Source organism: Mobula birostris, chromosome 11 (assembly GCF_030028105.1).
Source record: "Mobula birostris isolate sMobBir1 chromosome 11, sMobBir1.hap1, whole genome shotgun sequence".
NCBI lineage: Eukaryota > Metazoa > Chordata > Chondrichthyes > Myliobatiformes > Myliobatidae > Mobula > Mobula birostris.
In genome coordinates, this window is record NC_092380.1 from 75589519 (window position 1) to 75661607 (window position 72089).

Genomic DNA, 72089 nt, shown 5'->3' on the forward strand with positions numbered 1-72089 from the left:
ACAACTTCAAATTAACTCCAGCACTCAGCATCCATCTGAGGGGGAGTAAAACCTGACCCCCTTTGAAGTATATAAATATATGGCATGTATTATATATATATATATATATAAATTACCTGCATTGTTTGTGAATTTGCAACAATTTAAGCAAGTATCAAAGAGAACGGTCAGAAGTTATTGATGACATTACAATGAGATTTCAGAATAAAAGTTATCCCCTTAATCTAGCCACAAGGGTGGTATAAAAAACAATGTAGATCTCTGACAGCTTAACCACAAAACACAATAAATTATTATATGTTAGGTCCTGGCAGCTAATTTCAACACATCCCAGCTAATGAGCTGAGTTGAATCAACCTCCTGTACATATAGGTGGGGGAAGGGTAGCAAGGAAACACACAGCACACACATTTTATTCAACTTGTACAAAACAATTCATAATTTGATCCTTTCTCTTTTTTTTACCTTTTATTTGAAATTTGCAGTTGTATCTTTATTGAATGAGAATTTTTTTTTAGAGAATTCAGTAATATGAGGCGCAACAGAAAACAACATGAAGATCAAGCCAAACAAACCCACTTGACCTCCTACATTGTCTTTAAAGGTTGCTCAGTTTTCTAATTCTAGCAACAAATTGTTCCCACTACAGCTTTGCAAACTTTTTAAATCCACGAAGGTCACAAGCCCTTGCAAGGCCATTTAGCAAGGTCAGCTGGTAATGAGCTGCAACTACTTTGCTTGCGATTTGCAGCTCAGAGGGATTAATTGTCCCTGCACTGTCTCATGCACGATCTAAGGCTGAATTGTCAAAATGATCCATGGCTTTCATCCCTAGGCCCATACTCTCGTTATTAAGATGCTGTCTAATCGATACAAGCATTTTTACATTTTGCCCCTATAGTTTTATCAACCCTTATTATCTAATGACCAATATTTGACTATTAAAGCCTTTTCTGGGCACTGACACTTTAAACATATAATGTCATTCATTTTTAATAAGACTTGGGTACTGCTTAAAATATTGAATATGCAAAGAGCTTTTTTATATCAGAAAACAGTGCTTCTACAGGAATTTACAGCATGTGACATAATTTAAACCATAATGGGAGGAAAAAATATCTTAATTATAAGAAATGTTACTACAACAACATTCATATGAAATTTTGTACATTAAATGATGTAGGAAAAACTTGAATAACAAAATCATCCTTTTAAAGAAACTGTTTGTGTGCTATCAGGCCAATAGTTCTGGCTGTAAAATCTGGAAAATGTCTACTTTTTTAAATGCTGAGAAAGCTTTCTTTGAAAGCCTGATCTGCAATGTAATAATTATCTCAAAAACAATGACAGAAATATAAAAGGAAATATTCACATTGAATAAAATATGTCTGCTTACAAAACTATTTCAGAGAAGAAATTTTGCCCATTTCAACTCAAGTCACCTATTCTTCCTTATGTTCATTTTTTAAATGCCGAGACAAATCAATTTCTGACAAGTTTAGCATAAAGAATAAAATTGAATATCATTTGAACTATTTTTTCCAAAACTTATTTCTGAATGTGTATGGAACCCAGGTAGTTAAGCCCTTGGTATGTTTATCACTGCACTTTACACAAGGATGCAATGTTTGCTGGACAACAAAGATTCCTGAATACTTTTGGGCGTATCTTATGGATTTGGAGCTGCTAATCATGAAAATCACCATGAAATTTCCCTATCACAAACTTCTGTTTTTGAAATTGCCTGTATCTATTACTTCAATTCATAATTCCAGACAATTAAAATGTTGCCCACAATTTAAGCTGAGAAGTTTTCTATCTTGTCCAGGCACTCCTGGGCATGTCTAGGTAGAGTGGAGGCTGCATGGCAGGAGGCTTTAGAAATGCTATAAATTTCCAGAAAGGATTTTTACACTTCGGACAGATGTTTTCCAGAATAACTGATGCCAAAATTAAGGAAAGCATTTTTCTTGGTCCACAAATCAAACAGATCATCAATGATAGGCATTTCGAAGAAATTCTAGTTGGACTGGAGAAAATCATATGGAAGGCATTCAACGATGTTGAAAATCTTCTTGGCAACCACAGAGAACCAAACTAAGTGCAGCTAGTTGACAACATGCTTCAAGAATACGAAACCATTAACCAGGAATCACTAAAGTTTCATTTTCTGCATTCCCACATAGACTTCTCCCCTACAATCTTGGTGCTGTCATTGTTGAGCATAATGAAACGTTTCACCAGGACATTGCAGTCATGGGCAACCAGAATCTATCAATCCTGGCTGATTATTGTTGGACACTTAAGCAAGAAGCCTCAGACACTGAGTACAAATGAAAATCATCAATAAAACATTTTTAGCTTAGCTGAACTATTGCAAAGCGTCTGCACTGTTATGCAATTAAACACATTATATTCAATAAAAGTTAATTTCTTGTTTCTCTAAATTCCTATGTGATATAAGTAGTCTCAAATTGTGTTCGGCTTCAAGCAGTCTATCATAAACAAAAAGAAACTTCTGGGGAAGCAACACTTTTAAAAACGTTTGGTTAGAATGCAGGCCATTTTTAAAATGGACACAGAGCATCACATATACCATCACCAGAATATTAAGATTGTAATAAATTAATCAGAAAGTAGTTTATATCAGTTTTCTCCAAGCAGGAAGAAGCAATTGACATAGGCTAATTTATTGTAATGCAATATTGATGCAGGTAAGAACAAAATTGTGCAATATTGAAATAAGATTTATATTTTAAGGTGTTCTTTGTTGCAGAAGAAAAATTAATTATTTCACAAATGCAAATGTTGCAGCAAATCAGCAATTACTGGAAAATGAATATATTGGTACCTCAAAGTAAGCAAAAATTCTTAAAGTGAGGTTCTTTCAATTGAATTGATGTTCATAAATAGATGGAAATGAGAAAAATGCATTATTTACTTCCTTTCACTATATTCCAAAGAATTGCACTGCTAATAAAGTGCCCTTGTTGTAAAGCAAGAAGAATCAACTAATGTATTCACAGAGCTCCCAGAAATAGCTAAGTGACAATATGCAAAACATCATTTTTATTAAAAGAAATATTGATTGAGTGATAAATATTGCCCAAGGCACTGAGGATAATTCCACTTCTATTCTTCAAAATAGCTTTATGAAATGTCCCTCACCCAACTGAGGCATTGCTTATGTTCACTATCCCAGCAGAAAGATGACACCTACACCATTGTAGCACTCCTTCAGAGCTATCTTGGACAGATAAAGCTGAAAAGCCAGAGATAACCTAAAACCATTAACAGAAGACAACAGATAGTATGAACTCTCTTTGTTAAATGAACTGATATCTAAGATATTCAGCCAAGCATCATCTTACTTGTCAATCAAGAGACCATTTATTCCATGTAGATTCTAAGCATTTCTGTTATGTTTATTCAGAATAATGCACTGATATATGATGCCACAGCAATTTACATGCCATCAATAATCAATATATATTGTATAAAGCATTTTATATAATAGTATATTGTATAATTAGACTGTCAGATGATTTGCTGCAATCATATTACAACATATTTATATATGATACTGCAGTGGTTGAATATGCTGTTTTCGGACACAGAGTACAGAATTATAAACAGATAGTGCTGGAAACATTTCTCTGTTTGTCTTTCCACAGCTGATGCCTCTCCAGCTGCGTGTTTCCAGCGTTTTCCCCAGCATCTGCAGTTTTTCTTAGCTATTCATTTATCTCAGAATTGTTATATTCTTTATCGTGCTGAAAGAGGTGAATCACTAATCGTTTTCATGGATTGACATTAATTGCCATCTCAAGTCGTGATGAATCTACATTAACTTCCTGGATTGCTATTAGTAAGTTAACAGAAAATTTACATTTACTCTGAAAATAGTTCCACCTATTGCCGTACTATAAATCATTGCATTGTGACTTCCATATTGATTGGAACCAAATTACCAGGTTCAAGCTGGGGAGCAGTAGCTACATACATTCATACATTTGTTTGTATGGAGAGGATCAGTCTAGCAGACATTAAAGATGTGATTACAAAGATTCTTACATCTTTTAATTAATGAGATAAAAAAGAAAGATTAGCTTTATTTGTCACGTGTACATCAAAACATACAGTGAAATGTGTCATTTATGTCAATGACTAGGTTCTGGAGTATTTCTGGGATTTATCAATATAATCCAGGTCCCTGACAGAAACGACATGTATTAAAGACAAGGGGCATAGCAGACAGAGGTGCCAAATATTTTTCTGAATTATTTTGTGTGTAGGACTAGTTCTGACCTGCAATAAAAGATGACGGGTGTACTACATAAGATCCTGCTGCCAGGTAAGTCCTCTCCAATTTCATTCAGGTTGGCTTTGGTTAACATCAGATGATCAGTGCAGCACTATACATGCTATGTAGTTCAGTGGTGAGCACTGAGCATGCTGTCAACAAGATATGGCCCACAATATTAAAAATCAATTCACTTATAGTGACTGCATTGATGCTGACAGATCTGATCCCATTCAAAAGGAAATTGACCACAGCACTGCGATGTAGGAGAACTGAAAAAAAACTCATCATGGACACAGGAGACACTGTGTTTCAGGGGATGGAAACTGTTCTCTGAAGCTGTGAGTGTGGGGGTCCAAAGTTTGTGCTTGACACCACGGTTAAGGAAATCTTATTGGGACTGCATAAGAAATTGTATTTGGAGGAGAAGGACTGAGTTGTTTTGATCCATGTGGCAACCAATAACATAGATAGGACAAAGGAGAAGATTCTACTGGAGGAGTGTGAGCACCGAGGTCCAAACTTAAAGGAATAAAAAAAAAGGTAATAATCCCTGGATTACTATCTGACCCACATACAAACTGGCATCTTTCCAACAAGATCAGAAAGCCGAATCTGTTTTGCAAAATTTGCTGTTAAGGAAATAGATTTCACCTCCTGGGATTCTGATACCAGAACTGGAATGAATGTTGCTGCACTCTTGGTATGGACATCAGTTTAATTATCCTAGTGAATCAGGTAACTGGGGCTGTATATAAAGCATAAACTAACAAAGGGTGAGGTGAGGGAAAATCTAGAAAGTCAAAGAGAAAGGACAAATTTATAGCACAAGGGAACAGAAAGGAAAATTATATCCAAAATCTGTTATTAGAGTTAAAACAGAGAAATTATAAAGGGATGACACTGAAGATTTTATTTTTGAATGCATGCAGTACTTTTAACAAGAGAGGGGATTTAATAGCACAACAGAAATAAATAGGAGCAAGTTAATAGCTATTATAGCTATTACTATAGTTGCAGAGTGAATAAACTTGGGAATTAAATAATTGAGGATACCTAGAGTATCTTAGAGAAGAAATAGGCAAAACAGGGTTAGGCTGATGATAAAGAATTATAATTAGAATTTAGAATTATAATTAGAATTTATAATTAGAATAGAAGAGCAGATTATTATTTATGTGGTGAAAGAGGGACTTGGGAGTGCTTGTGCATGAATCGCAAAAAGTTGGCTTGCAGGTGCAACAGGTTATTAAGAAGGCAAACGGAATGTTAGCCTTCATTGCTAGAGGGATTGAAATCAAGAGCAGGAAGGTCACGCTGCAACTATACAGGGTGAGGCCGCACCTGGAGTACTGTGTGCAGTTCTGGTCTCCATACTTGAGGAAGGATATACTGGCTTTGGAGGCAGTGCGGAGGAGGTTCACCGGGTTGATTCCAGAGTTGAAGGGGTTAACCTATGAGGAAAGATTGAGTCGCCTGGGACTATACCCTCTGGAATTCAGAAGAATGAGAGGGCATCTTATAGAAACATACAAAATTTTGAAAGGGATACATAAGATAGAAATAGAAAAGTTGTTTCCATTGGTAGGTGAGACTAGAACTAGGGAACATAGCCTCAAGATTCAGGGGAGAAGATTAAGGACGGAAATGAGGAGAAGCTGTTTTTCCCAGAGAGTGGTGAATCTGTGGAATTCTCTGCCCAGGGAAGCAGTTGAGGCTCTTCACTAAATATATTTAAGATACAGTTAATAGATTTTTACATAGTAGGGGAATTAAGGGTTATGGGGAAAAGGCAGGTAGATGGAGCTGAGTTTACGGACAGATCAGCCATGATCTTATTGAATGGCGGGGCAAGCTCGATGGGCCAGATGGCCTACTCCTGTTCCCATTTCTTATGTTCTTATTATTTAAAACTTACATCCATCCCACAACATGAGCAAGTAAAAATCTTTGTGTTATGACTCCATTGCAAAGTACAGACATGTGAATTTAAAAGTCTAATGGCTTGTAGAAAGAAGCTGTCCCGTAGCCTGTTGGTCCTGGCTTTAATGCTTGCGGTACCATTTGCCAGATGGAAGCAGCTGGAACAGTTTATGGTTGGGGTGACTGGTGTCCCTGATGATCTTCCAGGCCTTCCTTCTGCACCTGCTGCTGTAAGTGTCCTCAGGGGAGAGAGCTGGGCTGTCCATACACTCTCTGCAGTGCCCAGCGACCAAGGTTGGTGCAGTTCCTGTACCAGGCTGTGATACAGCCAGTCTGTATGCCCTCGATGGTGGCCCTGTAGAAGGTCTTGAGGTAAAGACAGTAGATAGATAGACAGTTCAGAATATCAGGAAATAGCATCAGTTTGAATGGAGCCAAGAAAAAATAAAAGGCAAAAAATATTGGTTGGGGTGGTGGGTGAAGTTGATTTCTATAGACTCCAAATTGTGATGAAATTAAAGGGCATAGTGTAAAGTAGGAACTTAGAAATGCAAATAACAATGATAATACAATAGGCATGAGGAACTTCATTCTATTTATAGAGCAGAGAAAGCAAATTAACAATAAAAATGAAGGTCAAGTACATTAAGTTTATTAAAGCTAGTTTTCTCCATTAATATGTCAAGAACCAACACATAAATAAACTGTTTTAGACCAACAGTGCACTAGAGAGTAGTAAATTAATAAGTTGGTATTTAGGCTGACCTTAAGGAAGAGTGTTCTTAATATTATAGGTCTTTATATAAGGGTTAGAAATGATATCATTCAATCTGAAACTAAGACCTTGAAATTGAACTATGCAACTATTGTATATATATAGGCATCCGTTAGTCTCGTGAGATCATGGATTTTGCACCTTGGAAGGTTTCCAGGGTGCACACCTGGGCAAGGTTGTATGGAAAACCAGCAGTTGCCCATGCTGCAAGTTTCCCCCCTCCACACCACCGGTGTTGTCCAAGGGAAGGGCATTAGGACCCGTACAGCTTGGTACAGGTGTCGTCGCAGAGAACGTGTGGTTAAGTGCCTTGCTCAAGGACACAACGCACTGCCACCGCCAAGGCTCGAACTAGTGACCTTCAGATCACTAGACGAATGCCTTAACCACTTGGCCACACTCCAAATTCTGATAATTGCTATTTTAACTGTAGGAAATCCCAAACATTCAGCATTTGGCTTGCCAAGTTATGTTTGTCACTTTCTCCATTCACACACAAGTTCCCTGGTACCCTGTGCTCCCCTGTCATTCGCCAGAATCCTAGCTTCCATTCTCCTCGTAAACACTCGTGGACCTTGTTTCCTGGGCTCCCGTTAAGCCTACCAGGTTGACTGAGATACTTACCTTTCTACTATGGAGCACCTTTTTTTTTAGTAAAGTAAGTTCAAAGTTTAGAAATTTTGCTAGACTGGCACCAAAGTGCCAATACTGTCAGATTAATGGAACTTTATTGTACAAATATATGAGGCAGGAGTTGGCTACAGTAGAGTGGGAAACTACATTAAAATATCTGCCAGTGAACAGTTAGTGACTAATAGTTAAAGAATTAATACATAGCTTACCTCTATGTAAACCTCTTCAATACCAAAAATTCCAACAGTAAAATTGGTCCACATGCAGATAATGAGAAACTAAAGAAAGTATCAGATCAGAAGAAAAAACATATGAGGATACCTAAAAGAGCATCAAGTTTGATAATTGGGAAAAGTTCAGAATTCAGCAAAGGAGGAACAATACGTTCATAAGTAAAGGGAAAGTGGATTGTAAGTAATCTATCAAGAAATGCAAAAATAAATGGAGGCACTTCAACCGATAAGAATGATGAGTAAAATTTAATGTGGGTCTGCTATATATTTATAAAAGAAAATTATAATGAGGAAAAAGAAAAAATGGAAAATTAAACAGATATTTTGTGTCTGTCCTCATGGAAAAAACACAGAAAATCTCCCTGAAATAGTGGAGAGCTATAGGTTTAAAGTGGGCGAGTGAGGGGCTGAAAAAGTTATCAGAATACTAAATGGATCAATAAAATTAAAAGAACTGAAATTTTAAAAGACTAAAGACCTGATGACTTACATCCCAAGGTATGGAATGAGATGACTTTGGAAGTAATGCAACCACTGGTTATAATCTTACAAAATCTCATTGATTCCAGATCAGGTACCACAGATTAGAAATAGTCCAACTATTTATGAGAGGACAAAGAGAGTCAAGGGTAATTACAGACATGAGTAGCAGGAGAAGTGCTGGAATCTAGTCAGACTTGTTGCTGATATGAGGAAATCTGCAGATGCTGGAAATTCAAGCAACACACACAAAATGCTGGTGAACGCAGCAGACCAGGCAGCATCTATAGGAAGAGGTACAGTCAACGTTTCGGACTGAGACTCTTCGTCAGGGCCTGCTGCAATCACCAGTATTTTTTGTGTGTGTTACTTGTTGCTGATATATTCTTATTTGTGGTTTGAATTTATACCATGTTAATTTTTAATACCTCTTTATCTAGTTTCATTCCTACTTTCACATCCAAATGATTAGTTAACTTCCATCCGCAGAGATATGAAATAACTACTTTCCTTTGTGACAACTGACAGCAACAATTTTCATTAGTAGATGATTCACTTGAAGGTCTGGCAGTTTAATGGTCTGCAATCGGTGTACATAATGTTTTCTGTTCTATGTTGGAGAAACCTTTCTATGTTGGAGAAATATTCAGTAGGTTAGGCAGCATTTCACAGAGCTGCAATTTTCTGTTCTCCTCCTAATTTGACCCTCTTTTCTTTTACATTGTTCCAAAATATCTCAGAGCAAGCTTGAAGAACAGCATGTCATTTCTATCAGACTACTTTTACCCCTGGACTCAGAACTGAACTCGACAATTTCCACTTCTGATGATAGGTCACCAAGCTGTAAAGCTAATTTCTAAGTTTCTTCCTCTAGGTTTCCAGCATATGCAAAGTATTACAACATTTTATTATTTTTCTTTACTTCTGTCTACTTCTATTTGCATTCATCTCCACCTATTAACTTCTCCAGAAATATCAGTTTAATTAACAAGCCTTCATCATCATCTCTCATCCAGTGCAAGAACCCCTTTTGCCACTCAGTCTCTTTTGCTCTCAAGTGTATCACAGACATTCTGTTTGTTCTCTCAATCTCCATCCTCTCCCTGCTTGTTTGATTTTAATTCATCCTTGATCTGACGAAAGGGTGTGAAGTGCTAACTCTATTTCTCTCTCTATAAATGTTGTCTAAACTGCTGAATATGTCCACAAGTTTCTGCTTTCATTACATTTATCATTACTCAGGTTGCAAACAAGAGGAATGAGGTTATGAAATTAATTCAACAGGCATCTGACCTAATACCCAACGAGAAAAAAGGTCTTGTCATTGACTTCAGAAAGAGGGCAGTGCTCATACCTCTGTTCACATCAACAGCATTGAGAATGTTGCACCCTTATGGTTTACCAGCTCTGCACTTTCACTGGAGCTGCAACAAATATTTTGCATTCTATTATTGTCTTACCCAGTTCCATCTCAATGCATTGTGTAATAATGTGATCTGTATGGACTGCATGGAAGGCAAGCTTGGTACATCGGTACATGAAACAATATAATAAACCAATTCAATTTCCAGTTCTAAGTTGTGAAAAATCTCACTAAACATCTTGCTAATGAATTAATCAGACACGGCATTAAGATACACACTCCTAATAGAAAGCACTCAGATTCAGTATTAAAGCAGCTTCATTGTTTTTCTCCTCTTTTAGTTTTCCTTTCAATTTTCTTCCCTTAGCTTTTCTCAATTTTAGTACACCTCCATCAGTATAAGTGATCTCACAAGAAGCTGACCATTGCGTATAATTCTCACCAGTAAATGCTTATGTCTTCTTGAAATGTTCAAGATCACATAGACAGCAATCCTGGAAGATGTTGTACTCATGATCCTGGATACCAAGCACAATGAGAACACCCTGACTGATACTAAAACTAATTCTGAGTGTTCACAACAGAGAATAAGCACTGAACCTTTCAATTCATATGGCTTGATATCATACCATATAGTGGATTAACATTGAGACATTGGGTAGAATAGCTCTTTAAAATATTGTTTCTTCACTTATTTTAGGATGACATCATTTAAAGGGAATTTTTATCGCACTTTGCTACTTCATATTAATTAATTCATAAACCATTCAGAAGCAACCATTCACCCTAGCAACAAAGTGTCAATTCTCACACAAACAGGACTTACAATTAAATGAGTGCCCAAAATTCTACATTTAACTTAATACCATATTCTGCCTACTTGGCTGGAACAGTATTATTTCTTTTCAGGTAGAAAAGAAATTTTCATTGTTCTATATGTATATCCTTAACTTATTGGAGCTCTACCTTTTGAAGTAGGCCAACTTGTGGGAATCCCTTACCCATGATACTCAAAATGGAGGGGTAACATTTGGGATGGTATTTTAACCCGAAGTCCATTCGGAAGGACAGTGCAATTTGCACAAGAACACACATCTCCCAAATGTTCTCACCAGTCTGACTCATTCGATCTCCTCCCTCATCCATGGAACAGACTGTGGGTCCAATGTTGGAATAACATTTTCCATCTGAGAATGCACTGGCATGCTTGACCCTAAGGTTCAGCTGAAGAGGAGAAACATTTAACTCAGTGCTAAAGTTATGCAAACCATAAACTGCGGTGCACATTCAAGGAATTATCCAGATACTAAAATGAGCGTGCTAACTTTCCCGACTTAATGATTCATTAAGTTAAAGGCATTCAGGGTGATACTTAGTTTGAAATGGTAATGAATAGGCTGCAGAAAAAATATAGCTGAAGCTCACTTTGTTTACTTAACTCCAAGATTGGTAAAATATCCAAAAGTGCCTGAGATTTCCAACACTGGACTCTCAAATTGTGAACAACTCAAATCCAATGTTTACTAGGCACGTTTCATGAATCCTGGAACTCCAACTGGAAGAAAATTAAACCAAGCCATAACATAAAAAAACATTGGTTTTAGACAATATCAAACGTTACCAAGAACTTTGAGCTCAGCATCTCTTGCATGTATGACAGATAATACAAGATAAAAATGCTGCGTATTTCTTTGCAACTAATAACATACAAAAAGGCTGGTTAAAGACAAATGTCTGCCTTTCAGCCTTTAAGTTAAAGAATGATTTAACTAGCACTTTGTCACTTTCTCTTCTGATGACAGTCCCAACCTACAACACTATTATCATCTTTTAACCAACATGCTTTTAAGCCTTATTAACGTCTACTTTGAGATTTATGGAAATTAGGAACAGTTTTTCATGAATTAGAAAGGACTCTTGATGGATACAGATCAGTCAAATGATTGCAGTCAGGAATCCCTGGACACATAATTCTGTTTTGGGAAAGCACACAGGAGATATTTGACTTTTCTAAATTCAAAATAGCATTAATGAATACAATCAAGTTATTTAAAGACAATAATGTTTCCTTCTCCATTCCTTTAGCCTCTTTTTGATACAAACAGGTTGTAAAGCTTCATTAATTTTTAAATTGTCAAACAGTAAAAAATAATCCAGTATATTACATGGGTAAAAGTACTTTCCATCTAAGTTTTTTTAAGATGTTAAGACAAACATGCAAAGATATGATAGTATGAAGTCAGTTTTCTTTGTTCTATGCCCATTAGCACATGATTATCAAACAAGTATTCCTACATGAAGTACTGAAGAGAAACTGTGAACATACAGGCTTACTGAGTGACTGGTTCTCATTGTATTTGTCTGTACATTTCACAACAAACTTCATTAATGGTAACAAACTCCCTGAAAGCACATACATATGATGGAAGCAAGGTTGCTTATGGAGATGGTTAGGCCTAGGAACCCCTGAGGTGATGTGCTGGGACTGCAGTAGACTCCGAAAACCTACAATAATTTTTGTAATCCAAAAGCAAAAAAAAAAATCCTGGAAACCTGAAATAAAATCGGAGAGTAATAAACTTCTTCCATCTATCCTGCCCCTCATCTGGTTTTACCTATCACCTAGTTGAAAAAATCTGCAGATGCTGGAAATCCAAGCAACACACACAACATGCAGAGGAACTCAGCAAGCCAGCTGGCATCTCTAGAAAAGACTAAAAAGTCAACATTTCAAGCCAAGAACAGCCATCAGAACTAATCACCTATCACCAGGCCACCTGCCTATCACCCATCACCTGCCAGTTTGTACTGCTCCCCCTTTCCCCATCTTCTTATTCTGGCTTCTGATCCCTTCCTTTCCAGTCCTGATGAGGGGCCTCGGCCCGAAAAGTCAACTGTCTATTCCCCTCCATAGGTGCTTCCTGACTTGCTGAGTTCAACATTTTGTGTGTGGTGTTGGAGATGGTCGACAGGACAGACCACTTTTAGAACACTACAGCACAGGAACAGGAACAGCACCTTCAGACCACAGTATTGTGCTGAACGAATTGAATTTGTAATCAAATGGCTAACCTAACTAACCCCTTCTGCCTACATGATGTCCACATTCTTCTATTTCCTCACATTCGTCTAACGTCTTTTAAAACTCCCTTGAGTATCTGCCTCCACTACCACCCCTGGCACCCACCGCTCTCTGTGTAAAAAAAACATGCCCCTCACATCTCCCTTGAAATGATCCCTTCTCACCTTAAGTGCATGTCCTCGAATATTAGACATTTCAAAACTTGGAAAAAGATACTGTCTACTCTATCCATGCCTTACATAATGTTATAAACCTCTATTATATCTCCCCTCAGCCTCCACTGCTTAAGAGTAAACAACCCAAGTTTGTCCATGCCCTCTAATCCAGGCAGCATCCTGGTAAAACTCTTCTGCATCCTCTCCAAAGCCTCGACATCTTTTCTATGATGGGACAACCAGAACTGCATGTAATACTCCCGATGCAGCCTAACTAGAGTGTTATAAAGCTGCAAAGGAACCTCCTGACTTTTGAACTCATGCCTTGACTAATAAAGGCAAGTATGCCATAGGCCTCCCTATCAACCTGCACAGCACTTTTAGCAGGCTATTCACTTGGACCCAAAGATCACTCTGCTCATCAGCACTGTTAATAGTCTCTTTACATGTGACTACCAAAGGGCAGCACTTCACAGTTAGCTGGGTTAAACTCCATTTGCCATCTGTCCATCCATATCTGTAATTGTATATCCCGCTGTAATCTTGCCAGTCCTCTACACTATTCACACCAACAATCCTTGTACCATCTGCAAACTTACTAACCTACCCATCAACATTTTCATCCAGGTCATTTATACACCTGACAAACAGCAGAGATCCCAGTACATATTCCTGTGAAACACCACTTAACATAGACTTCCAGCTAGAAGAAGACCCTTCACCCACTAGCCTTTGTCTTCTATGGGCAAGCCAGTTCTGAATCCAAACGGCCAGTTCACTATGGATCCCATGCATCTTAATATATTCTGGATTAAACCTCCCATGAGGGCCTTGTCAAACACCTTACTAAAATCCATGTAGACAACATCCACAGCTCTAGTTCCATCAATCACCCTTGTTACCTTGTCAAAAAATTCAATCAAGTTACTAAGACACGACTTGCCCTACACACAGCCGTGAGCATTTATGAGCATTTGGAAGGCCACGGTCTTCCAAATGCTCATAAATTCTATCCCTAAGAGGCCTCTCCAGTGACCTCTCTACCACTGATGTCAGACTCACCAGTCTGTAGTTTCCAGGATTACCCCTGGTTTCATTTCTTGAACAATGGAACAACATTAGTTACTCAACAGTACTCCAGGATATCACCTGTAGCTAGAGAAGACATGAATATATTAGTCAAGGTCCCATCAATCTCTTCTTACACCTCTCTCAATAACCTGGGGTATATCCTATCTGGAGACCCAATGCTACCTCCTCCTTTACCTCGAAATGCCCTAGCGTATCAGTATGCTTGGCACTGAACTCCCTATATTCCACATCCTTCTTCTTGGTAAATGCTCATGCAACGTAACCACATCCTCAGCATCCAAGCAAGTGTTCCCCTCTTTATCCTAGAGTCGTCCTACACTCTCCCTAGTTACCCTCTTGCTGTTGATATGGGGATTCACCTTAATCCTACTTGCCAAGGACTTTTCATGCCCCCCCACCCCCGTCTTTCCTAATCCCTTTCTTGAGTTCTTTTCTGGCTTCTTTATAATTCTCAAGAGCTTTATTTGATTATAGCTTACTAAGAGTTATATGCTTTTTCCTCTTGATGAAATTCATCACAAGGTTCTCTTACCTTGCCATTCTTATCCTTCCTGCTGCCCGGAACATACCTGTCCTGCAGTTTGTGCAGTGGTCTTCAAAGATGTGGATTTGCCCAAAAACAGCTGTTCACAATTAACTCTCCCTAGTTCTTGCCTTCTGCTCTCATAATTTGCCCTGCTCCAATTTAATACTGTCCCACAAGGTCTATACTTACCCTGATCTATAACTATTTTTAAACTTATAGAGTTGAGTTCACTGTTTCTCAACTGTTCACCCCCTGAAGGATTGGTCATCTGGCTAGGCTCACATTACCCAACACCAGGTGCAGCACAGCCCTTCCTCTTGTTGGACTATCTAGAAGGTCCTTAACTCAGCGTGGAGTCATCGGGACGCTGTCATGATGGCGATTTTTTTTTTTAGCAGGTTTTCTTATTTTTATGAGGCTGAGTTGCTAGCTCGATGCTCAACCCAGCACGGTTGGAAAGCATGCCAGGGAGCTGGCTGGATTCGAACTCGAGAGCCTTCGCTCCGGAGTCTGGTGCTGATGCCACTACGCCACCAGCCGGCTGTTGGGCTATCTACATTTTGATTTAAATACGCCCGCTGGATGCACCATGGTTTAGATGAAAAGAGAAGTTGCATCGACTCACGTATATAAATTGTCATCACTGGAGTAGATACGATTGGTTGCTGGAAACTGGGAAATGGAATGGAATCCTTACAGAAAATAAGGCAGAAGAAGTTAGGTTTAAGATAGTTGGGAACTTGTCTCTTTCTCATATCTATCTATTGCTAATATATAGGTACAGAAATACAGATAGAGGAGTCCAGAAAGGAAACATATGGGCCATCTGAAAGGGCAAACAGGATGGAAATAATCAGCAAAAGTGAAGAATTGTTTGAGTTCTGTACTAGCACAGGATGCAACACACACTAGCGAACTGCAGTCAGTACTCCTAACCTATTCCACTACACAGGTGGGAAACCAAATAGAAACTGGATGACCATTTTGCAGAACATTCTGAATTGGGTGAATTGAACTTCTCTTCTTGATTTTCCTAGTTCTGATGACTGAGCATTGACCTGAAACATTATATTTGTTTTTCTCTCCACAGATGCTGACTAACATACTATATCCAGCTTTTTCCATTTATATTTCAATATTTTGTGCGTGGTTGGACACCAAACATTGGAGTGATTTTTTCCTTGGTGCTTATTGATTTCAGATTTACCAGGTCTCCAAGACCTAGTTCACATGTTGCTCTGTTGTCAAGAATGTCAATATCACCTCACCTCTGGAATACATTGATTTCGATCATGTGTGGATCAAGGCTGCAATGAAATCGGCAGCTTTTTTATTGCCAATATATAACCCAATTTTTCCTTTAATGATTTGTTCAGTAGTTTTACAGCTGAGCAGTTTGCTTGGCCTTCTCAGATTGTAATGAAATTTACCAAAAATTATGTGACCACCTTATTTAGGCTAGGCAAGCAGGGGTAGTCTACATGTGACTAGATTTTTTTTTACAACCAGACAACCATACGCATTGTCTTTGATTTCGCAAATTTGACAAAGAGATTTGAACTCCTTACCAATCCAGTACAGCTAGGCTGTCACATCTGGGGAGAATAAAAACATTAGATTGTCTTTCACAACAGCCTGCAGTTCTTAGGCACAAGAAGTTATTCAGAAACTGTAAATGGAGCTGCATTCTTCAACTACCCAAGTTGCACTTGAGCTGAGAGTACCTGATGTTGGCAAAGGTTCTGAAGGTGAGCAAGATCTTTCATTGTGAACAGTGTCAGTTGAACAGCAAGGGAAAGGTGAAAAGTCATCCAAGAGAACCAATATCCAGACACAATTAAGTAGCTTCTTTAAGCTGTTCATGCAAGAGGACTGTAGGGGAAGAGGTCAAATTCAGGTCCAACCGACTACCAGCAGAACAAGGTCCGATCAAAAGGAAAAAAAGCACATAATATGCTACTTACTGTTATCCAAAACTCAGACACAAGTGGCTAAGAGATTTGTTTTTGTTTTAAGTTCCATTGTAAATGTTTAAATCATCACTTTGCTGTATGTTCCTTTGCATAATCTATCTCTGCAAAATTAATACAAAAACATTTTCAGTCAACTGAATGGTGTGGGAGATAATGGGGGGAGGGAGGGGGATATCTGCAATTCTCATGCATAAACTACAATGATCTTATCTTAATTTCTAAAGGTCAGTTCCATTTTCTTTGCTTTTCCAAATTAACTGAATGTATTCAGCTGCTGCTCATAAGGGATAAGCTAATATATTCTGCACTGAATTATGCAGCTAATGTACAAATACAGTACTCACAAACTTTCCAATATTGTACATACAGTAACTGTGGATACATCATGCTCTCCTATTTACATTCCATTTGCAACCATTAAAAGATTCCATTTGCAACCATTAAAAATACATGATTGTATCTGCAATTCAGTAATTATTGTAGAGATATCTTTCATGGCATGTAATTGCAAGATCTATTCAGTTTGGCAGCACCACACTTAGACACTGTAACTAGATATATTAAATGTAATTTTTAAGTGATTTAAGTGGATATTAATTTTTAAAGCATCATAAAACCTCTCCAGAAAGTTTGTGGTAGGAATTGCATATAAATAATAACAGCAACATATACAGATACACAACACATTTACTCCCACCTAAAGTATAACTGAATGACAACAGCAGTATTCTTTTATAAGTTAGATGAGCTAATTAGCTTAATGCTGATTACCAGCTGTATTATGCATGTAGTCAGATGGATAAAGATGACACCTACATATGTAGAATACAGGGCGGTTAAGTTATAGTGAGGAACATTTCAGTTCTAATACCTTTAATCAAATTATGATGGTAAAATCAAAACCTATTACCCCGGATGTTGCTGTGTGGAGCCTGCTGTCTGCACTTGTTACCGAATGACATTTTGTGTGCACCCAGAAAGGCAGGTTTACAGGCTGGGACTATACAGAAGCCATAGGAGGAAATGTACTAACAAACCATTGAGCACATCTACCAGAAGTGCTGTCACAAGAAGGTAGTTTTCATCGTCAAGGACCCCCACCGTCCAGGCAATGCCTTTTTCTCACTGCTGCTGTTGTGAAGGAAGTGCAGGAGCATTAGGTCCCACAACACAAGGTTCAAGAACAATTATTACCCTTCAACCATCAAGCTCTTGGACCAGCATGGATAACTTCAATCACCTTAACACTGAACTGATTCCACAACCCATGGACTCCCACTCAAAGACTCTACAACTCATGCTCTCCAAAATTATTTATTTATTTATTATTTGTTTTGTTTTGTATTTGCACAATATGTCTTCTTTCACACATTAGTTATTTGACAGTCTTTCTTTTTGGATGGTTTTATTTGATTCTTTGGTCTTCTGTGAATACCTGCAAGGAAGTGAATCTCAGGGTAGATATGGAGATATATGCAAATTTTGATGATAAATTTACTTTGAATTTTTGAAGTGATCTCCTGTGTGGCTCCCAGGGCCTTCTGCAGTGTAACTGGGCCTGACTTTAGGCAGTACCTCAACCAGATGACGACAGTTTTGCCATCTCTCAATGCCAAAGGGTCTTGGCCTGAAACGTTGACTGTACTTCTTTCCATAGCTGCTGCCCGGCCTGCTGAATTCATCTGGCATTTTGTGTGCGATGCCATCTGTCAATGTTATTTTAACACTGTTTCCCAATCGCCCTAACATTCAGAAAGAATCAAGAGTTAGGTAATAAAAAAGACTAACATTTATTAAAAATAAAACAAAATCTAAATAAAAAATAACTAAAATACAACAGTTAAAATCATTTGGCAAAAGCAAATGCAGTGGATTCCTCTTAATTGCGACACATTGGGAACAGTACATTTTGGTCCAATTAAGTGACTGCTCCAATTAGCTGAAGTTTCATGGAAACGGTTAAAAGGGTATAAAAAAGACAAACTACTATTTAAATAACACATTTAAATGAAATACAGAACAAATCAGAACACTACCAATTCTACTATAGTGCTACAAAATTATGTATTAGTTCCTAATAGTCATCAACAAAGGAATTAATCCAGTGTACACTGCTGAGTTCTTTTGATTGCCATAAATTAACAAAATCAACACAGGTACCAAGTGCGAATAATGGACAGCCTTCAAACAATGCTTACAATGATTGCATCCTCCAAATCTGCATTTTCATTGTAACATTCAAGATGATTGTCAATACTTTCAAATTTTTCGAAGTTCCTAACTTAAGACCATAAGATCATGAGGTATAGGAGCAGAATTAGGCCATTTGGCCCATTGAGCTTACTCCGCCATTTCATCATGGCTGATCCAGTTTTCCTCAGCCCCATTCTCCTGCCTTATCCCCGTATCCATTCAGGCCCTGAACTATCAAGAATCTATCAACTTCTGCCTTAAATATGGATAAAGACTTAGCCTCCATAGCTGCCTGTAGCAGAGAATTCCACAGATTCACCACCATCTGGCTAAAGAAATTCCTCCTCATCTCCATTCTAAAAGGATGCCCCTCTATTCTGAGGATGTGTCCTCTGGTCTTAGATTCTCTCAGCATAGGAAACATCCTTTCCACATCCACTCTATCAAGTCCTTTCAGCATTTGATAGATTACAATGAGGTTACCCCTCATTCTTCTGAATCCCAGTGAATACAGACCCAGGGCTATCAAACACTCTTCATATGACATGCCATTCAAAACTGGAATCACTTTTGTGAACCTTCTTTGAACCCTCTCCAGTTTCAGCACATCCTTTCTAAGATATGGGGCCCAAAACTGCCCACAATACTGCAAGTGAGGCCTCACCAGTGCTTTATTAAGTCTCAACATTACATCCTTGCTTTTATATTCGAGTCCTCATCACATAAATGCTAATGTCGCACTTGCCTTCCTCACCACTGACTCAACGTGCAAATTAACCTTCAGTATTTCCTGCATAAGCGCTCCCAAGTCCCTTTATACCTCTGTTTTTTTGTATTTTCTCTCCATTTAGAAAACAGTCAACCCTTTCATTTCTTCTACCGAAGTGCATAGCCATCTACTTCTTGACACTGTAGACCATCTTCCACTACTTTGCCCATTCTCCTAATCTGTCTGATTCTTTCTGTAGCCTCTCTACTTCCTAAAAACTACCTGCTTCTCCACCTATCTTCATATTGTCAGCAAACTTTGCAACAAAGCCATCAATTTCAGTGTTCAAATCATTGGCACATAACGTAAAAAGAATCATCCCAACACAGACCCCTGTGGAATGCCATTAGTCACTGGCGGCCAACCGGAAGAGGCTCCCTTTGTTCCCACACTTTGTTTTCTGTGCATCAGCCATTGCTTTATCCATGCCAGAATCCCCTGCAATACCATGGACTCATAGTTTGTTAAGACCTTGTCAAAGGCCTTCTGAAAATCCAAATGCTGCACTGCAACCAGTTCTCCTTTGTCTATCCTGCTTGTTATTTCTTCAAAGAATTCCAAAAGACTTGTCAGGTAAGATTTTCTGTTTGAGGAATCTGTGCTGACTATAGCCTATTTTATCATACATCTCCAAGGCTCCCAAAGTGACCTCCTTGACAATGGACTCCAATATCCTCCCAGCCACCAAGATCAGTCTAACTAGCCTATAATTTCCTTTCTTCTGCTTCTCTCCTTTCTTGAAGGGTGGAGTGATATTTGCAATTTTTCAGTACCGGAACCATTCCAGAATCTAGTAACTCTTGAAAGATCATTACTAATGCCTCCACAATCTCTTCAGCCAGCTCTTTCAAAACTCTGGGCTGTACATCATCTGGTCTAGGTGACTTATCTATCTTCAGACCTTTCAGTTTCCCTAGAACCTTCTGTCTAGTTATGGTAACTTCACACACTTCATTACCCCTGACACCTGGAACTTCCACCATACTGCTAGTATCTTCCACTTATTCAGTTCATCCGCCAATTGCTTTCCCCCACTACTACCTCTCCAGCATCGTTTTCCAGTGGTCTATATGTGCTCTTGACTCTCCTTTACATTTTATGTATCTGAAGCAACTTTTGTTATCCTCTTTAATACTATTGCCTAGCTTACATTCATATTCCACTTGTTGAAATAGGGAAATTGTTTCATTTTCACTCCAGCCATTTCTGCAATCTTCAACTCTGAATGCCTGAAACCACAGTAAGTAAAGCAATCTAAATTGTCTTATTCCTTACTACTTTCCAACTATCGGTGGTTTTTTGAACACAAACACATGCAAGTGATTCTATTAAAAATTGTTCACTCTAAGTGTGTGATAGCACGTGATTGACACTAGTTAGAAACTGTTTGGCAACAGTCTCCTGTCCCAATTAAGCAGCATTATATAAACAAAGGGGATCTCGGCTATTTTCTTGATTCTTTTGTCTTCCTGAAGAGTTGTCCCAAATAAGGGGCTGCACCCATTAACTGCTAGCCCAATGAACCAGAATCCACTGTAATTCAAAAAAAATACACTTCTTATTGAAGCCTTTCTTCCAGGTAGCCACATAATCCTCAAGCAAATCAATACGCTTGTTTATCTTGCACCATGCTTAAACTGTTACATAAGCCAAGAGCAGATTCCCTTGCGAAAATACAAGGGAATTCCACCAGCTTCCTTCTCCATAGTTAATAGGTGCAGAGCTCAGTGGCGGTGTGTAGCCAAGAAATCAAGGGAAGTTAACTGTAAGCCAATATAAGTGTTAACAATTTTAAAGGAAGACAGAAGCAAAGACATATGGGGCCTGTGCACATATCCTGCACAGATTTTGGAAGTGGTAGAAGAAATGGAAGATGAAAGAGTAATATTGCTTTGAATTGGAAAGGTCAGGTATGAGACCAATGGACGCACTGGGTGTCAGGCTCGAGAGCACATTGAGTTGGCAGGGCCCAGGGCTGAAGGTGAGGAATGACCCGCTGTTGGGCTGATTTATGCACTGGGCCAGAGTGAAAAGGTCTGGGTGTCAGGGCTGGTGTTCAGCTCACAGCTCTGTGAACCTTACTCGTCTCTGTGCTGAACTGCGGCCGTAGCCTGCAGCTAACAGGCTCCTGGATCAGCTGTGACTGTTTTTGGTGCTCTGGACACAGTTTGTGATCTTCGTTTCTGAATGTCATCTGCTTAATTTTATTGCTTGAATAATTTGTTTTTTTTCTTTCTGCACATTGGGTGTTCGACAGCCTTCTTTTCTTTATTAGTTCTGTTAGGTTTCTTTGTTCTGTGGTTACCTGTAAGGAGAAGAAATTCAAGGTTCTATATAGAACCATAGAACCATAGAAACTACAGCACAGAAACAGGCCTTTTGGCCCTTCTTGGCTGTGTCGAACCATTTTCTGCCTAGTCCCTCTGGCCTGCACACAGACCATATCCCTCCATACACCTCCCATCCATGTATCTGTCCAATTTATTCTTAAATGTTAAAAAAGAACCCGCATTTACCACCTCGTCTGGCAGCTCATTCCATACTCCCACCACCCTCTGTGTGAAGAAGCCCCCCATAATGTTCCCTTTAAACTTTTCCCCCCTCACCCTTAACCCATGTCCTCTGGTTTTTTTCTCGTCTTGCCTCAGTGGAAAAAGCCTGCTTGCATTCACTCTATCTATACCCATCGTAATTTTATAGACCTCTATCAAATCTCCCCTCATATATTTTATGTACTTTGATAACTTTGAAACTAGAAGCCCAGAGCACAGAAGAAGTCAAGCATGGATTAACTCTCATCTGGAAGTACTGGGTTCAATTCAGAATACCTCAAAAAGGCCAAGGCACTGTGAAGGTTCAGAGCAAATATTACCAAAGATAAGAAGCTTCAGTTATTGGGAAATTCTGGAAAAATTGAGGCTCCTCTTTTGAGAGCAGTGAAAAAGAGATTTGATTGAGAGGAGAATAGTTCTGAAGGAGTAAATTCAGAAGACCAGAAAGGAGGAGAATAGGAACAAGATGACACCATCTCCCTAACAGTATCCTTGATGACTACGTCTGTAGGAAGTTCATCTAACTTCAGCTCCTGACTGACAAGGTCAAGGAACTGGAGCTGTAGCTGATGTTCTCAGGATCACCCAGGAGGCTGAACACTTCATAGATGAGACTTTTACTGAGGTGGTCACACTCGGACTGCAAGTAGATAGGTGACCACCGAGAGAAATAAGTTGAGTAAGCAGTCAGTGCAGGATTCCCATTGGCAACAAGTATACCCATTTGTGTACTGCTGGGGAGATGACCTATCATGGTACATCAGTAGTGTCCAGGCCAGTGGCACTGTGGCTGGCTCTGAGGATCAGCCAGGAAGGGTGAAGTCAGGCAGAGCAATGAAGACTCAGTAGTTAGGAGGACAGACAGTAGATTCTGTGGCCGTGAAAGAGAAGCCAGGATGGTGTGTTGCCTCTCAGGTTCCAGGGTCCAGGATGTCTCAGAGCAGCTGCAGAAGATTCTCAAGAGGGAGGCTGAGCAGCCAGAGGTCATGGTGCACATTGACACCAATGAGATAGGTAGAAAGGGAGAAGAGGTCCTGCATGTGTATAGGGAGTAAGGGAAGAGGCTGAAGCGAAGGACCCCCAAGGTAGTAATCACCGGATTACCTCCAGTATCACATGCTAGTCAGGGCAGGAATGGGATGATAGTACAGATGAATGAGTGGCTGAGGGAGTGGTGCAGGGGGCAGGGTTTCAGATTTCCGGATCATTAGAATCTCTTCTGAGGAAGATATGATCTGTACAAGAAGGACAGATTACATCTGAACCCGAGGGGCATCAATATCCTTTGCAGGCAGTTTTGCTAAAGCTGTTGGAGAAGGTTTAAGCTATTCTGGTAGGGGGAATTGGAACCAGAGTGACAGGCTGAGGTGGGAGCAGTTAGTCTACAAGTAGATGTAGTGTGTAGTGAGACTGTGAGGAAGGACTGGCAGATAAAGTACAAAATTGCAGTGAGTAGGATGAGAAGAAGTGAAACAGGGGTAAAATTGAAAAGAGTGATGAATACAGGACTGAGGTATTATATTTAAATACATGCAGTGTAAAGAATAAAGTAGATGATCTTGTAGCGTAGTTAGAGATTGGCAGGTATGTGGCATTACTGAGACATGGCTGAAAAAGGATCATAGTTGGGAGCTTAATAACCAAGGTAACACCTCATATCAAAGGACAGATAGATAGGCAGATGGGGCGGTGGGGGAGGGGGTTCTGTTGATAAAAAAAATGTTATCAAAGCTTTAGAAAGAGGTGACATAGGATTGTGACATACCCACATACCCACAAGGATTCTACAAGTTAAGAAATTGCAAGGGTAAAAAGACCATGATTGGAGTTATATACAGGCCTCCAAACAGTAGCAAGGATAAATTACAAGGTGAGATAGAAAAAGCATGTAAATAAGTGCGATGTTACGATAGTCATCAGGGATTTCAATATGCAGGCAGATTGAGAAAATTAGGTTGGTGCTGGGATCCCAGGAGAGAGAATTTGTAGAATGTTATAAAATGGCTTTTTTTTAAAGCAGCTTGTGGTTGAGCGCGCTAGGTGAAAGGCAATTCTGGATCACACAATCTGGTTGTGTAATGAACCAGATTTGTTGGGAGCTTAAGGTAAAGGAATCCTTAGGACACAGTGATCATAATGTGATAGAAGTTTCAAACTGAAGTTTGAGAAGGAGAAGATAAAATGAGATGTGTACAGTGGAGTAGAGGGAAATACAGGGGCCTGAGAGATGAGTTGGTATAGTTGAATAGAAGGGGACATTAGTAGGGATGAGGCAAAACAGCAATGGCTAGAGTTTCCGGGGACAATTTGGAAGGTGCAGGATAGATACATCACAAAGATGAAGAAGTATTCTAAAGGAAGGAGGAATCAATCATGGCTGACAAGAGAAGTCAAAGACAGCATAAAAGCAAAAGGGAGGGCACGGAACTTAGTAAAAATGAATGTGAACTTAGAAGATTGGGAGGTTTTTAAAAACCAACAGAAGATGACTGAAGAAGTTATAAGGACAGAAAGAAGAAATATGAAGGTAAGATAGCCAGTAACATAAAAGAGGATACAAAAAGATTTTTCAGATATATAAAGAGTAAAAGAGAGGCAATAGTGGATATTGGATTGCTGGAAAATGTTGCTGGAGAGGTAGTAACGGGGACAAAGGAACAGCAAACGAATTTAGTAAGTATTTTGCATCATTCTTCCCTGTGGAAGACACCAGCAACATGCAAGAAATTCAAAAGTGTCAGTGGGCAGAAGTGAGTTTTGCTGCCATTACTAAGGAGAAGGTACTTGGCTAGCTGAGAGGTCATAAGGTAGATAAATCACCTGGACCAGATGGAATACACACCAAAGCTCTGAAACAGGCAGGTGAAAAAAATGTGGAGGCATTACTAATGATCTTTCAAGAATCACTAGATTCTGGCATCATTCTGGGGGACTGAAAAATTGCAAATATCACTCCACTCTTTAAGAAAGGAGGGAGACAGAAGAAGGGAAACTATACATCAGGGATTGGAAAGGTGTTGGAGATTTCAGGGTACTTGGAGGCACATGATAATATAGGCCAAAGTCTGTATGGATTCCTTAAAGACAAACCTTGCCTGACAAATCTGCTTGAATTTTCTGAGGAAGTAACAGGATCGACAAAGGAGAATCAGTGGATGTTGTTTCCTTGGATTTTCAGAAGACTGTTCACAACATGCCACATACGACACTGCTTAACTACTAGATAAGAGCCCATGACATTACAGGAAAAATACGAACATGGATAGAAGATTGGCTGTCTGGCAAGAGGAAAAGTGTGAGAATAAAGGGGTCCTTTTCTGGTTTCTCAGGGGTCAGTATTGGGACTGCTTCTTTTTACATTATATGTCTACAATCTGGATAATGGAATTGATGGTTTTCTGGACATGTTTGCAGATGATACTGAGATCGGTAGCGAGCCAGCTAGTATTGGGGAAGCAGGGAGACAGCAAAATGACAGATAGGAAGAATGGGTAAAGAAGTGCCAGATGGAATCGAGTGCAGGAAAATGCATGGTCGTGTACTTTGGTAGGAAGTATAAAGGCCTAAACTATTTTCTAAATGGGGAGGAAAATAAAATAACTGAGGCGCAACGGGACTTAGAGTCCTTGGGCAGAATTCCCTAAAGGTTAACTTGCAGGTTGAGTTGGTGTTAAGGAAGGCAAATGCAATGTTAGCATTCATTTCAAGAGGACTAGAATATAAGAGCGAGGATGAAATGCTGAGGCTTTTATAAGGTATTGGTCAGACTGCACTTGGAACATTGTGAGCAGTTTTGGGCCCCTCATACACAAATGCTGGCATGTGAGAGATTCCAGATGAAGCTCACAGGAATTATTCCAGGAATGAAAGGGTTAATGTATGAGGAGAATTTGATGACTGTGGGTCTGTGCTCACAGGAGTTTAGAAGAATGAGGAAGATGTTCATTGAAACCTATTGAATATTGAAAGGCCTAGGCTGAGTGGAGAGGATGTTTCCCAGCGTGGATGACTCGAGGACCATGGCATCAGAATAGAGGGACATCCATTTAGAACAGAGATGAGGGGGAATTTCTTTGGTCAGAGGGTGGTAAATCTATGGGGTGTATCAAGATGATAAGACAAAGGAGAAGAGTTAGGCCACTTGGCCCATCAAATCTGCTAAACAATTCAATCATGGCTGATCCGTTTTTCCAACCCTCTCCTCAGCCTTCGCCCCATAACCTTTGATGCTGTGTCCTATCAAGAACCTATCAATTTCTGCCTTAAATACACCCAACGACCTGCCCTCCACAGCTGCATGCGGTAACAAATTCCACAAATTCACCACCCTCTGGCTGAAGAAATTTCACCGCATCTCTGTTTTAAATGGACACCTCTCTATCCTGAGGCTGTGCTCTCTTGCCCTCGACTCCCCTACCATGGGAAACATCCTTTCCACATCTACTCTGTCTATGCCTTTCAACATTCCAAAGGTTTCAATGAGATACCCCCCCCCCCATCCCATCCTTCTAAATTCCAGTGAGTACAGACCCAGAGTCATCAGATGTTTTTCCTTTCATTCCTGGAATCATCCTCGTGAACCTCCTCTGAACCCTCTCCAATGCCTGCACATCTTTTCTTTGATGAGGAGCCCAAAGCTGTTCACAATACTCAAGGTGAAGTCTGACCAATGCCTTATAAAGCCTCAGTATCACAACCTTGCTCTTGTATTTTAGACCTCTTAAAATGAATGTTGGGATTGCATTTTCCTTCTTCACCACTGACTCAACCTGCAAGTTATCTCTTAGGGTGTTCTGCACAAGGACCCCCAAGTCCCTTTGCACCTCAGAGTTTTGTATTTTCTCTCTATTTAGAAAATAGTCTGCGCATTTATTTCTACTACCAAGTGCATGATCATGCATTTTCCAACATTGTGTTTCATTTGCCACTTTCTTGCTGATTCTTTTAATCTGTCTAAGTCAGGGGTGGCCAAACCTTTACATTCCATGCATCAATTTTTTCACACACGAGTTCAGATGTGATTTTTTCATGCATGAGTTCTATATTAACATATTTTTACAAGAATTGAATGGGGGTACAAGAGTTGTATGGCGCATCTGAACCCGTGAGTGAAAAAATTTAATGCATGGAATGTAAAAGGTTGGCCACCCCTGGTCTAAGTCTTTCTGCAGCCTTCCTGTTTCCTCAACACTACCTGCCCCTCCACCAATTTTCATACCATCTGCAAAACTGGCAACAAAGCCATGTATTCCATCAGCTAAATCATTGATATGCAGCATAAAAAGAAGCGGTCCCAACACCAACCCCTGCAGAACACTCTACTGACTGGTAGCCAACAAGAAAAGCATCCTTTTATTCCCACTCACTGCCTCCCATCAATTTATTCATGCCAATAACTTTCCTGTAATACCATGGGCTCTTAACTTGGTAAGCAGCCTCATGTGTGACAATTTGTCAAAGGTCTTTTGAAAAACCAAATATACAACATCCACTGCATCCCCTTTAGCTATCCAACTTGTAATCTCCTGAAAGGATTCCAACAGGTTTGTCAGGCAAGATTTTCCCTTAAGGAAACCATGCTGACTTTGTCCTATCTTGTCCTGTGTCACAATGTACTCCATACCCTCATCCTTAACAATTGACTCTAACATCTTTCCAACACTGTCAGGCTAATTGATCTATAATTTTCTTTCTGCTGCCTCCCTCCTTTCTTAAAGAGTGGACTGACATTTGCAATTTTCCAGTCCTCTGTCACAATGCCAGAGTCCAATGATGGCTGAAAGATCATTACTAAAGCCTCCACAATCTCTACAACTACCTCTTTCAGAACCCTAGGGTGCAATTCATCTGGTCCGGGTAACTTGTGTACCTTTAGGTTTTCAGCTGTTTGAGCACCTTCTCCCTTGTAATAGTAACTGCATGCACTTCTCTTCCCTCACACCCTTTAACAACAGACATACTGCTAGTGTCTTCAACTGAAGGCTGATGCAAAATACTCAATTAGTTCATCTGCCATCTGCTTGTTCCCCATTTTTATTTCTCTGGCCTCATTTTTTAGCGGTCCTATATCCACTCTCATCTCGCTTTTATTTTTTTATATACTGTACTTGAAAAAGCTTTTACTAACTACTTTGATATTGTTTGCTAGTTTGTGATCTTCCGATCCTATATCATATCCTTCTACTGATTTGATGCCATTCTTTAGCAGCAGAGCCACGCCACCCCCTCTGCCTACCTTCCTCATCCTCTGATACAAAGTGTGACCTTGGACATTCAGCTCCCAACTACAACCATCCTTCAGCCATGATTCAGTGATGGCCACAACATCACACCTGGCAATCTAATATTGCAACAAGATCATCCACCTTATTTCTTATACTCCGTGCATTGAGATATAACAGTTTGAGTGCTGTATTTGCTACCATCTTTGATCTTTGAAACCTTAATGCACTAGTACTCACCCTGGCTGCAATTTTGTCCTATCATCTGCCTGCCCTTCCTGACAGTCTGACTACACGCTATCTTTGCTTTTTTATCATCTGTCCAATCCTGAGTCTCTTCATTCCAGTTCCCACCCCCCCCCCGCCCAATTAGTTTAAACCCTCTCCAACAGCTCTATCAAATCTGCCCGTGAGAACATTGGACCCCTTGGGTTCAGGCGCAACCCGTCACTTTGGTACAGGTCTTACCTCCCCCAGAAGAGATCCAAATTATCCAAGAACCTGAAGCCCTGCCCCCTGTACCAGATTCTCAGCCATGCATTTATCTGCCAAATCATCCTGTTTCTACCCTCACTGGCACGTGGCACAGGTAGCAATCCAGAAATTACTACCATGGAGGTCCTGCTTCTCAGCTTTCTGCCGAGCTCTCCAAATTCTCTCTTCAGGACTTCTTTGCTTTTCCTTCCTATGTCATTGGTACCAATATGTACCAAAACATCTGCCTGTTCTCCCTCCCCTTCCAAAATGCTGTGGATGCAATCTGAGACATCCCTTACTCTGGCACCTGGGAGACAATATACCATCTGGGTATCTCATTCATGTCCAGAGAATCTCCAGTCTGTTCTTCTTAAAATTGAGTCCCCTATCACTACCGCTCCCCTCTTCTCCTTGTTTCCTTTCTGCATCACAGACCCATGTTCAGTGCCAGTCACCTGGTCTCCTTGGTGTTCCCCTGGGGGGTCATCCCTGACAACAGTATCCATGGGGAATGGTCACAGGGGTGCTCTGTGGTAACTGTCTATTCACATTTCCATTTCGCCTCACAGTCACCCAGCTACTCACCTCCTGCAACTTAGGGGTGACTACTTCCCTGTAACTCTGATCAGTTATCTCCTCACTCTCCGTACAAGCTGAAGGCCATCCAGCGGCTGCTCCAGATCCCTAACGTGGTCTTCAAGGTGCTGCAGCCAGATGCACTTCATGCAGAGGTAGTTCCCTGGGAGACTCTGGGTCTCCCAGGACACCAGCATCTGACATGAAGAACACACAATGGCCATTTACAGTAAGAGAAAAAAAAGGAAATGTTAACAGAAACTTACCCAGAGCCCACACCACTTTCAAGCCAAGTCTCCTTTGAGCCAAAGCCTGACACTCTCTCCACTGGCCTACTCCCAATAATGACCACCCCTCTGGTCCCTCCTGTATTTTAATTTAATTGCCATGTATGGCTGTGGAGGCCAAGTCATTGAGTATATTTAAAGCAGAGATTGATATATTTTGATTAGTCCAAGCATCAAAGATTATGGGGAGAAGGCAGAAAAATAGGGTTGAGAGAAATATTCAATCAGCCATGATGGAATGGTGGAGCAAACTCAAAGTGCCAAATGGCTTATTCTGCTACTAAGTCTTATGATCTTCTGGTCTAAAACGTCGCAGACTTTAGAAGTAACATTGAAGGGTTTTTTCTTATACGCAATCCATGGAAGGAATTGCTTGCAATGGCAGAGAAGCAAATTCAATAGTAATTTTCTAAAAAGAGTTTCATTAATGTTATAAGTGTCAGGGAGAGGAGCAGGTAATGTGGACCAAATTAATTTATAATATGTATCGAGGTTCTGGCACACCAAAATGGAGTGATTAGCATCCTCCTATGTGAGATCTTGCTCTTAAAATCAACAAATTGCAAATGACGAAAATCTGAAATTGGAAGGAAGATACCAGAAATAATCAACAAATAGGCCGCATCTGTGGGGAGGGGAGCAGAATTATCATTTCAGCTTGATGACCTTTCAGCAGATGAGTACTCCAGCAATTTCTTCACAATTTCATTGTCATTTCCCCAATGATTTTCTCAATCCTTCACACCCATGTGTACAGTATTTGTTTAGCAAAAGGAAATAAGCATGATTAAGTCCTTCAGTCCAGGGAACCTTCTCTGCCATTTAGCAACATCATAGATGATTTTCTACCTCACTATTACTTTCCTACTGTATTCCTGTAGGATTCTGTAAATATCCAAAAATCTACCAATCTTAGTCCAGAATGAACTCAGTGATGGGGCCTCCACAGTGCTCCAGTGTAAGGAGTTCTAATTCCTTCTGAGTGAACAAATTTCTCCTCATTTTAATCCCGACAGTCTTAGCATTTCAAGTTGAGACTCTGATCCTTAATCCAAGATTCTGCAAACAGAGCAAACAACCTCCCAGAATACCATTTTTAGCCTTCCAAGATTTTTGTACAATAGCTGGCTTACATCCAATTCCATCTCTAACTTCACTCGGAATTGTTTTTTCACTCTTAAGACAATCTTCCATAGGCTGTACCTGGATATCTTGCAATAACTTTAAGACACAAAATTGTCAGAAAGGTCAATTAGAACAATCTAATTAAAAAACAGGCTGTAAGCACTTCTATAGGTATTTGAAAGGAAAAGTGTAACAAGGGAAAGTGATAGTTGTCCATCGTGTCTGATGATGACAGGAAACCTGTGCGGGAGAGTTTTTAAAGTTGAAAAGCCGTTGCACTGGGGGCAGTTCCACTCTCTCAACCTCGGAGGTCTGGGTCCAGTGATAAGAGCAAGCGTCACAAACTGGGTTCTTCTTTGGTTGCAATGGATGACCACGACATTTTCTGTGCCTTGTCGTGCCCTTCGCTCTCCACAGAGCGTAGAAGTACTGCCTTCCTGGCCATTGGATCTCACTGTAGATCTCTTCCAACCACTCCACTGGAGCTGATTTTGCATGCTAGGACAGGCATGTCCCTATCTCAATGGAGTATGAGGTCGCCTGCTACCCTCAACTGGTTTAGCGGTATAACAAGGGAACGTTTTAGTCCCTCATATACAGAAACAGGAGAATTTGTATATTGGAATGAGGAGATGAAGAAGTAAACAATTCATTCTGCCTGAATTTATTTTTAAAAATGGCATTAAAAAAACTGTTGAAAATACCAGAGAACCAGGGTCATAACAGGTATGAGGAAATGAAGCAAATAAGTTGGTAGAAAAAATACTAGATTAGTTTGTGAGACTAGAAGTCAATAAGCTGGAGCTTTGAAAGAGTGGATGTGTTGGTTGTTTTCCTCCAAAATTCTACAGAATCTGGCAACTTTAGTGTCAATTGAAAGGTAGCAAATGTGATTCCATGATTTTGGAAAGGAGAAAGAGAAAATAAAGAAGTATTAACCTTTTATCCCAGTAGTTGGGAAAATGCTGGAATCTATAATAAAGGATGTGATATCAAGCCAGTCAGAAAATAATGTGATTAAGTGGAGTCAATGTGCATTTACAAAGGAAATCATGTTTGACTGCTTAATTGGAATCTTTTGAGGATGTATTCTGCACAGTAGTTGTAGGGGAGTTTGGATGTGGGTGAATTTAGATTTCCAGAAGGCTGTTGTTAAGGTCCTACACAGGTTGGTGAACAATTTAGAGCACGTGGAGTTACATAGATTAGCAAGGATTGAAAATTGCTTGGCAGATAGAAAATAAAGACCAGGATAAATGGGTTCTTTACAGGTGGGAAGGTTGTGTCAAGTGGAGTACTCTCGTGATCAGTTTTCAGCTGTTCAGAACCTGACTGACAAAGACACGTGACAAAATTAAAATGCTGCGAGCCTTCAAAGGGGTGTTGACAAGCTTAGTGAATGGGCAGCAACATTTACAATAGAGTACAAAATGTTTAAAGACCATGGTAGAAAAAAATGTTATTTTAAAAAAAAGGGTAGGAGATTGGGAAGTTTGATGTTCAAAAGGACCTTGGTGTCCTTGCACGTAAATGACTGCAAGCTGATACGTAGGTGCAGCAGGCATTACACAAGGCAAGTTCTACACTGGCCATTATTGCAAGAGGGCTTGAGTACAAAGATCTTCACTTAGAGGTTGGTAAATCTTTATAATTATCTATCCCATAAGGCCGTCGGAGCTTAAATCATTGATCACTTCAAAACATAGATGTCTGAATATTAAAGGATCAAGGAATTCAGGCAAGAAAATGGTGTGAAGGCAAAAGGTCAGTCATAGTCTTTTCATATGGTGGAGCAGACTCTGGGGATTGAATGACCTAATCCCGTTTTTTTTTATGTTTTGTAATAAAACATTACAGCATGCGCATTAAAATATAATAAAACTGTTTTTATATAACTGATTTACGAGCTCAATGAGTCGAACTTTTCAGTTGGAAAAATATCCGGAGGTATCTATCGTGAGTTAAGGTTTCCTTTTGTCCATTTAGGTTTTTATAATGCCTGTGTGGCAAGCTGTACAATGTGCAAGTTGATAACAGAACAGGGAGAAACTTGGGCAACCAGGCATTGAGTGAGCCGGGAATGGAACTGGGTCTCTCTTTAGCCAATCACATTGAATGATTATGGAATTCACAGTGCAAAGACTGATAAAATCTGAAGATTAAAGTTTTTGAATTGAAGTTCCTATGAGATTGGAAGAGAAAGAATAATTAGATTAAAATAGAGAGCAAAAGGATGGAAAATATTTCTTTTACTGATTGACCGAAGTGATGATGAAAATATAGTTAGACAGCAAAATCTAAATGGTATTCTTTGAAGGAAAGATAGTGAACTTGGAAGAAGCAGTTTGAAGGGATGAGCAGAGAAGAGCAAGCTATTCCTCACTGCCAGATTGCTATGTTTTGTAATTCTTTCTTGTCCTCCATGATTTCTTTAACTTTCCCCTAAAAGTGATCTCTTGGTTTTAATTCCTTCCTTTCCCCAGTTTGGGTTGCTAACTATAGCAAGCAATATTAAGTACTGCGCCATTAGCAGTTATTCACATTCTCTCAATAAATTATTCCCATGGTGTACATTGCCACTTCCTTAGCAAGTTAACTGTGGCCATGTTGGACACTATATTTCTTCATCAATCAATATATCCTCCAAAATTCTCAGAGTAAATACAAAACGTGGACTCTTTTATGATAAAGGTGAACTCTTGACCTCACAATCTACACCATCAATGTCCTTGCACCAAAGTGTTTACCTGCACTGCGCTTTCTCTGTCAGTCTAACTCTAAGAGTATATTCTGCATTCAGTCATTGCTTTTCCCTTTGTACTACCCTGATGCACTTATATTTTCAATTACCTGTTTGGATAGCACACTAAGCAAAGTTTCCCACTACATCTTGATATTATAATAAGCCAATTACCTGTGTAGATATTTACAAATCAACTCATTGTTCTTAGATCAAAGTGCAAAGCAGTTAATCTGATTTTTTAATGCAACAACCAGTCTGCTGGAGGAACTCATCAGCTGCAGCACCATCTGTTGGGTAGAAAGTTTGGGGCTGAAATACTGCATCAGGACTGCTAAGTAAGGGAGGTGATAATGGGAACCAATAAAAAAGAGTTGAAGAGCAGATGGAACCAGAACCAATTGGGGTGGGAGTGGGGAGCCTTTGAGTGAACATTGTGCGTAGGAGTGGAAGGGGAATGAAGATAGCATTTGGAGGTTCTGGAGGGATGAGGTGGGAAAGGAGACAGATATGCAGACGTGGAAGGATGGGAGGAGGAGGATCAGAAGGAGAGGGAATAGTGAAAATGTGAAAATCCACCTGAATAGAGGGATGCTTAAAAATTGGAAAATTCAAAAATGATGCCATTGGATTGTAGGCATGAGGTGTTGTTCCTCTAACTTGCATTGGACCTCACCCCAAACAGAGGAGAGGGCCGAAAACAGACAGATCAGGGCGGAAGTAAGAAGAGGAATTGAAACAGAACACACCTGAGAGCTCAGGATGGCCTCAGCTGACAGAGTGAGGGTACCCTGCATTACAGTCACTCAGCCGGCACAGGGTCTCACTAATGGAGAGGAGCTTACATCAGTAGCATTTGAATGTTTGCCTCAGGGACTGTTTAGGTCCCTGGATATTAATAATGAAATTATTATAGTAGAAGTTCTAAGCATACTAGACATGACCCTCTCAGCTTAATACACCATACTAAATTTGCCTGTTGAATCCAATAATGCTCCCTTCAATATAATGACAATGCTCTCTATTTTATTTCTGATCAACATTAAAGTTCCACCAAGTTACTTACAAGATATTTCCACATCGTTGGTTTAATCAGATGCACTTTCTTACAATGTACTGGATGGATTCTGAAAAAACAACATGTCCAGTTCAACAGTTCAAACGATGCACTGCAAGAGAGCTAAACTTACATTACAGTTTGATGAAGTTACTTGGATGAGGTATCACAGACATTGTTCAGATGAATAACAGAACAGCTAATTCCTCGAATAGAACTGGAGGTACCTGTGCTCCCTGTGGAACTGCATCCCAAATCAATTATTTTGAGCAATTTTGACCCATTTTCAAAAGTTTCGTTATGAATGAGATCATTATAATCAATTTGAATATGAAGTATTTTACCTATTACTTTGTCAGCCAATATATTTCATAGATCGGCTCTGACCAAGTAGTGTATACTTCAGAACATTACATCTATCTAAGCAGTCATGCATTTGTAAGCGCTGACAGCCCTGACTTAATGAAAGATGCATTGAAGGACTGGTCAGAAATCATGAATATTTTGGCCCATCTGGACGACAAGACAACAAAGAAGCCGCAGAAGACTTAATCTCTTTCTTTGCTTCTAATAGAAAAAAAAACTTGCCATCGATTTCTCAGACATATAATACTGCATTAAATTCCAAACTACATGATTCTCAGACGGGCTCAAAAAAAGCGTCAGAGCTGCATTCAATATGATTTGTAACCTCACTGCCCTACCTCATGAACAGGAGAGATTGAAACACTGCTCCTCCTTTATTAACAGTGAATAGTAAATCTGCTGATAAGTTGGTTAAAATTCAAAGTTCACTGCTGGAGATTTGTCATTGTGCAATAACTCAAGCACAAGATTATGAGGTTGAAGAAAGGTTTGGAAGAGCCAGTGTAAATTGCCTCTCCAAAACCTGCAATAAACTCAAGAGCAATTTGTTCTCGGCTGTTCTGACAAAGTGCAACTGCTTTTAAACTTGAGTAAAGTTATTTTGTATAATTTTAATCTTAGATTGCACAGGTTCCTAAAACTTGATGAAAATAATTTTAACACATCATACGAAGACTCAATTCATTCAAGGTGTGTGTAGAAATCTATATACTACTAAAACTCTCATGCTCCGTCTGTCTGTTTGTCTGTTTGTGACCTCCAATTAGCTCAAACGGTGGATTACAGCGGCACTTTTTTTGGCTAAATCGAATTAAAATGCGCTAACTTACAGAATGCAGGCAAAGTTCAGGGTTACTTATTCGTATAAGATTGCTCATTCGCCAAAATAAATAGGCTCCCTTTTAACCCGAGACCCGATTGGCCATCATGGAAATCGGGACGCGACAGCCGGATGCATGCACACGGCCAATCTCAGCAGTGACACCAACCGCAGTAAAAGGGCAGGGCAGCTCTATTTCGAGGAGTCACATTCTGCTAATCCCCACCATCAGCATGTGCAGGATTGGGACAGATCTAACTGCCACCCATCAATAAGAGATAATTAAAACTTATTGTAATGACATACTTCAAGACACCCATAAAACCCTTTGCTACAGTCAAAAGACAGCAGTGACTATATAACGTCCATTTAGGAGAGCACCAATCACATCATCAAGAATAATCAGCATCCTTTGGTGTTACTGCTTCGTATCTTCTATCCAGCATTAGGGTAAAAGAATGGTCAGCCTAATTATGCCACGTGGAAAGGGAAGAGGGACATTATGGTCAAGAGATGATGCCAAACGTCGTCGGGAAGTGGCAAGGAGAGAGAGAGAACAAGAAACAGATGAGGCCAGGGCCACACAACTCCAGGATCAACGAGTCAGGACAAAAAAAGATGAGAGAAGAAGAGACAGAGGAGGAGAGGCATGCGTATCTCCAGGATCAGAGACAAACAACAAACAGCAGAAGAGATGAAGAGACGGGGGATGAAAGGGCTGCACATCTCCAGAATGACAACGAGAGGCACAAGGGTGGCAGAGCAACACTCACAACACACTGGAGGAACTCAGCAGGTTGGGCAGCATCCGTGGAAATGATCAGTCAATGTTTCCAGCCGGAACCCTTCGTCAGGACTGAAGAGGGAGGAGGCAGAGGCCCTATAAAGGAGGTGGGGGAGGGTGGGAAAGAGAAGGCTGGTAGGTGCCAGGTGAAAAACCAGTAAGGGGAAAGATAAAGGGGTGAGGGAGGGGAAGCAGGGAGGGGATAGGCAGGAAAGGTGAAGGAGGAATAGGGGAAAGCACAATGGGTAGTAGAAGGAGGCGGAACCATGAGGGAGGTGATAGGCAGTTGGGGGAGGGGCAGAGTGAAACAGGGATGGGGGAAGGGAGGGGGAGGAAATTACTGGAAGTTGGAGAATTCAATGTTCATGCCCAAGGGCCTCAGACTACCCAGACCGTATATGAGGTGTTGCTCCTCCAACATTAATTTAGCCTCATCCTGGCAGTAGAGGAGGCCATGTATGGACATATCCAAATGGGAATGTGAAGCAGAGTTGAAGTGGTTGGCAAATGGGAGATGCTGTCTGTTGTGGCGGACGGAGCGGAGGTGCTCGACAAAGCGGTCCCCCAATCTGCGTCGGGTCTCACCGATGTAGAGGAGGCCACACCGGGAGCACCAAATGCAATAGATGACCCCAACAGACTCACAAGTGAAGTGTTGCCTCACCTGGAAGGACTGTTTGGGGCCCTGAATGGTGGCAAGAGAGGAGGTATAGCACTTACGCTTACAGGGATTAAGTGCTGGGTGGGAGATCCGTGGGGGGGCACGTGTGGACCAGAGAGTTGCGGAGGGAACGATTCCTGCGGAAAGCGGAGAGGGGTGGAGAGGGAAAGTGTTTAGTGGTGGGGTCCTGCTGAAGGTGGCGGAAGTTGCGGAGGATAATGTGCTGGATCCGGAGGCTGGTGGGGTGGTAGGTGAGGGCAAGGGGAACTCTGTCCCTGTTGTGGTGGCGGGAAGATGGGATGAGGGCCAAAGTGCGGGAAATGGTGGAGATGTGAGTGAGGGCATCATTGATGAAGGCAGAAGGGAAACCATGATCCTTAAAGAAAGAGGACATTTGAGATGTCCTGGATGGCAGATAAGCCAGAAATGATGCCATCAAAAGTGTCCTTCGTTAAACGAGGAGGAGCTATATTTGCTTTGCTACGCATCGTTCTTCTTTAATAAACTGAGGTTTACTATTTCAGTTTCCAAAGAAAAGCAACACCAATAGCTTTCAGGAAAATATAATGTTCATTCTGGTCACATCAGACTGCACTACCCTTCTCTCAAAGGGTGCCCCAACAGGTCACCCCGTTGTCTAGTTTCCTGTAAATCTTAAAAGGCAAAGAACATACAGGGCTAGGGGAAAGTTCCAAGGATTGGGTTTGGGAATTCTGCAGCAAACAACCAGGAAAATCATGAAATGTGGAACTGCCTTGATCGTAATTCCACAATTGACAACCTTTGCACTGGTATTGTTCAGTAAGCTAACAGGAGAATTCTTTAGCTTGATAGTCCAACCCTTAAAGTGAATTTCCCTTGATATCATGAAGCAGCTACAATTTAGGACTAATTTTTTTTTTAAAACCTGGAGCTTGCTAATTCTTTGGCAAAGTCTAATAATGAATTTTTCTGTGATTTCAAATCGAAACCACAAGTAGAATTATGAAAAGTGAGAGTATTAAGGAAATATTTTGTTTGATCAGATGTCATTATAAGGCATGACAGAGAAGCTTATTCAATCACAGATTCTTACTGAAACCCCAAGGTTGAATTACAGCCTCTTTCTCTACACCATCTGTACTTTCTAATTTAACATATATGCTCCAGTCTCATTAAGTGACAAAATTACTAAAGACAGAAATAGGGATGAATTTAAATTTATTGGAAACAGAGGCTGCTGCAGTGTCATTACTGCAGAATAATACTCACGTGATTCACAGGCAATTTAAGGGAATTATGTTGCATTTATATAACAGTATTCCCAAAAATTATCAACACAATTGAAAAAATAAAAATCTCTATTCATGCTGTTACAAATCAAATACAGTAACATTTGTCGCAGACAAAGGTACTAATTAATTATGTCCTACATTCATTAATTCAATGGTCAATTGCACAACTCTCATGGACATCATTGTTTATGAAACATACTATATATAGTAATCATCTGTTTCCAATTTTGACAAAAAGCACTCTTCAATAAACTGGTCAGAATCAAATGAAGTTTATCCAATACAGTGATAAAATATGTCAAATTGCACTCTTGCAACACTAGGAAGTGATGCCATGAGGGGCTAAATAACCATAAAGACCATAAGACCCAGGGGCAGAATTAGGCCTTTTGGCCCATCAAGTCTGCTCCGCCTTTCCATCATGGCTGATTTATTATCCCTCTCAGCCCCATTCTTCCGCCTTCTTCCCATAACCTGTGATGCCCTGATTAAATGACACATTGCTCTTTTTCTTTTTTAACATTAAAAGACTCGATATCTACTTTTTTTGAGAAAGTACTTCCATTTTAGAGTCCTTTCATTGTAGAGTGCTTAAGAGTGTCCTAAATCAAGCCAGTCTGAATAGCGTACCTCTGGTGGTCTTCCTCAAAGTGTCAATGCTGGGATCTAAATTACACCTTGAACTTCCATGACCCTCTGAAGCTGAGGAATTCACATATTCACCACTTCCTGCACGAAGAAGGTTCTTCACACAGAAGGGTCCCACCCTGAACACCCAGACCTTGATCCTTAGTTCTAGAACCATACATGCAGCCAGACAAGTACTGTAAATTTGATAAGTTTCAATGGAAACTCTTTTCATTCTTCTAAACTCTACAGAATACAAGCCTAGCCCACTCCTTACATGGCAAACCTACCTTTCCTGGAATCAATCTAGTAAACCTTCACTGTGCTCTAAGGCAAGTATGTTCTTTCTTTTTGTAAGGAAACCTCTCTGTTTTTCTGCTTTCTGCACCAAATCCATATTTTCCATGTTATATTCTAACTCTCATGCTCTCTAATTCACTCGGTTTGCTCAAATCCCCCTCGAAACCTCCTTCATCTTCCTCCTTACTTACAAATCCACCTCATTTTGCATCATCAGACTTAAAAATATGAGATGTGGTCTCTTCAGCCAAATCACTGACACAGATTGTGACAAACATTGATCCCTGCAGTGCCCCAGTAGTTACTGCCTGCCAGTCTGAGAAAGGTGTGTTCATTCCCATTATTTCCTTTTTGATCGATATCCAATTCTCAATCCACATCAGTATTTTACCCCCCAGGACTCAAGCTCTGAGCTCAATAACCATCCAGCTGATCGGGACCTTATCAAAACCTAAATATACCTCAAGCATTTGGTTCACGTTATCTATTCTGCTTCCACTTGGGAATTAGTCAAATCTGACTTTCCTTTCATAAATCTGTATTGGCTCTATTCAAAGCTATCATTCTTTGAGATGTTCTGTTATTGTGACTTTTATAATGGGTTCCAGCAATTTCCCACCTAATATTAGGCTGGCAAGTCAGGAGTTCCTTGTGTTCTCTCTCCCTCATTTCTCAAATGGTGTAATCACATTCATAGCCAGAGTGAAGATAATTGGATAATCCTTCTGTCAATCAAGCCCTAAGGCCACATTGTCATAGATGAACGATAATGAATTTATTGTGTAGGTAAATAACCTCCACTTAATGCAGTCCAATTGAAAAATTCATTAATAGTGGGAGTTGCTATAGTTTTTGTTATACACAGTTCCCGTCATCAGACTGTTTCTGTTTGAATACATTGATTTTATTTGCTGTACAATAAACTGATATGACATCCTTTTGTCTCCAACCCAGTGGCCAGCTCAGTTTTATCAATGATATCCCTTTGCTTCCAAATCAGTGGCTGGCTCACTGTTATCAATAAACACTCTATTATAAAAACTGTTGGAACCAGTCTTTCTCATGCACTAGGAATGGAAATTCTAGTCTTGGCAATTCATTCACAAAGGGATTATCCAGGTTTTGCCATGTGAATCATATCACCTTGAGGCTGATCAGAGAAGCTAACAGGAAATCCTTGGGCAAAATGCAATCACAAACTGCATGTACTGACGTCATTTCAAATTCTTCAATGCTGTTAACTTTGAAAATCACAAATCTGAAAATAGTAATCATTTTGGATAATAAATATTTATTATAATTCAGAATTAATTAAGAATAGAAGTGTAATACATTGGTCAAATACAGGTAGAAATATTCTGGAAAGGGAGGTAGGAGAGGAAACAAATTTTAAACCCTGTTGCACTGTACATGAATACATTCCTGTGATACTGCGATATTTATGAAAATATTTTTACAATTATTTAGTTAAATACACTTAGTCAAAGAAACAAAATCATGCCAACCAACTTGATGAATTCAAAGATACTCTTTCCTTACTACCAAAAGGAAACTTGTTTCCCTCAAAATCAATCACACTTTAGTGAAAAATTCAGGTTTGTTTTAACACTAATAGCCCTCTTAATGCCTGAAAGTTACATGTAGAAGTAATTACATTTGTTTATTCATTTTGTCCTGCAGTGCACAAAGACAGGAAGCTATCAGCTTGTGAGCTATGGGGACAGTTAAATTGGTCTCTGGAGTAAAACATGCATTAGTGCCAGGCAGCCTCCATCCTATCAAAGCCAGGTGCACCTTGCAGCAAGCAGGCAGCACAACCACTGGGAAAGCCATGCTTTCAATACCGAGCCAGGCCCCATGCAGTGTGGCAAACATACGAAGATCACAGTGATGCTGACAGCCCACTCTTCAGAGCCAGTCCTCACAATGATTAATGAGGGCATTTGAAAGACAATTAGCGGGAACAGAATCAGCTGTAACTTCCTTATCAATCAGACATGGGCTATTCATAAGCACACAGCACCCCACTGCAAGACAACTGTATCACATTCATACAGACAAGAGAGCTTTTCATGTAATACAAAAGGAAATGATTGTTTGCCATATATTTATTCTTAATAATAAGTGGTGTAAAACACACACACATGGCTTATATGAGCCATTGCTACTGCCATATGATGCCGACAGAGAAATGATCCTGCAGGGCATACTCTGTTGACCAAGCTGTCCAGAAGCTCTGCTGTTGCTTTGCACAGGTGAGTTCAGTCCATGCGTCACACTGAGGAGGAAGGTACAGCCACTGGTGATATCAGCAACACATGCTGGGTTTGCACCTTGACATGCAAAGCAATTATAAAAATTGACTGAACATTCAGCTGATTGCAAGCCCTTGCACGTCATGTAATGCAGCCTGGAGGGAGAGGAGTGATGAGGGAACGTGGCAGTAGGTGAGAATGCTGAGTAAAGTGATTGACAGGACAGTTTTGATGGTGGACTGGAATGAATAGGCAGGATAGCTGACTGCACTGGAACACGCTTCCCTCCTCGGGGACCAGGCTTTGAATGCATCCACACAGCAGTTCATGATCCGCTCTCTAATGACTTAAGGGCTCTAAGTGAAACAAATTTCAGGCAATTTGCATCCGACACCTGCAAACAGGAATGTGCAGGATAATCTCATTCAGCAATTAATTTGGCAGTCTCCTTCAGAGAGGTCAGTAGTATGGTGAATCTACTGATGCCATAATTGAGAGCCCTTCCCCCACAAACTCATTTGGCTTCTGTCGATTTGCAATGACATAGTGTTTGATACTGGCACTACACGGAGCAAGAAAACAAATATGTGGACTAACCAATGAGGGAAAAATTCCTTTATCTCAATATCCTCATACTACATACGAAGACAATACGGGTTCCATAACACATAACAATAACTGTCTGAAAGAAGATGTGAATCTGTATTCTGGATTAAATGTAATGAAAATTATTTGTGAGGCCAGAAGTGATTTTCAGAGCATCACATCTCATTAGAGTTTGGAATTTTGTTTCCTTTTGCAAATCGTGAGAATACAAATAGTTATCCTCAGAAGCTCTGGAGAACCTGTCCACTGCTGCCTGCAGGACATTCCTGTGAGAGAACCAAATGTTCCCAGACAAAGGGCTTTGGAATTAGACCAGTTAGCATTGTTTATTTTATCAATAGGGATTTAAAATGTATTAAACAGATTGTGAAATGCAATAATACCCATCTGCAGGCATTTCATGTTACTCTAGAAAATCACTTCTTGGCTTGAGCCTTGCTTACACAATCGAACCATTTCTGCAGGAGGTTGTGAGGAAATTTGACCACAATGTCCGAGAGCAATAATCAGCTGTTCCCAGAACAAATGACATTCACAGTACAGGAAAAGCTTCACAATGTCAAGGTCCAATCTTACTTGTTTTCTTACAAGTTGCTCTCACTACATACACTTCCCTTTCCCTTTCCTTCCCAGCAGCCAGCTCAAGCCCCAATAGTCCTACCCTCATCCACTGAGCACTAGCCAGAAACCTCCAAGATCCCCTAGAGCCCCTGATCCAGAAATCTGATGTAGGTCCAGATCTCAACCCCTCTCCCCAACTATGACTAATCGTTAGTTTGCCAATGCAGCCCAGCATGACAACTGCGCCCCCCCCCCACCCCCAATTCATTACTCAGTGCCAGTCTTGATCAACTATGTGACTTGCATGGCAAATCCTCATCCACATAACCCTCCATCCCCAGGCAAATAACTGTTTATTCAGTCTGGGTTAACCCCAGTGCTCGGCACTGGCAAGAAATAGTGGTTAATTCCAGCACAATCCAATCCTGTATATGCATTGTTTCCATAGCAATGCTTTTTCTTGGAGTTCCCAGAATTCTTTGCTATTTTTGAAGAACTCCAATTTGTTGTGCCGACCATTTTTCCACCTATTCTCATTCATAAAACATGACAGTCCACATTATGTGGGCAAACACTCCAGCACACAATTATTAGCTGTGCCAGAAAATCACACAGTGAAGGGACTAGTTGCAAACAAAATTCTCCCAATGTTTCTTCATCTGATGATCAAACAACCACCTTTATAACTTTATTATGTTGAGTTGCATACTACAATCTCATCTCTCTAAACACACCTGCAAAACACAAGGTCCCAGGAATGGACAGGCAACAGAGATTTGAATCCAACAGTAGTTTATTACATGCAATGTCGGATAAAATCTTGAGTTTACCCATTTCTTAATCTGCATTCTAAGAACATTTTGTTGACTAAATTAAATATGCAAATAAATTGCTTCAATAAAGGAACAATAAACTAATTATAGTTCTCCGCCAATAGTGGGCTACCATGACAACATGAGAAAATACTTTAATCTGACCTCTTGGGATATTTTTCTACATTAAGACCAACCAGTTATTGCTGTTGTTAATTTTACTTAGATCTGGAAGAGGGAATTTGAAGCAGGAGAAGAAAGTACTACAAATAATATTGAGAAATTCATTCTACTGCACAACCATCTCACAGCAGCTTTTTTAATTTCAAACTTACAACATCTGTAGTTCTTTGATTTTCATTCACTGTATAAATTACTGCCACTTCTCCTACAGTATCACACACCTTGAAGAAGCTCTGTTTCTCACTCTAATGGATTTCTATCTCCTGTTGCAATGTTCGCCCACGGTGGTTCCAGTTGTTCTTAACTTTAATAAGGTGTTACCAAAACTCACTCATCAGAGGTATTCCCTTTGTCCTATCCATCCCTACCCACTCTCCCTGTGATGCAAAACCCACTTATTTTCTCTCATTTCCAGTTCAGTCCTGAAATGTTAATTATCTTTTTCCACAGATGCTGCCTCACCTGTTGAGTGTTTCCAGCATTTTCTATTTTTGAATCCTACTGGAGTGCCCAAAATACAATGGAAACTTTGGAGAAAGTTAATCATTATGTTTCGTAGCTCTTCAATGAGAAAGGTTAGTAATGAGTATTTAATATTTCAATAATATTTGAATAATCTTGTATATATATTGGTTGATTACACATCCCTGTTTGTTTAGATAATTAATTACAGGTTATATGTATAAATACATGAATTGCATATGTCATCACGCTACTACATGATACGTGTGCACCTCACTTAAAGTAAACTTAAAGTTATACCTGCATTTCAGACTCCCATATCTCCCTTTGAAATAGTTTAATTCTTTGAAGTTACAAAACGTAACACTGTTGATGAGGTATTTTTAAAACAAACCCAAAATGACAAGCACAGTGAGACGTTCAAGATTTAAAAAAAGTTCAGCAAAGAACGCTGGAACAGAGTGGCACATGTTCTTCAGAAGTGAAGACAGGATCGAGTTTTAAAAAGAGGCAGTAAACGGAGGAATTCACAGGACCATAAAGGGTGAGTAAAGAGGAAGTTTAACTGCTCCAAAGCGAAGAAAAAGAATTTCAGGATGTATACAGTAAACATTTCTCTGACATTAAATGTACCTATTAAATGTACCTATTGAATCCGAAATGAGTTTTGTTATTATTGTCAGATTAATTCAGGAACACTTAGAACCAAAGCCATTGTTGATTGCAAAATGCTTTAGGTTTCATAAGTGAATCAAAATGAAGGGGAGTTCATTTCAGTGCACATGGCTGAATTGAAGATGTTGTCCGAACATTGTCAGTTCGGTAATGGGCTTAATGATGCAATGAGAGATTGTTTAGTTTGTGGAATCATAAAATAAAGCATTCAAAAACAGCTGAATGAATTGAAGCACAACTTGTATTCTAAAGAGCCGTTGAAATCGCTGTTTCAATGGAAACAGCAAACAGAGACACAATTGAGTTACAATCAGGAATAAAGGTAAGTATGAACAAAATTACAGCATCTAAACAGAAATCAGTCTGGCTGAACAAATTGTGTTACCGTTGTGGCATGAGATCACATTCACCAAACAAATGCAGGTTTAAAGGTAAAACTTGCAGAAAATGCAACAAAGTAGGTCATATACCAAGGCAATGTAGGGCAGACAAAAGTAAATTGACAGCTCAGGGAAGGGAAAAAGATAAAAAGTCAATTTGCAGTTTCAAAATCAGCGTGCTGTTGATGAAAAATCTGGTAATGATGAGAGTGACGCAGGAATATGTAGCCTGAAGACTTACAGTGCAAAAATTAAACATAGATAAGCAATATGGCTTACACCAGAAGTGAACAGCAAATTAATTAAAATTGAATTGGACACTGGCTCAGCTGTTTCAGACATTCCACAAAATGAATTTGAATGGCATTTCGAAGATACCAAACTGCAGCCTGTAGATATCCAATTAAGAACTCATACTAGAGAAAAGATAACTCCTGCGGGAATGACATTCTTAACTGTGAAATACAATAACCAACAAGCCACATTGATGTTGTATATGGTAAAAACAGAAGGACCAACATTGCTAAGGGCATGATTGGATGAGACAACTATAACTTGATTGGAGGTTCATCCACCATTTGTATGCCACATCCCCTGCAATGAAGCTAATGGAAAACAAATTAAGAAATTTACTGGATGATGCCACAACTGTCTCCATGCCGAACACCATGAATTGTTGCCCAGTAGAGGGAAAACAGGGGTTAGTGCCAATCTTTGTGCCTTTAGTTGGGAGGCATATTGAACCAAAGAAGAACCATGCTGCTCAGAAGAAGCATGGAAGTGACAAAAGCAGTGATCCGACTACAGCAGAGTTTGTAGGCAACACATCTGAGAAAGCTTCTGTTATATTAATCAGGCAGTTACTTGCAACATGTTGCTTGGTTTCACGTTCAAAGAGAGTTTGAGAACCTTCAAAAAAGTTGCAAACATTTTGTGAGGTTTTTTGTGTGTGTTCCATACTCTGCCAGAGCCTCGGCGACCACTTTTTTCAAGTGATTGTCTTGGAGGAAAGATTCTGTGAGTGGTCCCCCACGGCCTTCTCACAGCACAGTTTTTTTTTTATGAGACCAAGTTGCGAGCTCGACACTCAACCCGGCATGGATGGAAAGCGTGCCCGGGAGCGGCCCGACTGGATTCAAACTTGGGAACCTTCACTCCAGAGTCCAGCGCTGATGTCACTGCGCCACCAGCCAGCCTTTGTGAGTATAAAGAACCAGAATCTACTCTGCATGCATTAGGGTTATTGCATGAACTTCAAGTGAGAGACAAAAAGCTGCTTGTAAATGTAGATGCAAAGACCAAAGTCCACCTGGATGAAGGAAGGTAAAAAGAAAGGAGTCAAATGGAGATATGAAGACTCAGAATTCGTCAGATGTGAATGAGGAAACCAAGAGGGAGATGGGATTCAAATGGAACAACAGAAAGATTAATAAGAGAATACTCCAGAGGACTAAAACGCACCTTCCCAAGATCAAAATGCACAAACGAAAGAAGAAAAAGGAGGGAAGAGATTGAGAGAAAGAATGTGAACAAGAAAAAGAATGGTGTGAAAGACAGAAGAATTGTGTGAAAGAATAAAGAAAGGGATCGGAGTAGATCTGGAGAGAGAGAAGGGGAAGAAAGTTGTACAGAGCTGTCCGAACCACTTGCTGCAGTCTCAGAGTCAACTCCTACAACCACCATGGAGGAAGCCGCCGAACCTGACATTGTTTCACAGACACAAATCTCACTGGCCAAGCAGAGGGATGCCCCTTGTCAGGAAAGACAATATCCCACAAGAGTAAGAAAGCCACCAGAGTGAAGAAATCTTTCAACCTAAGTGGGACAATTTAAAGTTTACTATGCTGTTGATGGCTGTATATAGTACTTGCTTTATATAGTATACTGTGTATATAGTGGAGAAGCATTCTCTATTGAGATGGAGTTAGGGAGGAGTGTTGTGTATTTAATATTTGAGTAATCTTGTCTATAAGTTGGTTGGTTAAGCATTCTTGTTCCTCTAAATAATTCATCATGGGTCTGTGTATAAATACATGAACTGTGTATGTCATCACGCTACCACATGTATATGCATGCCTCGCTTAAAGTAAACTTGAAGTTAGACCGCTTTTCGGACAGCCATTTCTTCCTGTGAATGACTTAATATTTTGATGTTGCAAAACATAACAGTTATCCAAGTTTGTGTTACAGGAATTCAAAATTCTCAGTTTGTTTATTGCATTTTAATGTGTTTTTATCTTTTTTTAAGAAACCTATAAATAATTAAAAACCATTAAAACAGATTTCAATTGACAAAACTTTGTGATTGTTGCAGCTGCAATGTGTGGTATATAAAGGTCAAATGTGACAGAATATGGAAGTGGTCTGAGGTACACCCTCATGTCCAGTGGCATCTGAAGGCCACTGTGGCAAAGTTCCATTCCTGCAAATCAGACATATTCTCTCGAAAATCTGAAAAGCGTAATGACTTTCAAATCTACAGAGCTCAATCACAAGAGATTCTGCAGATGCTGAAAGTCTTAAGCATCACACACAAAATGCTAAAGAAACTCAGCAAGACAGGCAGCATTGATGAAGTGGAATAAACAGTTGATGTCTCCCCCACCTTCTGACTTCAGACCCCTTCTATTTCAGTCCTGATGAAAAGTCTTGGCCCAAAACATTGACTGTTCCCCCTCCTATTCCCCTCCATAAATTTGCAGAGCAAACATTCTCTTTGCAGTGTTTTTATATGGTAAAAAAAAGTACTTCAGAATTTTTATTTTGTATATTTTATTGGGAAACAATACAGAATAGGCTCTTCCAGCCCTTTGAGCTGCACTGTCCAGCAACCTGTGATTTAATCCTAGCCTGACTACAATGACCAATTAATCTCCCAACTGGTACATCTTTGGACTGTGGGAGGAAACCAGAGTACCTGGAAGAAACCCATACCATCATAGAGAGACCATACAAATGCCTTACAGACAGTGGCGGGAATTAAATCCGGGTCACTAGTACTATAAAGCATTGTGCTAACCACTACATTACCGTATTGTACCTTTCATATATTTGCCCATAGCTGCATTATAAAAAAGTTATGATTTTTGTGAAGCTGAGATCAAAGAACATAGTGGCAGAAAGCACACAAAATACAATCCATCAAAATGGAATGGGTTTGTTATGACAGAAAACACACAATCTACTTCATGGTTAACTTCCTCCTGGAGAAGTAATCAGTAACCAAACAACAGCAAGCCAGTGGGAGCAGAGAGATGAACTTGCACAGAGACCGGATTTTATACTGGTGCTCTCTTCAGTACCAAACCATAGGAAGGAATTTTATTTTGGAGTAACTCACAAGAACACTGTTATACCCTGAGAATTGTACAGGAGCTTTCAGTTTGCCAACGTGTCATAAGTTTGATGCATGGGACACCTTCGGAGAACCTCATCCCTCATGCAGCTTTCACTCGGAAACTGGATCACAAATTCTCTGCTTTAGACAAATTGGTTTTTGCTTTGAAATGCACTGCAGTGGGCTGTTGAGTATACTTACAGTCGGGGCAGTAAGACAGAGTCACAAGCAGATGTGAGCCAGGGAGGAAGGGAAGAAGGGCTCATGGGAAGAAGGGAAGAAGGACTCATGGGAGGAAGGGAAGAAGGGCTCATGATTGCACACCTTACCTCAAAATAAAACAAGCAGTCTGAATGGCAGAGAATTAACCAATACACCTTGCTAAAGGCAGAAATTGAGGACACCTTCAGAAGGCAGTGCCTCAAGAAGTAGCGTCCATTATGAAGGACCTTAACCCTCCATGATATGCCCACTTCTCATTACTACCATCAGGAAAGAGGTACAGGAGCCTGAAGACACTGTGTTTTATGAACAGCTCTTTACCCTCCGTCGTCAGATCGCTGAACAGCCCATGAACCCTACTATTTTATCACTATTTATTTATATGCTATATTTTATTGTAACTTATACTATTTTTTATTTATTGTGCTGTACTACTGCTGCAAAACAACAAATTCCATGACACACATCAGTGATAATAAATCCGATTCTGATTCTGAGATCTGCAGCCTTTGACAAAAGCTATGCACCCATCAGTAAAACTCTAGAATCACAGCCATTCTAAACTTCCTGGCATCTACATCATTGCAGGTATAAACTCTAATCCCCGACGGAGCGTCTCATCCTGAAACGTCGACTGTTTATTCCCCTACATAGGGGCTGCCTGACTTGATCAGTTCTGCCAGTATTTTCTGTGCGTTGCTTAAGATTTCCAGCATCTGCAGAATCACTTGTTTTAAATTCTGATCCCTGACATGTTTCCCAGATCAATGTTTTCATCATATCATGTTTAACCAGTATCAACAACAGCAGAACAAGTTTGAGTCCATGGACTCATAAACTCAGATAATAGTGATTAATCAATTAGAGGGGATGAACAGCAAATTATTCTGGAACAGTTTCAGAAATAATTGTATTCGATCATTCAGTGCATCAAGGGGAAGCCTACAGTGTTAGTAGACGCCCACATACTTCAAGGTTCAAAGTTTAAAGTACAAAGCAAGTAGAGCAGGGGACTACATACACAGACTTTTGGTGCATCTGTGCTGATAGTAATTGTGGAGGAGATAGTAATTGTGATGTTTCCAGTCCATACTGACTGAGATCTGCAAGTGAGGAAATCCAGTTGCAAAGGAGGTATCAAGGCCCAGGGCTTGGAGCTTAGCGGTTAGGTTCAAGGGGATGATAGTGTTGAATGCTGAGATGTAGTCAATGAAGACCATCCTGATGTATGCATCTTCATTGTTCATATGTTCCAGAGCTGAGTGAAGAACCAATGAAATGGCATCTGCTGTTGACCTGTTGTGATGATAGGCAAACTGAAGTCACTTTTCAAGCAGGAGTTAATATATTTCATGAGCAATCTCTCAAAGCACATTCTTCTTGAGGAGTGGGCTGATTGAAACCTGCTTGAAGCAGGTAGTACCTTCGACTGATGAGACAAGAGGTTGAAGATGTCAGTAAGTACACCAGTTGATTAGAACAAGTTTTGGTACCTGGACAGGTACACCGCCTGGGCCAGATGCTTTTCTTGGCTTCACCCTTCTGACGGTGAGATGAACGACCCTGATGAGGATGGTTACGACCCAAATGCTGGTGTATCCAAGGTAAGGATTGAGTCATGGTGTGAAACTGGAATGAGAACTGAGCGGTAAACAAAGCGCTAGATGATATCTCTTGTTGAGCTTATGACTGAGCACTGAGGCTCTGTTACTCTGTTGAGTATATTACTAATGCAGACATCCCACCTCTCCCGGAAGTTCCGGGAGTCTCCTGCGTATTAATAGTGGCTCCCTGATGCCCGAAAATTATATACAATATCACTGAAATCAATTTTTTTGAGAGCGAGTGAGAGAAAGCAAGAGAGAGCGCGAGAGCGACCACGAGAGAGAGCGAGAGCAAGCAGGCGAGTGAGAGAGAAAGCGGGCGAGACCGAAAGCAAACCAGAGCACGCGAGCGAGAGAGCGAGAGACAAAGCAAGCGAGAGCGCTGAGAGCGCGCGAGCGACCACGAGAGAGAGAGAGAGAGAGTGCGCGCGAGCGAGAGCGAAAGCAAGCCAGGGCACGCGAGCGAGAGAGAGCGAGCGAGAGAGAAAGCAAGTGAGACTGAAAGCAAGTGAGAGCGAAAGCAAGTGAGAGCGAAAGCAAGCGAGAGCGAAAGCAAGCCAGAGCACGCGAGCGAGAGAGAGAGAAAGCAAGCGAGAGCGCTGAGAGCGCGCGAGCGACCACGAGAGAGAGAGAGAGCGCGCGCGAGCGAGAGCGCGCCATTGCAGAGTGTTCCATAAAAAATATAAAACGTATGTCAGCCTAGACTACACTAAAGTGTACCCCTGCCTAATAGGGGTCAAAATAATGACAGTGTTGCTCGCTGCACTGTTTGCAACAGTGACTTTTCTATTACCCATGGTGGGTTAAGACTGTCGAGGTGAGTTTAACAGGTGTCATTCGTTCATTAGCATAGCTAACGTTATTTAAACTAGCTGGCCAGCTGCTCAGGAGCTACTCTATTGCAGACATCCCACCTCTCCCGGAAGTCTCCCGTAAATTGAGAGTGCTACCTCCCTGAAATGAGGTTTTGCAGGGTGGGATGTCTGCTAATGAAAAAAATCATGGTCACTTTTACCAGCCCACAAAGCTACCAGCAGAACATTCCACTTTGCAGCAGTACTGTGGATGAAGCATATGGCAGAGCTTATTTATCATCTTCTCGAAGGAGGCACAGTTCTTCATTGCAAACACAGTATCTACTTCCCAAGCAACACACACACAATGCTGGAGGAATCAACAGGTCAGGCAGCATCTATGGAAATGAATAAAGAGTTGATGTTTCAGACTGAGACCTTTCTTCCCTTTCTTCCTCTTGCTATCACAGGCAGTTAGCCATGCTCTGTGAGTCTATTTCTCCGCAGCAACACAACCACCAAAGTAGCCACCTGAGCCAAGGAAATGGATGTGACTGAAGGAGAGCCTAAACCTTAGCCCAGTCACAGTGCTCTCTGCAGAGCTGTCAGAATATTATCCCCTCGCTCATCTCCTCTCCTATGACCTTAACGATCTACAATTGTTGGTGATAGGGACGGAGTTAAGTTGCAAGGGGGGAGGACACCTTTCAGTGTGGGGTTAGTAGGAGCCTAACTTGGCAGAGTGGCATCAAATGACTATTAAGTCATTAACTGTATGCTGTAATATTCAATATGTCCAGAAGCACAACTGGACACAGGCACTGCAGCAACAGCATCAACGGTACTCACAGCATGCTTCAGCCCAATATTTCCTCGTTTCCTCCTTCTAGAAACTCAGATGCAGGTTTAGCTATTATTTTAGTGGCATTGAAATATCTAAGAGATAAGAAATCCGTTGCCTTTTAGCATCCAAGTACAATCTATTCTAACTTTGCTCTTCTCATCATCATTGGAGCAAAATTTAAAAGAAAGTCATCATGATTAGTTGTCCCTGACAACACATGTTACAGCTCTTAACCTACAGTGCAGAGCTAGTACAGTTGGAACTGCGCAGTGCCACTTTATCGGTTTATTTGCTGCAGTATTATGCAGAAGTTCACAATATCTGTGATTGTTAGAAAATGTTTTTACTGAGTATTGAATAAAGTTCTTAAAAATGAAGGTTGGCACAGTGTAATGGAGGAATGGTGAAAATGGGATAAAATGAACTTTGCGGAATCTGAAAGCAGCCTGTCTCTAATTACTACTAATTGCTTCATTTATTTAAAAGCAGTTGTTGTTGGATTTTTTTGCACTAATGATCGGCAAAAAGAAAAAAAATTCAAAGGCATGCCACAATGGATTAGCCGTGATTTAATGAGCAAACAGCTGCTTTAAATGCAGACAACAATTAGTACTGGGTGTACTAGTATGTTCCCAATTATATTTTATTTAACTATGGAAAATAATTAGCATTTAAAGCTCTCAAAGTGTCTTACTGTGCAATGAAAGTACAATTTAAGCATCCAAAGTCCTATAATGCTTTTGTTTAAATTCAGAGACCATTTTAAGCATAGAATTGGTGGAGTGGTTACTTCACTTAGAGAAGTAATTTAGCAGTTTGAAAGCTTTATACAGGCGCCATTTCAGAAAGTGCCAGCATAGAAAAACTAGGGCTGTTCTCTCAAGCCGCCATGATATTCTTTGCTAAAGCAGGGTTGTCATGGTGGCATGTGAGAGCAATCTTCTTACAAGGCACTTTCTACGGCATTTTTTCAATTCTGTTTGAGTTTTACTGACCAATTATCATTACTATCTATGAACCTGTTACGACATTTTTGTTCACTGAGTAGACATGCCTCTTCAATAACGGTTGATCCCGTTCCTTAAGAAATGGCAAACTGGATAGTGAAGAGAGAAAATTCAAAAGTGTAATTTGAGTAAACCATTATTTAAAATCCTAACTATTCCTAAATATGATAAGGCCATGTTGCCAATTTTATTGGAATGTTTAGATACATCTTTGTTTTGGCTTATTTCAGATAAAGATGTTTCCTACTGTACTTCATTAGATGCGCAATATATTTTCCATCTTAGTTCACGTTAGCTTTTTATTGTTAGCAAAATACACTCAGCTACAATTTTTATTTGAACTACATCTTAATAAATGATGTACAACGTATAATATATAAAACATGTTTGCGTAACCGTTTCACCAAACGAAGCAATAAATCAAAGAAGCCAGCTGCAAATTTTAAAATCCTACTTAAGCAAGGTTTTACATTTCAAACACACATTCTGTCTTCTGGCAAGGTGTATAGAAATAAATAATTGAAACTAGACTTCTGTCATCATAGCCCAACCTAGATATACAGGGAAATGCTCGGCACATTATGTCGGAACATTAGCTTTTTAACTTTGGATGTTTTACAATTCATTGCAGATCAAGGAAAGATATTTCCCATGTTGCTCTCTGTCATGCACGATAGGTTGGCGTGGTCTCATTTCAATTCTCGTTACAGATTCCACAACACTGAAGGATTCTCAGATTTAACACTTATGCAACAATGTTACATATAACGGCTACAAGAACATGGGAATAACATGACTGTGAAGTTGGAGACTGAAATAGCAAGGGAAATATACAACCCAAGTCACGCCTGGTTTTAAAATGCTGGATACCTTCAAATTATACACAAAGAGAATACTGTATTCTATTTCTTCTCTCTCACCTTGATGATCAGGCACAACACAAGCAACGAAAATCAAAGCCAAACTCAAAGGGCATTTTTAATAAAAGGAACCAAAATTCCAATTAATTCTCAGATATATTTTAATCTCCCATACCAGTTTGATCAGACTGCTCCTGAAGGCATCAATTACTTTCATGCGGACCACAACACAACGGCAAGACACCCTTCAGTATTTTACCCTATTAGCCATTATTAATGTGTGACCCCCAACCTTGATGCAGATCATAAATGGGTAATTTGGCTGACTTTTCTATCTTCAACTCTTCATGCTGAGGTCAATCATAGCTATGATCAATTGGCTGTACCAGGATTGCATAGTTGCTCTCAGATAAGCCAGCACCCATCTGGTAACCACGTACATGTTCCTTAGGAAGTGTGCTCGTCTTTTAAGATGGTATTTCTAAAAGTATTCCTGTAAATCTGTGATATGTAGTTCTGTGCCCAACACACCGGATGCCAGAATAGAATATCGACTGTTTTAAACTATGAAATTTAGAAACAATAAAATCCATTACCATCTCCCTTATAGTTCAAAGACATTCATTTATCTACCATTTACAAGTTTACAGTTTTAAAAGCTAATAGCATTTCCTTACCACGAATAATGTTTAGTGCAGTGTTTAAATATAAATCTATCTTACAGTGGAGTAGGGATCAATTTATATTCCTGAGATCATTCATGGTAAGTGGAAATAAAGAAAGCCTTAAAACTTCAGTAAAAAAAATTAACAAAACTCAAAAGGAAAGGCTCTAAAAATGATTATAATTCAGTATGGCTTTGTAACTTGCTCTTGGCATTAAAAACATAGGAAGTTGCTTGGCTTTAGCTGGAGGTTAAAAACACAGGTTCAAGCTGTAATTTAAATCCTAGGACAGTCTGAACTGCTTCAATGTTGTTTGTCAGCCTATTATAGATTACCATCTAAAATGGAGCCATGGTAAAGTAAGGTGATTTCTCCCTTACAGGAACTTTTATCTTCTCTTTTGTAAAAACTACTTTCAGCATAATGTAGTACCAAAAATTTGAACCAAAACATTAGTTCCCACTCATTAGTCTCCCTCCGATGCAGCATCTGCACCACAATATAATATCATTAAGCACTTCCTTGCTACCTCCCATAGGGTATGAGAAAATGGTGTTAAATGAAGCTAGAGTCTCGATTTACAGCTGGCACAAAGAAAGCTTTTCGTATACGGCGAGCACAAGATATGTTGGGAATGGTTTAACTTTCCCATACTAAACACACATTATGTTCGTCATTGGAAAGATTTGTCTTTAGTCTCTGTTCGGCAGGGTGGTCTTAAAGATGCTTATACTCTGAATAAAGTTGAATATTTAGGAGCAACTCATAGTTCTTAACACAGTGGACAATGGACACACCTTTCATCATGGTTCCTCCTAAAATAATTCTAATAATCTGAGAGGCATTGATACACTAGTCAATACACTAGTCCTAGGACACTCCCTTCACCCAAGCACTGCTCACAGTTGTATCCCAAACTATACTTAATCATAACTAAGAAAAAACATCACATGAGAGATGCTTGGTATCCACAATATCTGCCAGCCACTGTGTCTCTATAATTTGATTCATACTAAAAGCGAACAGCTGCTTCAAAAGGATTGAAAGGTCTTAGGCGCATATACTGTATATAGCGGTATATAGACTTTTGCACAGTACTGTACCACTGCCACAAAAGAAAACAACAGATTTCATGACATATGTGAATGATTATTCGGAAATAGGTTTCTATTGTGGGCTGAGAGTGGGAAGGGGATCTTGGTTGGGGAAAAGCAGAAGGGAGAGGAGAGGGAGCAGGAAGCAACAGAGAGATATTCTGTAATGATCAATTGTTTGGAATCAAGTGAGTTTGCAACTTGTTCCACACCCCTCCTGTGGTGTTCTGCCCTCACTATTCCCAGCATCCTTTGCTCCTGCTAGATCTACAAACTCACTCTCTTGGTCTAAATTGACAAACACACTACTGTGCAATGAAACCAAGGAATCATACTGAAGTAGCAGTGTGGGTGAGTCAGTAAGAAAATTCCAGGATGTATTAATGGACTTGTTAGGTGGGAACAAGGAGAGATAAAAAGAATTCAGTTTTGATAAGCGTGAGAACATAGTACAATACAGCAGAGGCCCTGTAGCCCGTGTTGTTGTGCCAACCTTTTAACTCACTCCAAGATCAATCTAACTTTCCCTACCACAAGCAAGATCATACATTTTTTAATTTGGATATGATGGCCCAGTGGGAGGAGATGTGGGTGGATAATCGAGCAAGGCGTTCACATGATAAATGACAGGTTATGAAAATATATAAAAGGAAAAGCGAGACTGGGAATGCCAGTCTATGGGCTTCCAAGGATTAAAGAACTGTTAGCTAAGATGATTAGGAAGGTATATGGAATTGATTACCTTGATTGTCTAAGATACAAATGACATGTGTGGGGAAGGAGCAGAAAGACAAAGGAGCAAAATTCGACCACTCAGCCCAAGTCTGTTCCACCATTCTAGCAGGGCTGATTTATTATACATCTCAACCCCATTTCTCCTGCCTTCTTTCAGTAACCTTTGATGCCCTGACTAATCAAGTACCTATCATGTTCCACTTTAGATATACCCAATGACTTGGACTCCACAGCCATCTGTGGCAATGAATTCCACAGATTCACCTCTCTCTGAATAAAGAAATTCCTTCACATCTCTGTTCTGAATGGATGTCTTTCAATCCTGAGGCTGTGCCCTCTGGTTCTAAATTCCTCAACTATAGGAAACATCCTCTCCACATCTATCCAGGCCTTTCAATATACAATAGCTTTCAAAGAGATTCCCCCTACCCACTTCATTCTTCGAAACTCCAGCAAGTACAAGCACAAGCTATCAAGTGTTCCTCGTTCTGTATGTTAACCCTTTCAAGCACAGACAAGGTGCTGTGGGGATTTCGGGATACTGCAGACTTCAAATTGATGGATACAAGGTGGAACAGTTAGGAACAAAAGGAGACTGAAGGGCAATTTATTTAACATATGTGACTTTATGGGAGGATTAGACAGTGTGAAGATGAATGAACTAGTTTGCTTGACAGATGGGAAAATACCCAAGAGCATAAATTTAAGCTAGTTGATGGAAAGGTTCAAGGAGAACTAAAGATACCGATTTTGCTCAGCAACTAGTGGGTGCTAGGATTCTTCTACCAGGAAGGATAGCAGAGGCAGCAATTCTAAGCACATTTAGTAAGGTCCTTGATGATCACTTGCTGGACCATAACCAACAAGGAAGGCACTGGAAGCCAGAAAGTGAGACCAATTTGAAGTCCGTTTTTAACACTGTATTATCTCTATACCCTAATGTCTAGTGACTATACCCTAGACAAATTAATGAGCTAAATAAGCAATTTTTATTACTCACTTATGGAAAATGAGTATCATTGGCATCTAGTCTCTAATAGCTGGTTATGGTGAGTGTGCTCCCACACTGCTGTTAGGTAGGGAGTTCAAAGGCATAGTTTAGAGAGGGTGTAGAGGAGATTTACAAGGATGTTGCCTGGATTGGTGAGCATGCCTTATGAGAACAGGTTGAGTGAACTTGGCCTTTTCTACTTGGAGTGATGGAGGATGAGAGGTGACCTGATAGAGGTGTATAAGATGATGAGAGGCATTGATCGTGTGGACAGTCAGAGGCTTTTTCCCAGGGCTGAAATGGCTAACACAATGGGGCATAGTTTAAAGTGCTTGGAAGTAGGTACTGAGGGGATGTCAGAGGTAAGTTTTTCACACAGAGAGTGGTGGCTGCGTGGAATGCACTGCCGGCAGTGGTGGTGGAAGAGGATACAACAGGGTCTTTTAAGAGACTCAGATAGGTACATGGATCTTTGAAAAATAGAGGGCTATGCGGTAGGGAAATTCTAGGGAGTTTCTAGAGTAGGTTACACAGTCGGCACAACATTGTGGGCCGAAGGGCCTGCAATGTGCTGTAGATTTCTATGTTCTATGTATAGACTTGATGATGATGAATAACTGGCAGTATACTTTTTATGTGTGATAATGCAGAGGGACAATGGCTTTTCATAATATAAACTGTAGTTATCTCTATATTCCATTACTTTTATTGCAAGGAAGTTAAACTTCACTAAATCATAGGGGTTTGTATTGAGAGAAAAGAGAGCACAGGAGACTGGAATTTTACTTTCTTACATAACCCAACAATAATCCAGAAAAATTGATTTTGGTCATTTTATTTAGGTATCTTTATGATATTTTAGAATCTATTGTAATTCTGCCTTTCACTACAGAACACTATTGTCTCCTTGAGTTATTACAGATGTTAGATTGGAAAATAAAATATGTTGTACAAATTTCAATAAAACTTCACAAGGTGCAGAAAACCTGACTCCTATTCATCATGTTGAATTCATGAACTAAAATCATTTACAACACATACCTACAATAACACAGAGAAATAGGCCATGCGGCTTCCTCATCACTTCTACCCTGGAACCAGTTCCAAGGCTGTCCAAGGGCAAGCACTGAATTACTGGAATTGATAATATCTGATGGAGTTAAACTATTTTAAATAAAGACTGAAGCAAAATCAGATTTGGGAATGTGCTAATGAAGAGTCATATCCAAACATTATTTCTCCTCTAGTTCTTACTTAAATATGTTTCAAAAATATTACTCGGTGCTTGGCTGGAAATTATACACCTGTGTTAAATGTGTTCATATGACATTCTACTACCCAGCATTTTGACAGTGGAGGTAACTTAAGATTAATCTGTTAATATCAACAATGTGAATGGTTTTGATACACAAACGTTCAGCAATATATTAAGAGCTATTTTTAAAAGTGTAACAGAATTAATTTTTTTATATACTTATATCATGAAAAATGTATTCACATGCTTATAAAATAAATAAAAACCACTGAGATCAATTTAAATATATGTATGTTTCTCCCAGCACCTGATGTCTCTCATTCATTTAAAGAGACCTATTAATGTTTGCCCCAGGCTTAACCTGGCACTCTCTAATCACACAAACTTCTCAGTCCAAGAACTGGGAGCTTCCAGCAATCTGTGCTCCCCCTTGTAGTACTCCAAAATAAGAATCATAGTCTAAATCAGGTTTAATATCACTGGCATACTGTGTATCGTGAAAGATGTTGTTTTGCGACATTGCAATACATAATGAAAATATCTATACGGCACAGGGACAGCCACAGTGATCTGCACCTAAGTGGAAGATACCCCTGCTGGCTTAGCCCAATGCCAGCTATGGAAAATGAAACGACAGCAGAGACTCACAGGTAACTCCAAGCATGGAATCAGAAAATCTGGGCCAAAGTCCGACCACTTACCTTATCCAACCATTCTGTGGTTATGTATTGGATTAATAATCTGCAGAATATAAAGGTACTCTCACTGTAGCAGGTTGAGAACAAATCCATCCAAAAGAAATAGGGAAAGCAAACCTTCGGCCTTTACCTGATCTGGCTTAAATATGATGTCAATCCAACACAAACGCGATTGGTGTTTAAATGTCTATTGGGGGATTTGTCTATTGAGAAGAAAACCCCAACAGCATAATGTTTGAACATCTGGATATGATTTTCAAACATTGGCCTCACCAGCCATTTTCTTATGCCAGCACACGAGGAGATAGGTAGATATTGACAATGGTCCAGCCTGCAGACAATCCAAAGAGTGAAATAATAGATACATTTTTTAAAAAAATTAGCGCTAGCATCTACACATTCAAAGGATGTCCAATTAATCTATTGGTATTTTAAACAGATAATTAAGAATTCCACTGTAATAAATTTCTCATTGAAAGCAAAACAAAAATCCTTGAAAAAACACATAAAACATAAAAATTATAATTCTGTTCAAATATCTAAATTAAACAATCTCAAAGTGAATCAAGTTGAAAATCAGAATAAGCTGAATATTCAATGAGTTTTAGTATGGAAAGAGAAATATGTAATTAATTCTGTGATGTATATCGCTGTTCCAATTTATTATCTAATTACAATATTTCAATTATGTTATGCTGGGATTGAGAGTCCGAATCCTGATCACAAAACCAAATATTGCTTAAAAAGGAAGGTGTTAGGGAAAAGAATTAAAGAAATATCCTAAGTCCTTGATCTACTATCACTGTCTGAAGAGTGGTGACAACACTAAAAGAAATGGTTCATGTTCTGCATTTCTCAAACAAAGCACTTGACATAAAAATAGTGTCACATTGTTGATTAAAATGTGTTTATATGGAGCACTGATTTACAAATCTAACAAAACAATATAGATATAAATAAATAAAAGATCATGTCTTCTATTGAGTAACACACAAAATGCTGGAGGAACTCTGCAAGTCAGGCTGCATCTATAGAAAGGCATAAACAGTTGACATTTTGAGATGAGACGCTTAAGGAAGATGCAGAACACAGTGGTGCTGACAAAGCAAAGATACCTACTGTTGCTGCGTCTGTGACACGTCCTTTGGCCTTGGGGCATCTACCACTGCTTGAATTTTCTCAACACACTTGTGTAAATCTTGTGTGTCAATGGTGTGACCACAGTAAGTGATGCTTGGTTTAAAGAATTCACACTTGTTGCATCATGCCCTGAACCCAAAATCTTCTAATCCTTTTAACAGTATTTTGAGATTTTGGAGATGTTCCTTGCCATCCCTACCGATAACAGTGATGTCATCCAGGTGACACTGAGTGCCTGGGCAGCCTTGCAGCACCTGATCCATAGCTTTCTGCCAGAGTGCAGGTGTAGATGCTACTCCAAACATAAGCCTATTCTAGTGATAAAGCCCTTCATGAGTGTTTATGCTGAGAAGCACTTTGGACTCTTCTTCCTCCTCTATCTGTAGATATGCCTCAAATAAGTCCACTTTGTTGAAGTATTTCCCTCCAGAAAGGTTTGCAAAAGGAAGAGGGTATTGATCTACTTTCAGTACTAGTTGGATGCAGACCTTAAAATCATTACAGATCCTGACAAACCCATTCTTCTTGGCTACTGAGACCACTAGCATTGGCCATTGGCTTTACTCAACCTTGGAAAGAATTCTTTCAAACTACATGTGATCTAGTTCACTGGCTACTTTATCATAGATGTTGTAAAACTTAGGTGTGGCATTTTCATTTAACACTACTGTATTTTACCTTTGATATATTTGATTTTTCCAATGTCATCCTGCAACACCGCAGTGGCATTATTCAGTAGCTTTCTTAATTCACTTTCAGGTGACTCTGTCATGGGGAAATCTGAAATGCAAAGGGTGGATGGACCTACAATCAAGTTGTAGTTGTCTCAGCCAATCAAGAGCCCACAATGCTGACATCCCTGTTTTTTACATACAAGCCTAATGTGGCTTGTTGGTTGTTGTATTTCACAGTTACAAATGCCATTACTACACGAATTATCTTTTCTTCATTATAATTTATTTGTTGGATATCTGCAGGCTTCAGTTCAGTATATCTGAAATGCCATTCAGACTGATTTTGTAGAATGACTGAAACAGCCGAACCAGATTCCAATTCCATTTTAATTAATTGGCCGTTCACTTCTGGTGTAAGCCATCTTGCTTGTCTATTATTAGTTTTCACAATGTAAATCTCAAGGATACCTAGTCCTGTGTCACTGTCAGCATTATCAGATTTTTCATCAACAGTATGCAGATCAGCGCTCCTTTTGAAACTGCAACTTGACTTTTTGTCTTTTTCTTCCTTGTGTAGTCCATTTATTTTTGTCTGCCCAACATGTTCTTTGTATGTGTCCTATTTTTGTTGGATTTTCTGAAAGTTTCACCTGTAAATCTGCATTGGACTGGTGAATGTGAGCCCCTGCCACAATGGTAATATAATTTTTTTGGTCAGCTAGGTTTCTTTTCAGACATTGTGATTTTGTTCATGCTCACTTTCATTCCTGACTGCAACTCAATTGTGTCTTGGTCCATTGTTTCCATTGATACAGCTAATTCAACTGCTTTTTTAAAATGTAAGTTGTGCTTCTGTTAGGAGACTTTTTAAATGTTTTTTTGTAAGATTCCACAAACTTAAACGATCTCTCAATGCATCATTAAGCTCATCACTGAACTGATAATACTCAGACAACTTCTTGATTTCAGCCACACGTGCTGAGATGAACTCCCCTTCTTTTTGATTCTGCTTATTAAACCTAAGACGTTTTGCAATCAATAATGGTTTCAGTTCTAAATGATTCTGCATTACTTTCTCGACAATAGCAAAGGTAATTACGGCTGGTTTGGTTGGAGCAATCAAAATTCTAAGCAAACTGTATGCTTTTCTCGCCATTACACTCAGCAAAACTGACACTCACTTTTCATTGGCTATTTCATTCGCTTTGAAATACTGTTCAATTTGTACCATATACATATTCCAGTTGTCTCTTGTGCAATTAAACACATCTATCTTTCTGATGTTGCCGGCCATTTCTGCTCTCTTATTAATGATTATTATCACCTGGTACATATTGTTTATGAACCCATGAATATAATCCATTTTCTGCCTTTTTTTAACTCAACTGTTTCTGTCCCTTCCCAAAGAAGCGCGTGCTGTTCTGCTTTTTTAACTAGAACATCTTGCTGTACTTCAGCAGATAGGTAGTCATCTTGGATTTGTTTGAAACATACTCACCACCACTGTTATGTTTTGTAACTCCAAAACATAAACTAATTAAAAAGCAAAAGGATGGTGCCAGGAATGCTCCTGAGCTCCTGTCTTTTTGCACTCAGTTAGTTTTATGTTTGGGTGTGACAAAAAAATAGCATTTTACACCTATCATCTCCCAGCTTCTCACTACATTTCCCACTCCCCCACACACCTGGCTTCCCCTTACCCCTTCTAACGTCCTCCTTTACCTCCCTCTACCTGGATTCCTCTCACTTCCTTTCTAGTCCAGGTGAAGCGTCTTGGCCCAAAGTGTCAACTGTTTTTATTTGTTTCCGCAGATGCTACCTGACCTGTGAATTCCTCCACCATCGTGTACGTTTAACTCTGGATGTCCAGTGTTTGTAGAATCTCCTGTATTTCTGTTCTTTCTTGGTCTGACAAAACTGCAACTCCAGTTTCACACCAATGATTTGCTAGCCCATATTAATTCAATTAAATAATTTTATTTGCAATATGCATTGAAGTAAACATTGCCAATCACAAAGTTAGGATAGCAATAGAAGAGAATTAGAAGGGCAGTGAAAAAATTAAAAGTTAACTACCGAATAACTGCTTCGAAAGCAAGGAGAGCAAATTTCCTTATTTTATACTATTCATAAACAGAAGAATTTATTTCAAGTGTTTCATATTTCATTAAGGCCCATTTTCAAGTAATGTATGAGATCATATGAAAGCAGAGCTTAGATCCAGCCACAGAAATAAGTTCTCACATTACCAGCATGCCAACTATCAGACTTCCATTCAAGCAAATACTCTCTGAACCAGCAACAACTCTAACAATAGCAATTATAGTTACTGTAGGGATTTTGTATGTAACATAATCACACATTCTAGCTGATAAAAAGCTAAGGAGCATCTGACTGCAGATGTTATTTTCCAACACTGTATTCTAGTGGTGCCTGTTATCATTTAATTGAATTAGCTTCACCACCACTCTCAGACCCAGGGAAATTCATTATATAGTGTTGTGTGGCTACGATAGTGAAACGATAGAAATCTTAACTTGAATTTCAGCATAACTGTGTATTTACTCAGTGCAGTCTCAGAACACATTGATACTGATAAACAGGCCACCAACAGGAATGCCACAGAGTACACGGAGGTGAAGTAGCCAACAACTATAGCGTGAGATGGGCAAAAGTAAGTTTAAACTATGCCTAATTTCCTTTCCTGGTCTTTGATTTACAATGGTGACTTGAGTATTCTTGATTCTTTTACCACATTTTATAAGTACCTGAAAAATATCTCCAGAAATATTCCACATTTTTAATGCATTATATTGCATAATCTTTAAGAGTACAACATTTGCCTCTTCTCCAGGTCTAGTATTCTTAAAAGAAACTGGATTTTGTATCCATCACTAATAAGATAAATTGCACCAGGAAAGGGAAATCTGGGAGAAATTGCACTTGGATGAAGAGCAATTTCTAATCCTTGACATTGTATTTATTAAAAAGGTTATTTTCCATTCTAGTTTCTATCCACAAACAATGCGTTCTTTTCAGAGGATTCGTGATGAGTTAGCACCAATGGCACTGCTGTGACACCGTATTTCACCACAGATTATGGTGGAGAAGGAGAGCAAAATTGAAGATCTGATGACAAAGTGACAGAATATCAAGCAATTGGACACCTAGGGATCTCATCTCCAAATAGTTAAGTCATTTGCCAAGATTCATTAGGATAAGCTACTGGACGGCTTCAGGCAACCAAGGAATTCTACTACAATGGCATACAATGATTGTAGCTGAGGGAGGGGAGAGACATTGGCAAAGATGAATAAGAATGTTTTTTGGATTCTTTAATTCTGACGACCTTACAGGTGCAAACATAAAACAAGACTATATCCACCAAGTTTGTTTGGTGTCCAGATTATAGTTACATTGCACTAATTTTGAGCTAAGATCAACACTAACTTTAAACTTCTGCTCAATTCTCTCTAAGATGTCAGCACCTTGTGGTTGGAGTTCAAAGCCAACATATGGACAGTACATAAAGAAAGTAATTAGGAGGGCAAACTGGGGACACAAAATAGTACTGAATTAAGGAAAATCCTTAAGGAAGATGAAGGAAAATCCCAAACTATTTTCTAGTTCTATTAAGGGAAAGAGGGTAACCAAGAAAACAGTGGAGTCCAATAGGAACCAATGTGGAAGTCTGATTGTTGAGCTAGAGGACATAGAGGAGGTCTTAAATTAATATTTCTCGTCTGAATTCTTCAAGCAGTAGGACATAGTAGCCAGAAAATTCAGTGAGGAGAATGATGGAATTTGACTGGAGCCTTCATTAAGATATTGGATAGTTCAGTGATCTTAAAGGTGAATTAACCTCCAAAGTTTTATGAGATTTATCCCAGGTTGCAATGGAACCAAGAAAGCAGAAAGCAAGGGTTCTGACAGAAACTTCTAAATCTTACATGGTTCCAGATGTTTGGATGAGAGTGAATATATTATCTTTATTGTGGAAGTGCAGCAGGGATAAGCCAGGCAATTATGAGCTGTTGTAATACACCAGTGGATGGGAATTTATTGGGAAAAAGTCTGAGAGCGGGATTAGTCTGCACTAGGATCCCTAATCCGAGTCTGCATGAGGGATAGTCAGCATGATTGTTTATGGGAAGTCCTGCCTGACTGATATGATTGAATTTTGAGGTGGTGACTAAGAAAATATGGTTCACATAGTCTATATGGAGAACCAAAAGGCTATTGATCAGGTTTCACATGGGTGATTGGTCCAAAATGGAAGATCCTTGTTATCGCAGGCAATTTGGCTAATTGGATCTAAAATTGTCTTGGCGATAGGAGTCATAAGGTGATGGTGTGTGGTTGTTTTTGTGTTTGGATGCTTGTGACTCATGATATACTGTAGAGATCAGAACTAAGACCATTGCTATGTGTTATATAAATTAATAATCCTGATGAGTAAATAGAAGAAATAATTGATAAGTTTAAAGATGACACAAACATTGGCCGTTATTGATAGTGAGGACGTTAGTCTTGAGTTACAAATTTATATTGATCAATTGTAAGATGGGCAGAGAAATTTCATTTTGTATTTAATCCCAAAATATGGTAATATATTTTGGGATCTAAAGATCTAGAAAGCATGAAATAAGTGGTGTACCCTCTTATGAAAATCTATGGATCTCTAAAGATAACACCATAGGGTGATGAAGAAAGCATACAGAATTAGCTGGTACAAAGAATATAATACATGGGTATTTTACAACAATGCAAAAAGTTAGCTAGTCCACATCTGGAGTATTAGAAACATAGAAGTATAGAAAACCTACAGTACAATACAGGCCCTTTGGCCCACAAAGCTGTGCCGAACATGTCCTTACCTTAGAAATTACCTAGGGTTACCCATAGCCCTTTGTTATTCTAAGCTCTGTCTACCTATCCAGGAGTCTCTTAAAAGACCCTATCTTTTCTGCCTCCACTACCATTGCCGGCAGCCCATTCCACGCTCTCACCACTTTCTGCGTAAAAAACTTACCCCTGATCTCTCATCTGTACCTATTTCCAAGCACCTTAAAACTGTGCCCTCTCTTGTTAGCCATTTAATCCCTGGGAAAAAGTCTCTGACTATCCACACGATCAATGCCTCTCATCATCCTGTACACCTCTATCAGGTCACCTCTCATCCTCCGCTGCTCTAAGGAGAAAAGGCCGAGTTCACTCAACCTATTCTCATAAGGCATGCTCCCCAAACCAGACAACAGCCTTGTAAATCTCCTCTGCACCCTTTCAATGGTTTCCACATCCTTCCTATAGTGAGGTGACCAGAACTGAGCACAGTACTCCAAGTGGGATCTGACCAGGGTCCATATAGCTACAACATTACCTCTCTGCTCTTACACTCAGTCTCGCGATTGATGAAGGCCAATGTACCATATGCTTTCTTAACCACGGAGTCAACCTGCGTAGCAGCTTTGAGTGTCCTATGGACTCGGACCCCAAGATTCCTCTGATCCTCCACACTGCCAAGAGTCTTACCATTAATGCTATATTCTGCCATCATATTTGACCTACCAAAATGAACCACCTCACACTTAGTTGGGTTGAACTCCACCTGCCACTTCTCAGCTCAGTTTTACATCCTATCGATGTCCCACTGTAACCTCTGATAGCCCTCCACACTATCCACAACACCCCCAACCTTTGTGTCATCAGCAAATTTACTAACCCATCCCTTCACTTCCTCATCCAAGTCATTTATAAAAATCATGAAGAGTGGGGGTCTCAGAACAGATCCCTGAGGCACACCACTGGTGACCGACCTCCATGCAGAGTATGACTCATCTACAACCACTCTTTGCCTTCTGTGGGCAAGCCAGTTCTGGACCCACAAAGCAATGTCCTCTTGGATCCCATGCCTTCTTACTTTCTCAATAAGCCTGACATGGGGTACCTTATGAAATGCCTTGCTGAAATCCATTTACACCACACCTACTGCTCTACCTTCATCAATGTGTTTAGTCACATGCTCAAAGGCACACAACACTAAATAGAGGAAGGGATTGCACTTGAGACAGTGCAGAGAAAATTCACCAGAATGTTACACAAGCATTTCAACAACGAGGGGAGATGGAAAATGCCGTGTTGTTTCCTTTGGAGTGGAGCAGGCTGACGAGATCCTGACCAAGGTATATAAAATGACGAGGACATAGACAGTGTAAATGGCAAGAAACTTCTCCCCATTGCGGAGGTGTATAAAGCCAGAGAGAATCAGATTAAAATAAGAGGTAGGACATTTAGAGGGCATTTCAGGAAGAACTTTTTCACACTGCAGTTAATTGAAATCAGGATTGCCCTGCCCTGAAATACTCTCACAGCATCTAGGAAGGTTTTGGTTAGTATTATGGTATGGAAAGCTAGGGCCAAATGAAGGAAAATGGGATTAATATGGATAATGCTCGATGGACATGGTTTGCCAGAGGCTCTGTTATGATTCAATTAACCAGACAGAGACCCCACTCTGAGACCACACAGTGTAGGTCAGTGAAGCTTGATGGTGTTGTTAACGTGTACCTCTTTACCCTAAGCACTTCCTGCAGGGATTTTGGATAAGTCTCAAGTAGAAGACTAAGTAGAAGGGGAATCCTAGGTGACTTTCTCCTTCTGCAAGTAGTGAACTGAAATAAATTAACTTGCAAGGACATGAAAATCAAATGATGGTCCTTACTCACCAAGATGCCTCATTCCAATGTGTTGAAATCTGTTGAACCATCAGGTTGGATAGAGCTAAAATCAGACTGGGATAGCTCCTCCGGGTCAATCCATGCAGTGCTATGAATCTCAAAATGTCAAATGAATAAGATTGAAAAGACAGATAAGGAGAAAACAAATAAAGTTATGGCATGTAGGTGAATCTGAATGATTCTCATTTCAGAGCTTGCTTGAAGTTTCCAGGCAATCTGTACTGGAAAATAATCAAGCTTTCAAATATACTGTTGATGTAATTTAAAAGTTTTTTTTTCTAAGGATCATTTTGTTTCTAATCTATAGCAGGCAGCATAGCAAGAAAATGATTCATCTTTGTGAAGGAGAAAACCCCAGTCAGGAACAGTAAAAAATAATAATGACTATCTATCTAAAAAGGAGACACTGTTTTCTATTTCTGAATAGTAACTTGTGGAGTTATGGAGGAACAAAGCAACAAGGCAGAACTGATGTCTTTTATTCTTGCCGTTAAGGGATTAAGTGTGCTGTAGTCACTGTCATCTCCTCTGGAGATGAAGGTTCAATGCCGTAGAGACTGAGTGGCATTTGCAACCAACTAATGCCTGCTAAAGCACTGCATTTCTTTCATGCTGCTCTATGAGACTAACGTTCAGTACTTTAGAAATGAGAACAAGGAAGTTTCTCAAATATTCCAAACTGCAACTTCAAACACTCACTTTGAAAGCCCTAAATAAAACAGTAACAAGCTCCGGTCCATCACAAATGACAAAAAAAACAGGATATCAGAAACCTGAAATATATTTTTTTTAATCAGTTTTTCTGTCCATGCATGTTGCCTGGCCTACAGAATATATACAGCATTTTTTAGAAAGGTCATAAATAATGAAGGTCAAGAAAATATAAAGTTAAAATGGCTTTACATACATTGCCATATTGTATAAGCTCTAAATTACACAGTTTTGTGAGTAAATTGACAGTGTTAACAGTTATGAAACACGCCAGGGTACAACAGACAGAAATTTCAGAGGGAACAATGTCATCCACCCTACAATGCTGGTTTTGAACGATTTGTCTGCCTTAGATTTGGCCACTCGGTAAAGCATGCATTATAGCAGTCTATTCATTGCAAATGTGTATTTTAAAGATTAGTCATCTAATTTTGGAGAACATTCTGGAGGTTGTCTGCTAATTCAGAAGGCTGCTGCAATGCTACTGTCAGCCTCCCAGTTAATAGGAGTCACCTGCCACTCGTTTCCAACTCTTCACCTGCAGCCTATTTAAACCCAGCTCTCATCCTTGGTCTTGTTTACCTGTCGAACCAGCCAGCCTCAACTAGTTGCTCCTAGTGTTCTTTGTTGACTACTTGTGTTCAGTACCTGTTCTCTCTTCTTTTGTGACCTGACATTCAAAGGTTCAAAGGTACATGTAATGTCAGAGAAATGTGTGCAAGATGCATCCTGAAATGCTTTTTTTTTCACAACCATCCATGAAAACAGAGGAGTGCCCCCAAAGAACAAATGACAGTTAAATGTTAGAACCCCAAAGTCCCCCCGCTCCCCTCCCATATGTAAGCACAACAAGCAATGATACTCCCTCCCCCACCAGCAAAAAAAAGCATCAGCACCCACCACCGAGCACCCAAGCGTGCAGCAAAGCAACAGCAAAGACACAGACTTGCAGTACCCCAAAGTACTACTTGTTCACCCGGTATTCAACATTCCACAGGCTCTCGCTCTATCTCCCTAATAAGAGAGAAAGAGGTGTCCCCATTTCACAGTGAGAGGGGAGACATAACAAACAACTTGCTGGTTTACTATGTTATAAGTCTGTTACGTCGTTTTTTCCAAGCTCTGTGTCCAAAGATCTCAGGTCTCTGGGCACATAGCTGTAGATCTTCTGTCTCCCACGACACACTGATCTCCTGCCAGGACACTGACCTTCGATCCACCTATCTCCAGAGCCACGAGATCTTGGACCTCCGAAGCCGAGTGAACCTCTTAGGCCGTGCTCTTGGCATGTCGAATAATGGCCAGTCGTGAAACCCCGAGAGCAGGTCCCATTCCCGCAAAGAACCGAAGTCAGCATGTAAATCCAGGTCAGGGTCTTCAAAAGAACCCTGAAAGGGAAAAACAGGGTTATTAAAGATGGAAATATAGCTGTTCCCGAAGATGGAAGCAAAGGAGTTGCCGTTTAGTGCCATCATGACCTAGCTCCGCCCTCTGTAGTTTAATAACAACTCCTCTCCACTGCTCTGCTTTTGTGCCCAGCCTCCCCTACATTTCCTGAGAGGATGGGTAAACCTGTGGCTGACCCAGCAGAGTTTACTTGCTGGAAGGAAGTCATCCGCCAACATAAGTATATGATCCAGAAGGAGCAGGAAACCATTGACCATCTGCTCTGCTCTCAATCAACTCTGTTTCATTACATCAAATCTACAACAGTTTACCTCCTCTCTTGGAGTCCCGGATTCTGGTACCCAAATGCTTTGACGGATCCCCAATTGTACAGCCACAGCTTCTTTTCCCAGTGTATCTTACACTTTGAACTCCAGCCATCTCTGTATCCTATAGACTGAGCCAAGATTGCCTTCGTCATCTCTCTCTAGCCTGCATGAGCTTTGACCTGAGCTGCCACTAACTGGGACAATAAAACTACCATTTGCAATAAATAAAAGAACTTGCTGCTGGGATATGCTGGGTTACAGCGTATGCTCGGTGCTGAATTATACTGTGGAGTTCAGGAACATTGCAATGGATTGTGGCTGGAATGTGAACATGCTGCGGGCCCATTTTCATCACAGCTTCTCAGAGTGCTTAACAGATAAGCTGCCTACCCGGAAGATGCCCACCAAGATGTAACGACCCTCCAGGTCACCACCCAGAACCCCACTTCCCTTCTCAGGACCACTTCAGGTTGTAGGACTCTCATCAGAAAAGCTTCCAGAACCCATGCAGTTAGGGAAAGCTCCCTTAACACCACCACCCACACCACCCCCCTCCCACACGTGAGTATCAGTGGAGAAACAAGTTGTACAAGTTGTGTGCTTACTGCGGAGCCACTGATTCCCCCACACAACAAAGTCCTACAACATCCGGGAAAAGGCCACCACCAAGTAGAGATGAGGGGCCGTCCATCTGGTAAACTCCCATTGGCCCCTTGTTCCAGCACAATAGCCTGACCCACCCTCTCTGTCCTTCTCCACACCCTGACGGCTCGGTGCACAGATGAAGCTCAGGTGGATTTCAGTGCAGCAGGCAATTTTCTGGACCAGATTCTGTGTGTCCAGTTTGGATTCCCTACCAAGCCTGTCTCTCACCACTTCTGCATTATAGCCATTGATGGATGTCCCTTGCAGTCTGGGATAGTCAGAGCGTGCACACGGCTTAAGCAGATGAGTATCAAAGAACACCAAGAGTCTATCCAATTCCTCCTTATTGACTCTCCTCTCCTCTTGGGTTACCCCTGGCTCTCCACTCATGACCCTCACTCTGCCTGGTCATCCAGTTCGCTGCTGAGTTGGGGACCCACCTACCAGACTACCTGCCTCCAACCTCAGTTGTTGTTGTCTGGTAAATCCAGGGAGATGGAAGAAATCCTCAGCCTCACCAAACTCTCACAGGAATACCATGACTTAGATACCGGCTTCAGTAAAATGGAAGCCAGCACTCTGCCACCTCACAGACCACTCAACTGCACAATCGACCACCTCCCAAGGCACCTCTCCTCCCCAAAGATGTCTGTTCTCCCTCTTTCTCTTGAGACCTCAACCATGAATGACTAAATCACTAAAGTGCCACAGCATGGCTTCATTTGACCATCCCAGTCCCCGGCCGATGCAGGATCCTTCTTTGTCAAAACAAGATAGGGGTCTTCATCCCTGCTTTGACTACCATGGACTCAACAAAATCACTATTAAGAGCTGTTACCCTCTCCCCTTGATGGATAGTGCATTCAAACCATTCCATGGGGCCAAGATCTTCACCAAAATGAATATACAGAGTGCGTAAAATCTGGTCTGCATTTGCCAGGTGGATGAGTGGAAGACAGCATTCATAACACCCACCGACCACTCCGAATCCTTGGTGATACCTTTTGGACTTTCCAGCAATCCAGCCATTTTCCAAACCTTTATCCATAAGATCCTCTGA

At 40.1% G+C, this 72089-nt stretch overlaps 1 long non-coding RNA gene across 1 annotated transcript; it reads right to left on the bottom strand.

Annotated features, from left to right (window-relative positions):
• Positions 1 to 17902: 17902 nt before the first annotated feature.
• Positions 17903 to 50738, bottom strand: LOC140205537 (uncharacterized). Its single transcript, XR_011887869.1, has 3 exons — positions 48840 to 50738; positions 34545 to 34605; positions 17903 to 18280 (listed from the first exon to the last, which is right to left on the bottom strand). It is a non-coding gene; the product is annotated as an uncharacterized lncRNA (long non-coding RNA).
• Between the last annotated feature and the right edge of the window lie 21351 nt (positions 50739 to 72089).